This window comes from Nicotiana tabacum, chromosome 1 (assembly GCF_000715075.1).
Source record: "Nicotiana tabacum cultivar K326 chromosome 1, ASM71507v2, whole genome shotgun sequence".
In the NCBI taxonomy this organism is placed as follows: Eukaryota; Viridiplantae; Streptophyta; class Magnoliopsida; order Solanales; family Solanaceae; genus Nicotiana; species Nicotiana tabacum.
In genome coordinates, this window is record NC_134080.1 from 139,443,684 (window position 1) to 139,515,772 (window position 72,089).

Genomic DNA, 72,089 nt, shown 5'->3' on the forward strand with positions numbered 1-72,089 from the left:
CTTTCGGGGAAATCCAGATGCTAGGAATGACAGGTTGCGGAAGCAGAGAACCTTCACGGAGCTGGGAGAAACCTACACCGCTTTGTTCCACAAGCTGCGGCAATTGGGTTTGGTTAGTCCTGTCCAGACTCGAGAACCAAATCCCCCACCTCAGAATTTGGATCGATCAATCAGTTGCGAATACTGTTCAGGGATGCTCGAGCACAATACCGAGAAGTGCTGGAAGTTAAGGCATGCCATACAGGATCTTATTGACACCAATAAGATCGAGGTCCAGACACCGAAGGCTCCTAACATCAACCAAAACCCACTGCTAGCGCACCACGAAACTCACATGATTGAGTTGGTGTGTGAGGGAGGAGAATTAAGAAAACCCTCACAAACAGTGATGATGATCCAAGCCGCCCCGAAAGAAGTCTTAACCAGTGGAGGGACGAGTGTACAGTTGCAGGGAGGAGGCATCAAGCCGGTAGTGATATTGGGAAAGAGCTCGTCTGCCATAACAAGCAAACCCGAGCCGAGCAAGTTAGTAGTATCAGGGATCCCGCCCACACCGACAGTCGTGTTGAAAGGGGTATGTAGAGAACGGGTGACCATAAAGCCTGTGGTCCAGCTACCGATGATTGACAGCAGGGCTGTGCCTTGGAAATATGAAAAGGCGGTGGTAATGTACAAAGGAAAACAGGTGGAAGAAGTCAGTTGTGAAGCGCAAGGGCTGACTCGATCAGGTCGATGTTTTGCTCCGGTGGAGCTAAGAAGAACCAACCCAGTTGCAACCAAGAAACCTGTGTCCGAAGAAGAGGCTGAAGAGTTCCTGAGGAAGATGAAAGTACAAGACTATTCTGTGGTCGAGCAGCTGAGAAAAACACCGGCCCAGATCTCACTGTTGTCATTACTGATCCATTCTGAGGAGCATCGTCGGGCCCTGTTGAAGATATTGAACGAGGCTCATGTACCCAGTGAGATTTCTGTAAACCACCTGGAAACCATTGCCACCAAGATTTTCGAGGTGAACAGGGTAACATTCTCAGATGATGACCTACCGGTGGAAGGTACGGAGCATAACAAAGCTCTATACCTAGATGTCAAATGTGAAGACTCGGTGGTAACTCGAGTATTGGTGGATAACGTCTCAAGCGCCAATATTTGTCCATTATCCACTCTGGACCAGTTAAAGATCGACCGTGGAAGAATCCGGAAGAATAGCATCTGTGTCCGGGGGTTTGACGGAAATGGAACGGCCACTGTGGGGGATGTTGTACTTGAACTGACCATTGGTCCAGTCCTGTTTACCATGGAATTCCAGGTGTTAGATGTCACAGTTTCTTATAACCTGCTGTTAGGACGACCCTGGATTCATGCAGCCAAAGCGGTGCCTTCCACCCTACATCAGACGGTGAAGTTCGAGTGGGAAAGACAAGAGGTCGTGTTACACGGCGAGGATACAACATGCACCATGGGCGGAACCATTGTACCTTTCATAGAGACCGTCTATGACAAAGGTCCTTGGGTCTACCAGATTTTCGATACAGGGTCGGCCAACAAAATTTCTGAAGGAGAAATCATCCCGCACCCGAGGATAGCTACCGCTACAGTCATGATGGTCTCGGAAATGCTGGGTAATGGATTTGTGCCAGGAAAAGGCCTGGGAGTCGAGCTTCAAGGGATTGTCCAACCTGTCTCCCTTCCTAAAAATCTGGAAACTTTCGGATTGGGGTTCAAACCAACCGCAGCAGACAGGAAGCAAGTGCGAAAAATGAAGAAGAGGGTCTGGTTTTTGCCTAAACCAGTGCCACACCTCTCAAGGTCTTTTGTCAAAGCGAATGCCAAGGGGTCGTCGATCCCAAAGATTCGAGGACCTTTGATCGGTATAAATGAAGACCTGAATCAGAGTTTTGAGAGGCTATTCGCGGATGTCAGTATGGTGGAAGCTGGAGAAGGTTCCAGCAGAGTAGAGATACAGTTTGTGGGGCCTGAGGCCAAGACCAACAATTGGACGGTTACTCCTCTTCCTGTCCGAGGGGAGTCTTGGTAGTAGGCTTTGATTTATGTTTTATTTGTTTGTTCGGATTATTCAAGGGTGTAATCCAAATTTTACTTTCGTTTTTGTAAAAGTGTGAACCCTTTTATCCCGCAAGTTTAATAAAGTTCTTTTCTTTTGTCCCATCTTAATTTTGTTTTGTTCTTTTTCTTTCTGAACAGTTCTCTTTTTACTGGTTCTAATGACATGGCATGCACAGCGGATCTTCGACCTAGTCTAATAAATCAATCTGAAACCGACTCAATGATGCAAAAGGTCGTTTGTGACGATGAATCTGAATGTGACGAAGGTGAAGCCTTCGAAGAGATAAACCGAGAATTGTGCCAATTTGAAGAGAAACCCAAGCCTAACCTAAATGACACTGAGGCTGTGAATCTAGGGGACGCTGATAACGTCCAAGAGACCAAAATTAGCATCCACATCGAGCCGAATGTCAGAGCAGAATTGATCAAAACTCTCATGGAATTCAAAGATGTTTTTGCATGGTCATATGATGATATGCCTGGATTAAGCACCAATTTAGTGGTTCACAAATTGCCCACTGACCCGGCATACCCTCCGGTCAAGCAAAAACTAAGGAAATTTAAAACAGAAATGAGTGTAAAGATCAAAGAAGAAGTGATTAAGCAGTTGCAATCGAAGGTCATTCGGGTCACTCGATATCCCGAGTGGTTGGCCAATGTGGTACCAGTCCCAAAGAAGGATGGAAAAATCAGGGTGTGCGTTGACTACCGCAACCTCAACAAAGCAAGTCCCAAGGACAATTTTCCGCTACCCAACATTCATATCCTGATCGATAATTGCGCTGGGCGCGAGATCGGATCCTTTGTGGATTGCTATGCGGGTTATCATCAGATCCTAATGGACGAGGAGGATGCTGAGAAGACAGCGTTTATTATGCCATGGGTAACCTACTGCTATCGGGTAATGCCGTTCGGATTAAAGAACGCCGGGGCAATGTACATGCGAGCAATGACTGCCGTGTTTTATGACATGATACACAAAGAAATCGAGGTGTACGTCGATGATGTGATCATCAAATCTTGGCGTCAGGAGGACCATGTGGCAGACCTAAGGAGATTTTTCCAAAGACTCTGAAGGTATGATATCAAGCTTAACCCGGCCAAATGCGCATTTGGGGTGCCATCAGGAAAGTTGCTAGGATTCATCGTCAGTCGACGGGGGATTGAGTTAGACCCATCCAAAATTGAATCCATCCGAGATTTTCCACCGCCAAGGAACAAAACAGAGGTAATGAGTTTGCTGGGTAGACTCAATTACATCAGCAGGTTCATCGCTCAACTCACAGCAACTTGTGAGCCCATATTTCGGCTGCTGAGAAAGGATGCTGCGGTAGGTTGGACGGCAGAGTGTCAGGAGGCTTTCGACCAAATCAAAGGGTATCTGTCTAATCCACCCGTATTGGTCCCGCCTAAGCCCGGGAAGCCCCTAATTCTTTACCTGACGGTCTTGGAAAATTCATTTGGTTGTGTATTGGGGCAACATGATGACACAGGAAGGAAGGAGCAAGCCATCTACTATCTTAGGAAGAAATTCACAGTACATGAGGTCAAGTACACTCAACTCGAGAAAACATGTTGCGCCCTAACTTGGGTAGCTCAGAAGTTGAAACACTACCTGTCTTCGTATACTACTTATCTCATATCCCGTTTGGACCCATTGAAGTATATCTTTCAGAAACCTATGCCCACGGGAAGGTTGGAAAAATGGCAAATTCTGCTCACAGAGTTTGATATCGTCTATGTAACGAGGACGGCCATGAAAGCCCAGGCGCTGGCAGACCATTTGGCAGAGAATCCCGTTGATGAAAAATACGAGCCCTTAAGAACGTATTTTCCTGACGAAGAGGTAATGCATACAAATGAGTTGGAATTGCCTGAGGAACCGGGTTGGAAGCTTTTCTTCGATGGAGCTGCAAACGCGAAAGGGGTTGGAATAGGAGCAATACTCATTTCTGAAACAGGACGGCATTATCCTGTTACGGCTCAACTACGCTTCTATTGCACCAACAATATGGCCGAGTATGAGTCTTGCATTCTGGGTCTGCGCTTGGCTGCTGACATGGATGTCCAGGACGTCTTGGTCTTGGGAGACTCGGACCTCTTGGTACATCAAATTCAGGGTGAATGGGAAATACGAGACCTAAAGCTCATACCATACCGACAATGCTTGCATGATCTGAGCAAGCAATTTCGATCGGTGAAGTTCAAACACATCCCGAGAGTTCACAATGAGGTTGCGGATGCCTTAGCCACCTTAGCATCAATGCTGCACCACCCTGACAAAATGTATGTTGATCCTCTACACATCCAGGTCCGTGATCAGCACGCCTACTGCAATGCCATAGAAGAAGAAGCAGATGGCGAACCCTGGTTTCATGATATCAAGGAATACCTCAGAATGGGGATATATCCAGAACATGCCTCTAGAGACCAAAAAGAGCCCTTCGGCGTTTGTCGAATGGTTTCTTCCTCAGTGGAGGAGTATTGTACAAAAGAACCCCGGATTTGGGATTGTTGAGATGCATAGATGCCAGTCAAGCAACGACAGTTATGGCAGAGGTACATGCGGGAGTTTGTGGACCACACATGAGCGGATATGTGTTGGCAAGAAAGATCCTTCGAACAGGGTGTTATTGGCTCACCATGGAACATGACTGTATCACTTTCGTGAGGAAATGCCATCAGTTCCAGATACATGGAGATTTGATTCATTCTCCGCCAACGGAGTTACATACGATGTCAGCACCATGGCCGTTTGTGGCATGGGGCATGGATGTCATTGGGCCCATCGAGCCGGCAGCATCCAACGGTCATAGGTTCATTTTAGTGACCATTGATTACTTCACCAAATGGGTTGAGGCTAAAACCTTCAAATCAGTAACCAAGAAGGCAGTGGTGGACTTTGTTCACTCCCATATCATCTGCAGATTTGGGATCCCAAAAGTGATCATCACGGATAATGGTGCAAATCTTAATAGCAGCTTGATGAGAGAGGTATGCCAACAGTTCAAGATTACACACCGCAATTCCACCCAATATCGTCCCAAGGCAAATGGAGCAGTCGAAGCAGCCAATAAGAATATCAAGAAGATACTGCGAAAGATGGTGGAAGGTTCCAGACAATGGCACGAGAGATTACCCTTTGCTTTGTTGGGTTACCGCACCACCGTCCGAACTTCTATAGGCACAACTCCTTATTTGTTGGTGTACGGAACTGAGGCCGTAATACCAGCGGAAGTCGAAATTCCGTCCCTCCGAATTGTCGCTGAAGCCGGGATTGATGATGAGGAATGGGTCAAAGCTCGATTGGAACAGTTGAGCCTGATAGATGAGAAAAGATTGGCAGTAGTGTGCCATGGTCAGCTGTACCAGAAGAGAATGGCAAGAACATATAATAAAAAGGTGCGCCCCAGGAAATTTGAAGTAGGGCAGCAAGTATTGAAGAAGATCCTCCCACATCAGGTCGAGGCAAAAGGCAAATTCGCCCCAAATTGGCAAGGGCCTTATATCGTGACCAGAGTATTGTCCAACGGTGCTTTGTGTTTGACAGATGTCGAAGGTAGATGTGTCGACATGGCTATCAATTCAGATGCAGTCAAGAGATATTATGCGTAATTTCTTTAATTATGGCGATTTTTGGTTTATTTGTTTGTATTTGGCATTTATTGGATAATGAGATGACGGAGGCAATTCTTTCTTCTATCCAAACACTGTTTAACCCTTGCTTCCCCCTTTGAGCCTTAAGTTATTCTTTCATACCCCTCTTTTGGAATCACTAATGGAAAAGACATGAAAAAAAAAGAAAAGAAAGGAAAATAAAAGAAAAAGAAAAAAGAAAAGAAAACGAAAATGAAAAGAAGGAAAAAAAAAAGATAAAATCGTAAGGAATATAAAACTGTGGGAACTACGTTTGACCTGATTCCTCAAAGAGGATACGTAGGCGCCTCACGGCTCGGTCATAGTATGCATCATAGTGAATATAGGATGCATAATGTACATAGTATGCATCATAGTGAATATAGGATGCATAATGTACATAGTGTGCATCATAGTAAATATAGGATGCATAATGTACATAGTGTGCACAATATGGCACAATGTGCGTAACGCACATAACTCAACATAAGTGTAAAGAAATAAAATTCCCCAAGCAAGAAAACTGGGGCAGAGGTTATGTTTTAAGTTCCAACAAAGATTTGATTCCAAAAGTTGTAGCACATCACCCTTCAAATTGTTTTCATTTTTATAGCCTTTCTTTAACCCCACACCAAAACCAACATCAACATCCAAAAGACCTCCTGATCAATGTTCAAGAGATGCCAAGTCCGGCAAATAAGGCCGAGAATAATACACTGATCCCCAGCAAAGAAGAGGATCGTAAGACTGGAAATGAATTGATGGTCAAGGGAATATCCAAAAAAGAGGGTCGTATCTACAACACCCCGATCCCCCGAAAGAAATAAAATGAGAGAGTCTTATCGGTGAAAACCTTCACAGGCACCGAGAGGCGATGTAAGATGAGGGATATGAAATGAGAGAGTCTTATTCGTGAAAACCTTCACAGGCACCATAAGGCGCCGGGAGATGAGAGAAACGAGAGAGTCTCATTAGTGAAAACCCCTCGAAGGGCACTATGAGGCAACAAAACAGATCAGCAAAAGCTACCACATTCGAAACGAAATGAACACTCCTTTATCATCCCCAGCAAATTAGACCATCGGGCAAATCGATTGATACAAATAGACTGGGTCGGGAATCTGTGGTGCACGCCACGATCACGGGGACCAGTTGTGTCCTCCAGATAAGTTCTTTTGATTTTCTCCTCCCACCAAAATATTGGTTCAGAAAGATTTTCTCCTTTTTCTATCTTTTATTTCTTTTCCTAAAATGTGTCTTGAAAGGTTTTCAAAGCTTACTACCAGAAACCGGAGGGGAATTCATCCAATGCAGGATAATACAAACAGTCCTAAGGGCTGATCCTGGGCAACGCAGTGATCGTGCCCGGCAATTTTGGAGGAAGTAAGCTCATAAAGGGAGTGGTTTCAGTAGTTAAAAGCAGACTCCCACAGCATGTGCTTAAAGAGAAAGCAGAAAGGGGGATTAATTGAAAGCCAATCCCCAGCAGGCTAGAGACCCACCCCAGCAGGCAACTCTGCCCGTTAATCGATTATGAGGACATAGAGCAAAAAAGGGGGAGAGAGAAAAATCGCTCGCCGGAAAGGCGCCCTCTACCACCACGATTAAAACTGACTAAATCCTTTTGTCTGTTGCAGGAGAACAAAGAAGTGATAATGGCAGCAAGACGCAATGCCAGGGAAACCACCAAAAACCGGGGCAGAAAATTTTCTGCCGATTGTCGAAAATTTTCTCGGAAGAACGGGTAAGCAATTTCAATACTTTTAAGTTCTAGGTCGCCTACCAGTATAATGCGGGAATACTTTTAAGTTCTAGGTCGCCCACCAGTATAATGCGGGAATACTTTTAAGTTCTAGGTCGTCCACCAGTGTAATGCGGGAATACATTTAAGTTCTAGGTCTCCCACCAGTATAATGCGAGAATACATTTAAGTTCTAGGTCGCCCACCAGTATAATGCGGGAATACTTTTAAGTTCTAGGTCGCCCACCAGTATAATGCGGGAATACTTTTAAGTTCTAGGTCGCCCACCAGTATAATGCGGGAATACATTTAAGTTCTAGGTCGCCCACCAGTATAATGCGGGAATATATTTAAGTTCTAGGTCGCCCACCAGTATAATGCGGGAATACATTTAAGTTCTAGGTCGCCCACCAGTATAATGCGGGAATACTTTTAAGTTCTAGGTCGCCCACCAGTATAATGCGGGAATACTTTTAAGTTCTAGGTCGCCCACCAGTATAATGCGGGAATATATTTAAGTTCTAGGTCGCCCACCAGTATAATGCGGGAATACATTTAAGTTCTAGGTCGCCCAATAGTATAATGCGGGAATACATTTAGCTCTAGATTTTGGAATCAGTAGCCCCGCCTGAAGACGGAAGGTTACAACAGAGATCCCCAAGCAGGAAACAATAAAATCCCCAGCGCCAAGAAGCAGAAGGCTGCAAAGGCAAGCGCACATTCAAAAGGAAGAACGAACACGTCTCAGAAGAAGCAGTTTGGAAACATTGTAGCATGCCCAATATAACAATGTTGATGGAGAAACATACCACTGAAGAAACCATTGAAAGATTTAAGGAAGAAAGCCGTGTCCCCAGCAAATCAAGCAAAGTGATGAAAACTGACATTCAGAAAAGGCGAAGGGCCAGCATCACCTCCCAAGTTCACAAAATAAGGGCATCAGAGGAAAGCGTTAGCCGACAAGAAAGCAAGGCAACAAGAACAAGTTGAAGATAGATGAGATTCCGTAGTCTAGCTTAGCTTCTTGTTTTTCCTTTTAACAATGTAACAAGGAGATCGGTGAGCGGTATCATCCTACAGCAGCAAGCAACAGCGCACAACAGCAGCAAACACTACAGTCACACGGTAGTCCCAGCTACCAAAAAAAATTTCTCGAACTACATTGACCTGATTCCTGTTCAGCCCAGGATATGTAGGAAACCTTTGAAGCAAAGGTTCGGTCAAATCTTTTTCAAAAAAAAATGCTTCACACGGAGTACTCGAACGAGCAAAAATCGCCCGCTTTATCTTTGCGCGAAAACCCTTCGTGTCTTCATGCAAAGAGGGGCAGCTGTAAGCACGTGATTTTTGCTTTACGAGCAATCGCTCCAAAAGAAAATAAAAATAGTGACAAATGATTTTGCTGTACAATTGTTCGAGTTTTTCGTGACATGTGTTGTTAGTCATTTGTGGATCTGTCCATTTTGCATTTAATCATTAACAAACGAAATACAAAATATGTATGTCAGGGTGATTAAACCATAATTCGGTCAGTAAAAGAAAATTCAAAAAATATATATGTGTATCGTTCGTTCTAGGCTTTTAGTTAACTTACTTAAATATTTTTATGATAATTGTGTTAAAATGTTGCATTGTTATTGGTTTTAATTTCATTATTTTATTATTTGCTATTTTTCATTTTTAAAAGGAAAAAATGAAATTAGAAAACAAAGAAAGGAGGGATTAAAATCAATTTGGGCCCAGAAAATGAAACAAAAAAGGCCCAAAACCGGCACTCAGACCTAGTCCAAATCCGGCCTGCCCAAACGTTGATTCAGACGACGCCGTATCAACGTCCTTATTAGAACCGTTGATCTGACTCAAACAAACGGTCTTGATCAAGCCGCTCATTCAACCCCAAACGACGTCGTCTTAGGCATTTGATCTGAGCCGTTCAACCCCTTGATCCAACGGACCCCGGTTTTCCCCCCTAAACCCGTCCAGTTTTGACCCGATCCAGCCTTACCCGGCCTCACCCACTACCAAAACCCAAACGACACCGTCTTCCCCAAGTGGATAGATCCTAGCCATAGATCTCATTTGATCCGACGGCCAGGAACTAAACCCCTAGACCATATATAAACTCAACCCTTCACCCCATGCCCCCTATCCGAACCCCACCCTGCACTCGTCTCTTTCCCCAAGCTGAAACCCCCAAACCCTAGCAAGACGCCCTGATATCCCTTTCACCAGAACCCGGCGGCACGAACGCCGGTGATCACCTCCTGAACACCCTAAGACCCCCTCACTCTCCTGAACATGGATCTGTTATCCATTTGCCTCGAATCACTGTCCTTCGTCTCGAATCTTCATTTGAAGATTTGAGTCGAACCCGGACCTATGCCAAATTACCCCATCTTCATACCAGACACTCCCCTGACCCTCCTCGTGACCAAACCAAACTTGGTTTGGTCCGAATCTACCCACAACTCCTAAAAAACCAGATTTGAAAATCCAGACCTTAGAACACATGCACCTGGGAAATCAGGCCGGTCTTGAAAGGGGTTTTGAGGTTTAATGGATCTTGACCAAGGTGTTCTCATGTGAGAACACCCTGGTTAAAATTTATTCAACCTCAAATGGTCAAAGCTAAGTCGGACTTGGGTCATTTCGGTTTAAACTTCCCCAGTAAGTGTCCTCTCTCCTTTTTAGTTTTGGTTAAGTTTGTCAGCATGATTTGTTGTTGTGAGTATTTGTTATTGTCTGTTACTTTTTCTGTTTTCTTCCACCTCTAGCAAAGACCTTTTATTTGGTCGATTGATTTTCTATGTGTGTGTTCTGAATGTATCCTATGATAAGCATGTCCGATTAGGATAGTCGTCGCATGAATAGCTTATATAGGTTCCTAGTGATTGACCAAGTTGTCTGAAGCCCTTTAGGTCCCTGTATGTGTTTGTTTATTTGAACGACTGATTATTACCTGTTATAATTAGTATAGTCGACCTGATAAATATCGTCGATTAATTTCCTACGACTGAATGTTCAAATATTCTAATATGTACAACCTCACTTGACTGAATGGGCCTGTATTGTGATTTGAGTGTTGGACATTATTTATGAGTGCTAGTTTGTAACTACATTGTAAAAAAAAATTAAAAGAATCAGGCTAGGGAAATTCTGAAGTTGAACTTTCAGAAGTTCAAAGATGCCCTGACACTGCAATGGGCAGGGCAGTAATAATCAAGGGCCAACAAGGGTATTCTGGGGTGTTGAAAAGGACAAAACGATTAGTTTAAATGAGTTGACAAGTAGGGTACTAATTTGGGATTAAACTAATACCAATGGGGAACAAGACATAAGAGCATGGGAGTTTAAAATGAATACTAAAATGAACCCATAATTCTTGATTAAAGAAAAACCAGGCGTGGGGAACAAAGGGGGCTGGCATCAAAAGATGCTTAAGGATGGGTTTAATAGGTATGGGCAGACTGCAAGTTGCAGGATCCAGGCAGCTTGACTGCACTGGGTTATTAGCTTATAAATAAGCTGTTTCAGAACATAAAGAGGGGGGCTGAAAATTTTAGTCTTGAGGCTGGAACTTTTAGTTTGAAGAAAGGTCTAGCGAGTTTAAGAGAAAAACTGAAAAACATAAGGTAGTTTCCAAAAAACATTGTAACCAAACACTGTTTGAAAGTTGCACAAGAATTTATAGTGGTCGAGCTGTCTTGGCCAAGTTTGGTTGTTTGCATTGACTGAGATGTTTGTGGTTGTTGAATTGGTAGTGTTGCTGCATTGAACACTCTGTTATTGCTGTTGTTTCTCTACTCTTTCCTGGGATTGCTCATTTGGTACTCGACTATCTGCTGGTTCTTTTTGTTCTGGGAAATATTGCCGGTTGTCTGTGAGTTGTGGAAAACACTTGGATTTTTGATTTGTTGATGTGTTGTTGCTGTGTATCTGCTGTTGCTGTGTTTGCTACATACTGCCCAGCTGACCATTCCTTTCTTCTTTTCGTTCTCTATACCAGGTACACACCTAATACACTGTCAGATGTAATTGGAAATTTGAGCAAGAATACAAATGAAAAGATCTGAAGAATGTGTTTTCTTTTATATAGTTTGTTACCTTAAATATCATGTAATGTAGAAAAATGCTATTCTCGTTTGGATGTTGGAAGTAGCTTGCACGCCTAGTAGATATCAATGCATGGTAATTGAATATCAGTTTGGATATGTATGCTTGTTTAGATAAAAGTATTCTCAATGAATTAGGTTGCATCTCAGATTTAGTTTACTTTGCAGTATATGCTGTAATGTATGCCAAGCATGAAAACTGTACATCATGGGTTAAGTTCTTCATTTTCTGATTAATGGTCTCATATAACTAGTAAACCACCTGTTAAGACAAAGAACACAAAACTTGCAATATCAACCTCATGAAGGTCGAGTTCAGGTCAAAACAGGCCAAGCAGGCCTGCTTCGAGCCAGCAGTGGCCCAGGTCTGGCCCATCACGCATGGGTTGGATTTGGGCCCAGGATTATTTATTCGACTAACTGTGCACGCAGCCTCGTTCCTGATTTCTAAGCATTTCCGAATTCTGTTATAAATAACTTGCAAGCATGTAATTAATCAGGACTATCTACTGTTTTCAATTGATAGAAACAAACACGACAAGAAACGTAGTTGCTATAGGATATCCTTTTAAAATAAGAACGAGATGAGCCTCGACGAAAAAATAAACAAAACGCGCAGGCTTCGGGGCCCTCGTTAAACGTATGGTATCGAAGCAATCAGTTTCCAGGATGGGTCATTTAGCAAATCTCACGGCCCTCCCAGAATAATAACGCGATAGTCTCTTTAAGCGCGTATCTAATAATTTTACCTTCTTAAATTCGGGTGCACATTTATGTGACCCAAATCCGAATCTCGACGGATTCGAAATGCGTTTCTAATCACGGGTACATTGATTGTGACGTGGTTCGAAATGTATGTCCATGACGTCGCAAGTTTCCCTTAAAATAAGAATGAGATGAGCCTCGCCAAATAAAAAAATACAAATTGCGGGGCCCTCAGTAAATATTTGTTTTAAAAATTATTTGGACTTCGGGATGGACCGTTTAGTAAAATTTTACGGTCTTACCCAAAATAAATACGCTAGTTACTTTAGGCGCGCCTTTAATAATTTAATTTCCTTAAACTCGGGTGCACATTGATGTGACCCAAATCCAAATCTCAATGGAGTCAAAGTGTGTCGACGACCACGGGTACATTGATTGTAACGCGGTTTGAGATACATTTTCACAACGTTGCAATTCTTGATAAAAACAGTAAATGATAAAAGCGGTTAAAAGTTAAATTTTGCACATAAGTTCACACTTGTATAAAATCAGATAATCAAGCCGAATATAACAGTTGAGCGACCGTGCTAGAACCACGGAACTCGGGAATGCCTAACACCTTCTCCCGGGTTAATAGAATTCCTTATCCGGATTTCTGGTACGCAGACTGTAATATAGAGTCATTATTTTCCTCGATTCGGGAATTAAAATTGGTGACTTGGGACACCCTAAATCTCCCAAGTGGCGACTCTGAAATAAATAAATAAATCCCGTTTCGATTGTCCTTTAATTGGAAAAACTCCCTTGTACCCTCACGGGTATGTAAAAAGGAGGTGTGACAATTAGTACCGATACAAATCCAGAAACCAAAAGCAACCCTGATCTGGTGTCACAATTTCACAGACTATCTAAGAGTACTACAAATAAGGGTCAGAAAGATAAATACAAACTGTTTCAGAAATACATAGAAGAAACAATATAGAAAGATAGAAAGAGACGCCAAGGCATGCGGACGTCTGCAGGACTACCTCGGGTCGCCTGATGGAATGAAGCAGCAATCTCACTGTGGTCCAAAAGCTGCAGCACCGGGATCTACACATAGTGCAGAGTGTAGTATCAGCACTACCAACCCCATGTGCTGGTAAGTGCCTAGACTAACCTCGGCGAAGTAGTGACGAGGCTAGGACATGACTACCAAATAAACCTGTGCAGTTAAATCATATATAGCGAAAAAGTAAAGGCAGAAATTTACATTTAAGGATGGGAGGGGGAGACATGTTGCGGGGAACAACAAGTAACAATAGAAAGACATCAGATAAATGTAAAGAACATCATAGTTCAATTATGAACAAGAATCAGAAATAAAAGATAAGTGCACGACATCACCCTTCGTGCTTTTACTCCTATCCTCACTATAAGAATCAATATATTCGACACGGCATCACCCTTCGTGCTTTTACCTCACATAATCATGGCACGGAATTATCCTTCATGCAATATCACTCATATCATGGCACGACATTGTACATCGTGCGGCACGACATTACCCTTCGTGCTTTTACCTCACAATATTGGCACGACATCACCCTTCGTGCATTAACACTCTCGAAAATCATACACGGCATCACCCTTCGTGCTTTACACTCTTCCTCACCCAAGCAACAATCACAAAGCAATTTGGGCAAGGGAATCAATAATATTTCAATAAAAACCCAGCAAGGGAACAATAACATAACAACAATATCCCAGCAAGGGAAGCAATATCATGAATAATAACATCCCGGCAAGGGAGATAATATTAAAAGCAACAACATCCTGGCAAGGGAGATAATATCATAAATCTCTTCTCTTTTCCACATTTACTTCACAACTCAATTCTCAACTTGAGACAACGTTCTATAATGTCCAATTACCAATAATACGTCCACAAGCCTTGTTCAACTGTCATGCCCCGAACCTGGGGGGCGAGATCGGCACCCAGTGGCTCACCTATCCTTGTGTACTAACTTGCAACTAAGGGACTCTGAACATATGATGTCATACTTTGGCCATGGGCCACATTGTAAGATAACTGCGAATGCTGACTAAATGTAAATATAAAACTGGGCCGACAAGGCCGTCATAACTATTACAACTGACAAACCAACCAAATATACATATAAGGCCTACAAGCCCAACATATTGCACTAATTGACAGGATATGTCTACAAGCCTCTACTGATGGATATACTATGATTGGAACAGCTCCCCGACCTACTCATAATATATATATATATATATATATATATATATACTCATAACATATATACATATATATACAAGATGTACATAAGGCTCTAGACCCAGAAACTCCGAAAGGCATGGAGCTTACCGATCAAGCTGAACTCGGGTAACACTTATTGAAGAGGCCTACCCGCCTGTCTGTCTGACTTGCACTCATGAAATGTAGTGCCCCCAGTAAAGGGACATCATCACGAAATAATATACTGAGTATGTAAGGCAATATACTGAAAACTAAAACTAAACTGATAATATAGTAACTGCAAGTAGCTAGAGGTCAAAGATAACCTGAAAATATGCTTACCTGCTGATACTGACTCAACTCTCTCTAACTATATGGCCCTATAAGGATCGCTATATATAACTGCTCTGCCGTAGTAGGCTCACTCAAGCGCTCGACCATACTAGGCTTTGTATTTCAATCAATTGGGCTCGCTCATAAGCGCTCGTCCACAGTAGGCTCGGTATATATATATAACTGCTCTACCGTAGTAGGCTTGTTCATAGGCGCTCGGCCATACTAGGCTCTGTATCTTGACCAACGGGGCTCGCTCAAAGCGCTCGGCCATAGTAGGCTTGGTATATAACTTACCACCTGATCAGAGGTTGCCCAATAGGGGCCTATCCATCGATTATAGCTCGATGGTAATGAAAATACTTTTAATACTGTATATATGTAAACTGTCTGCTCTTTTGACTAGAAGAAAAAAATACTCAACTGAATATGAATTCCCCATAAGGAGAATATTTAATTTATAAAATTTAAAAAATATACGTAACTTGCGAAACTAGCAAAATATACGCAAATTGATATGAATTTTTCTTTATGTCTCGTTATCAAACTTGTATAGTGACGAAATCATGCCAAAATGAAGGAAGAGCTTAACCTTAACGTACCTGAGCCTATTCCTTGATAATTCCTCTACACACGTTGATTGTAACAAAATACAAAACAAGTCGTATGAAAAGATCGAAGCAATTACGAAGCTATGCAAAGAAAATCTTCATCGAGTCTATCTACATGAAGGTCGCATCATAAAAGAAGTTCAACTACTATCTAGCCAATTCATCACTTGTCGTAATAACTCTTCACTTTCTATCCTCATAATTTTCTGCAAATACCTACTGAAAATTCCTTGTCTAACACCTTTTCAACCATTATCCTAATTATTTCCCACAACCAAGATGAATAATTTGAAGTAAACGCAAGGAAACATGTGAAGAAACTACCGCTAAAGCTGTTAACTTCCATGGGCACAAAAGTATTGAACAACACTTCTTGGCATACAATAAAAGTCACTTCCGCGACCAAGTTTTTTTTTTTCTTGAAAGAAAGCGGAACAAAGCAGAGTCTCCACTGGCTCTCCAAATCCACAGCTTGAATCATTCCTCCACAGTAAGGACAAGCCCGTGCTGCTGCCTGTCTTTGTAGAACTCTTTCATCTTCATTGCAAACAAACAGAGGCGGAGTTAAAAATTGAAGTTTATGGATTCTAAAATTACAATCGAACCCGTAACTCGTTAGTTACTGGGTTCACAATTGAGTATTTATACATATTTAATGGATTTCCAAATACAAATCCAAGGTCTAAACAAAAGCTAATGGGTTCGTCCGAACCCGTACGTAGCACTCTCCCTTCGTCCCTGCAAACAAATACAGAGCACATCCTTAAGTAGTTGATATTCCTCCTCTGCTTCTTTATTATGTATACCTTTGCTTATTTTTGATTGAATATTTAACAATCAACCACTTTCCTCTTTCTGGGTTGATTTGATTATCAAAGAATATCCAAAGGTATGAAAAAAAAATGAAGCTAAGTTTATTGGATATGGTAGAACAGAGCTGGGTAGGGATGATGGGTTTTTTTGGGGTTAAGGTACAAGGAAAATATATTTACAAAGACGTGGGAGTCTAGTAACATCTCGAAGGGACTTTTTCTTAGATACGAAGATTCCAAGTACCAAACAAAAAAAACGTGTTGACTGTTTGTTATGATGATTCTAGCGTCTAGATGAGCTTTTCTTTTATTTTCTAAAATTTTCTTTGGATAAACTTAAACAGGGAACACTAGATTGTTTCCTTTCAATAGGAGAACAATACCAAAATTAATAGTAACATGTAAGTTGTCAGTGAAGGTTTTGCTATGCTTAATTCTCAAGAATATGACAAAAATAAATTCCTTCCACCAAAAATCATTAATTACCCACGTAATTAAAAATTATCTTAAAATACTACTCACTTTTAATACACTTTATACACCTTATTATAATATATTTTACTATCGTGGTCATGTGGTACTATATAAAATTAATACATACATTATTATTTTATTAAAATATTCATGTAAAAATACATATATATTTTTAACTTCTAATTTCCTAATCTCATATAAAAAGTAAAAAATTTCGTACGCTAAATTCTTAAAATGATAAATAGATAACCTTCTTTTTTTTGTGAAAAAAATAATTCATATCTTTACAATAAAGAAAATCTCATAAACCTTTCTCATATTATGTGTATAATTTAAAGCATTTTCGAAAATAGTAATATTAATAACTATAGAAAATCATACTTTTTAAATATTTTTCTACAATAAATGTTCCACACAAAATAAATACCATATCAATAATTAGTAATAATGGTAACTATCCAAAATTATACTTATAAAGCTTTTACTAAAATACTTTAATTAAAAGAAAATACCACACTAACATAATATATAACGGTATTAAGGTTGTTAACATAATACCACACTCAGCTAGGCCAGGCTTTAAGCTGGTGAGGCCTGGATAAAGCCAGGCTGGACCAGGCTTTAAGCTGGTGAGGCCTGGATAAAGCCAGGCTAGATCAGGCTTTAAGCAGGTGAGGCTTGGATAAAGCCAGGCTAGGCGAGGCTTTAAGCTGGCGACGCCAGACGTGTAGCCCAGTCCGAAAATTTTGGACTATCTATTTTTCTATCCTTATAACCCAACCCAATTTCTTTATATACACGCAATGTGTCATTTTTGATGAAAAATCTGATGCTTTAGAGTGAGACCTAGAGTGAGAAAGTAATCTTCATCAAATCCTTCTTCAATTCTTACTCAAGTCTTTGAAGATTAACAAGGAAAACACACTAGATCTTCATCCTTGAGGTAAGATTCTACACCCTAATCCTTAATTTCGAATTTTAGCTAAATATGGGTAATTAACAAGTGGGTTCATAGGTATAAGGGTTAATTTTCTCGCATGCATGTATGATAAGAGGGTATTGGGAGATTGTGAGTTAAAAATATAACAAATGGGATGTAGCATGATAAAATCTCTCACAAAAAGGTCATAAAATCATAATGCACACCTAGTATATAAGGAGAATATTGTAACTTACAAAACTAGGAAGAAAAAAATACTCAATTGAATATGAAGTCCCAATAAGGAGAATATTGTAACTTACAAAACTAGGAAAATATACGTAATTTGCGAGACTAGCAAAATATACGTAATTTTCGGGATACGAATTTTTCTCTATGCCTCGTTATCAAACTTCTGTAATTACGATATCATGTTAAAATGAAAGGAAGACTTAGCCTTACACATACCTGGAGTAGGTAAAACTCCGTATAATATTTCGTTGGAAAACCATCGTTGTTTGAACGAAATTGGCCTCTGCTCCTTAGAAATTCATGGACGAAAATTGTTTTCTGGTTCCTAAAAATTCTGGAACGAAATCACACTTTTGGTTTCCTTGGAATTGAGAGGAAAACGTTTGGATTCCTTAAGAATTTCGAAGGATTAATGTTGAAGTTTGGAAAGAATTGATCTGATTTGAAAATGAAGCTTTGGACGAGTTGTTGAAGCTTGAACGTTTTTGAACCTAAGACATTAAATGATTTTTGGATAAGATTCTTACAAGTCTTGACAAGATTTACACCTTTTAGTCACTTAGACCCCTATACCAATATGTAATGAGTCATCCTCTTTAATTAGCGGCCTTGTTCCACGTGGGTGGGGTGGTTAATTTATTAAATTTTTATCCACTTATTAGTTAATCGGGTAATGTCTCGTTACCAGATAATTAACCAATTATCAGAAAAATTGAGAATTATTCTCACTTACTTAAAATATTACTCACTTTACACATATCTTATACACCTTTCTAGCATGGGCATGTAGTACCTTGCATGTCACTATTCCATAAATATCAGGTATTTTAGCTCGGGCCGTATTTTACCTCAATATGCCAAACTTGGACGAAAAAAAATTCATTTTCTTTGACTTGCTTCCCCTTTCGCCTTTACAAATTTATTTATCACTGTGAGATAGCATAATCCTTATAATCTCAAAATAATCTTTTACTTGAACTGATGTCAACTACCTTACGACAAATTCAACGTAAAATACTGCAGGGTGCAACATTGTCGTTTCTTATTACTGCGAAGTGTAATATCATCGTAATGTAATACTTCTGGGTGCAACACTGTCGTAACTTAATACGGCAAAGCGTGACATCACCGTAATGTAATACTACAAGGCATAACGTCATCGTAATATATTACTGCAGAGGGTAGCACCATCGCAATATTTTACTGCAGAACATAACATCGACATAATACTGCGGGGCATAATATTATTCCCCTCTTTGGAACATTCGTCCTAGAATGTTGACTGATGCACTTATCATTTTCATAACTTATATCTTCTGAATACTTTAAAACTTCCCTTTCCATCTTGGGGACTGTTCTATGAATGAGTCCAAAGTCCAAGGCATTCCCCCCATTGCCCTCCTTCTCACACCACAACTTGTGGTCGGAATCCTTCCAATCTCGTACCTGTTGCTACCTTTCATCATGCAGCTTGTACAATTTTGATCTTGTAAGTGTGCCCAATCTCTAGGCTTCATATGTAGAACTTGATAAAATGTCCCTTTGGGCATATATGAGTATATTGAAGTACTTCGCTCGGTACTTTGTTGAATTCACGAATATTGCTATATCTCATCGCATAGGTCCGTTTAGCCATCCATATGAATTTACTTCCATAACTCTTACTTTAATTTATCGTTGCTAAGGTCTGCTACCAAATCCCAGCTTACTTTCGTTGCTTATTCCATATGTATAAAATAAGTCCTTTAATGCTTCTTCATTACTGCTCATCGTTAGAATGACGACCAAATCTCATCTCATATTTTGTGACTTTTGTCCATCCATTGTTGATTCACCTCAATATTGATCTACAATATACCACTTATAACTTGAAACTTCTTACGTAATACTTTGCACCTAGGGCTTATGTTACCTCAAGGAATATTTGAAGTGATTCCCATATTCGTATTTCATAGTGTCTCAATGTGATTCACCTTATGGGGGAATCCTAAATTCGTGCCGCCAGTGAAATCTTTTCTCCTTCTCTTCTCACTTTTGTTTTCAAATCATTATTCAAACGAAGGCCCAAACGTCATCCTTTATTTGTCACAATTATACCCTCATTTTATTACCAGGTCAGCATTTCATTCCTTCTAAATACTATTAATCTTAGACTCTTTTGAGTTCATTAAGGCTATAGTGAGCTTTGTATAACATAGAGAAACTGTATGCTCTTCTTGTTTTCATGGGCTTAATCCTAAATACTTATCCATTCTCATCATTTTTTTTTACTTGCCTTTCCTCATCCTTACTTATGTTTCCTAAAAACTTTGTTAATCTACCATTAGCTTGTGACCTATACATATCCATTTATAAATTTTCCTTCAACTTGCTTGCACCATAGATTTCCTTATGTTATTCTGGAACATCAAGCGAGATGTCACATCATCTCCAACTTTTCTCTATTCTCTTAACTAGATCTCTTAGTACTTAGAAACCATAGGCTGGAAGACAGGCCACTATCATTCCCGGTTATTGGATCCCCGTGCTTATAGCCTTCTATCCGAAGTATGGACCATTTACGATCTTCTGCCTTTGAGTATCTCGTACGTTGTTCACCTTTACCTTACTTACCTTAAAATCTTGCATCGTATCTTCTATCTCTTTTATGACCTCCCTTCTACCTAGGTGTAATTCACGTCCATAACTTGAAGCTCTATTATAATACTCGCACCTTTGGTACATGCACAATCCGGTAAGAGCTTTGTACTGACTTCTAATAAGGCTGGTACTTCTTCTAATAGGCTTCCTTGTAGAGCCATTATAGATTATGGTTGTTGTGTTATTTCTCTTGAACATCTGATATTAAGAGTGATTCTGTCATGTTCCCAAGCACATCTTCTATAATATTTCTAGGTCCAATAATTAGACTCTTTATTTACTTGGGTGATGTAATTTCTTTAGTTTCCTGTTCCTTCTGATCAGCCTTTACATAGGCTTAAGTTATCTTCCAGTATGTGGCTCATGGTATTAGTTATTACCTTAGCCTTTCATGGGTGTTATGGGATATCCATGATACAATCTTTTAACAATTCAGTACTTTGTCTATGCCCGGGCTAAATTCTTTTTTTAACTTATACTGAAGTCTTCTATGGCTGTATGATTGTCAACAAATATGTTGCCTGAATACTTCTCCAAAATCTTGAGTGTATCCATAACGTACTAACTCTGGATCATTGATCGAATGATTCTTTCGTTCGCTCTTAGCTTTCTTTCAACGTAAGCTATTACTTTTCCTGGTCTTTTTGCCCCTTGTTGCGTCCATACTTAGCTTATCTTAGTGCCCACAGTGGCCAGAGTTTTCATACAACTAATATGATCTCGAATATTACTTTTAATTCTTACTTCCCGTTCATTAGTCGTGGTAGGTGCCACTTTCCTTTGGAATGCTTATAATGTTGTTGCGAGATTGTTGTTACACGACCATTTCCTCTTTAGGTCATTGTGCTTAGGTTGAAGCCTTCTTTCTTATCTCCTTAGCTAATCTTTCATTGTAGTACTTAGGGAGAACCCTTGACTCTGGTAAAGTTGTGAGCTTATTACGGACCTTTTTGATGTCCTTACTTGCCTATAATCATCCCTAGTTGCTTACTTCCATGCCCTTGTGCTTGTATGGTAGCTTCTGAACTGATATTTTGACTGTCTTCCTAGTGACACTTTCCTTTATCCCCGTAATACTCATACGGTATCTTTAACTATCCCTACTCTTGTTTGAATATATCTCAAGTATTATAATGATATTCTTCGAGGCTGAGCTCTCCATATCGGGTTCTACTATGTTTATCTCACACAATCTGATGACTCGTCTGTAACCTTGTGGTTAGCCATAACTGGGATGTTCCTGACCAATTATTAACTACTCGTTGGCCCATTCTCATATCAATATTCCTCGTAATCTTTCTTGGGTTATTTCCTTTGTCTTAACTTACGTATCACACTAGCCCCTTATTTATTAATAGCAGCTCGGGAAGGAACCTTTACTTTCTCTCCTTGACATCGTGCTTGCACAATATTCTTGAATCGTAGCATATCTATAAGATTTGGATAAGTGTCTTCTCATTCCTCTTTCATTTATCGCATTCTTCCTTTACCATTTCATAGTCACTAGAACCACTTAATTCTGACTTAATGTCACATCACTCCATATTCCCCCCTTTAGGGGTGTACTAAGAGATGAAGCCACGAGGATCTACCTATAGATGTTTTACCTCTTCACCTTTAGCGTTGTTTCTCAACATCAATGATCCTTACTCGCTTTGCGGCAATCCTTCTGTACCAAGGATGACAAATTCCCTTACTCGCGAGGGTGACACTTAATGTAACTAGTACATACAATCCATTAAGCTTAACTTTGCTAACATTGCTTGCTTTATGGAAGCATCTTTCTGAATGACTATTCTCTAAATTTCTCATGAGCCTTCTTCTGTTGTCCATTCTATTATTGTCGGAATGCGATCTGAAATTCTCATGATGATGACAATTACCAAATCACTCAGTCCCTAATTCATATTTAGTTTATCTTATTTACCAGCCCATACTAATTTCTATTACTCTGGGGTCTAACTTTTCCACTTGGTAATCACGCTAGAGTTGCAAACCTATTTCTCGAAATGAGGACATGATTGTATGGCCTATACCCTTTTGTTGTCCTAAGGCCTGTCACCCCTCGTCTCTTCCTTCACTTGACTATAGATTTTGTAATATTGTCATCTTTTGATCTATCGTTGTCATCCATGTACCATATCTTACTCATAATGCTTCATTAACTCTTTTCTTATTTCCCACTAACATTTATGCCTATCACTTTATTCTGAAAACTCGAACAAGACATTCTTTTGCTTTTAGCTTCCCTTTGCTCCATCCAGTGGCTCTTCAAGTTGCTTAACGTTCTCGCTTTACTGGGGATGCGAGCCACACTAAGGTAATATGTATCCCTTCAAGTCTTATAGTGCATGTCTTTGTAGTAATCATATCTGGCTGCACTATTTTAAAGTGTACCATCTGGGTATCTCACAAGGAGATCTATTAGCACATTTGCAATATCCTTCGAAACTGTCAACTGACACAAAAAATTCATCCATCATATCTTCCTATACTACTTCTATTAACCCTCATAGGGCATATTTGGAATGGGTGCGACCAATTGTATATACCTCCGTTACTATTGAATATAACTCAAAAAGCTTATGTTCCTCTGTTTGGATTATAAACACTGTTAACCTTCGTTAACTGGGCGCCTCATACCCTTCTTTATCTTGCTTCTTTTGCTTGTTGAAACTTGTATTTATCTTCTTAATCTCTCATTGACTTTCACCATAAAGGTGGATAGGCATTCTTGCATTAAGGCTTCTTATCAAGAGGCTTACACCATTCAGTACGCACATGATCTGCTGAAGACCTCACATTTACTTATCTTAAGCATGATACAAAGTCGAGTTCCTCTAATTCAACACTTCCACAGCTATATCTCTTATCGATCATCTTTTTGAATGTAGGCATCATCTTATTATGAATAAAAATAGAAGTTCGGGACTTGAATTCTTATAAGTGAGCTCTACTACACGATCTAGAGTAAGAAGAAAGAATGACAGTCTTAAATTCCCTGTAGCCTCCTGCTTATAAGTGTGGTGCATGACACACCCATAAACAAGACTCTACTAGACACAACTTGTAGACTCCCTAGGACAGAACTGCTCTGATACCACTTTTGTCACGCCCCGAACCTGGGGGGCGAGACCGGCACCCAGTGCCTCACCTATCCTTGCGTACTAAGTTGCAACTAAGGGACTCTGAACATATGATGTCATACTTTGGCCATGGGCCACATTGCAAGATAACTACGAATGCTGACTAAATGTCAATATTAAATTGGCTGACAAGGCCGTCATAACTATTACAGCTGACAAACCAACCAAATATACATACAAGGCCTGCAAGCTCAACATATTGCACTAACTAACAGGATATGTCTACAAGCCTCTACTGATGGATATACTATGATCGGAACAGCTCGCCGACCTACTCATAACATATATACATATATATACAAGATGTAAATAAGGCTCTAGACCCGGAAACTCCGAAAGACATGGAGCTTACCAATCAAGCTAAACTAGGGCAACACTTATTGAAGAGGCCTACCCGTTTGTCTGTCTGACCTGCACGCATGAAATGCAGTGCCCCCAGCAAAGGGACGTCAGTACAAAATAATGTACTGAGTATGTAAGGCAATATACTGAAAGCTGAAACTGAACTGATAATATAATAACTGCAAGTAGCTGGAGGTCAAAGATAATCTGAAAATATGCTTACCTGCTGATACTGACTCAACTCTCTCTAACTGTCTGGCCCTATAAGGCTCGGTATATAAATAACTGCTCTGCCGTAGTAGGCTCACTCATAAGGGCTCGGCCATACTAGGCTCTGTATCTCGACCAACTGCGCTCGCTCATAAGCGCTCGACTATAGTAGGCTCAGTATATATATATAATTGCTCTGCCGTAGTAGGCTCGCTCATAGGCGCTCGACCATACTAGGCTCTATATCTCGACCAACTAGGCTCGCTCATAAGCGAGGTTGCCCAATAGGGGCCTGCCCATTGAGACGGTTTGAAGAGGATTTGAGACGGTTTTCGAAGAGTTAGGAGTATGAGAAAATCGTTTCTTTGTTTGGGGTAAAGTGGGTGTCCCAATTTTTTTGTTTCAAGTGTTTTAAGGTTTTGAACATACCTATTAATCGCGATCGCGTGAAATCACCTGCGTTCACATACAACAAACTTATCAAAGGGCGCGATCGCATCTCTGTTTCTGCGATCACGTAGGGATAAAAAATTATTGCCCTCTGCGAACGCGTGGATTTTATGGGATCACAATTATTGCCTCGGGTTCCATTGAACCAAGGTACGAGGTTAGAACATAGGTCTTCAAGATCATCGAGTCCGTGACCTCGGAACCGACTCCGACTCCGAATGAGCTCGAGGAAACATTGTCGGACCAAATAACTGAAGGCTGAAATATCAATGACCGGTCAGATATCACGGTGGGAATCTCGGCACGTATCAATGAGAAAACCGACTAATTAGCAAATCATAGAATTTTTTACCTTATATAGAATTGTACCTAAAATAGGACTTCCCTACTATAAAAAGGGGGTCTGATTATTTATAAAAGGCATTGTAACATCCAGTCAAAAGCAATATACTGTTATTTTCTCTTTAAATTGTATTTCAATTGTGTCTTGACTGTGATCGAAGTACTTATTGTGCAAGGGGAACCCTTCTCCCAAGGAAGTTATTGTCTAATTCGTACGATTTGAACTTACTTTATCATTCGTTACTTTTAATTATAATTAACTTATCGCTTTATGTCAATTTAATCCACATATCCTTAATATCACTTATAAATTCAATTGTTATCTGATTTTGCGGGTAAACAATATCCACTAGCCTTTCAGTTGGCCATTGGAAAAGCTATGCATCATATCAGTAGTTTGAGTGAGATTCAAATTGACGAAATGGTAAGAAATATGAAAATATATATTCCATTAAATCCAAATCTATTCTATGCACTTTCTAGATCTTGTGACTGATTTATTCACAGAAAAGTACCAATGTACCTTATTGAACTATTTGTTGTTCTTTTTAATCTGTCTGTTTGTAGTTACTCTTGTAATTGAGTTCGAAAACCTTCACTTTTTATTGGCTAATTTTGAACAGTTCTTGTCAGTAAATGATTAAAATATGATAACATCACTTTTCTGATATGTTGAACAACACATATTCAATGCTTATCAATGAATTATTTTACATGCAGATATTGTACAATGCATAGATTTAAAAAATCTGAAATTTCAACACCCCACAATGTTGGATTCCCTACAATCTTTATCAGTATCTGTTATGTTTGAATCATTCTCTCAACGGTCAAAAGGTGTTAGTAAATCAAAATCATTCTCTTTAGCCAGTGGTCTTGGAAGCAAAACTACTTTTTGTCGAGTCCAGCCAGCCAGAGAAGAAGCTCACGAAACCTGACTCTCTTTGTTCTGAACACTCTGGCTCTCTTCTTTGCAATACTCTTAAGAACTCATCTGAACTTAAAGACCCATCACAATCTAAATCAAACATGAAAAATATCAAATCTACCACGTTATCAGTAAGGGATATGCCACAAACCTGGTAGGACATGAATCATTATTAGTAAAGTTGGTCAAAATATGAAAGAACTCAATTTATAATACGGAATAGAAGAGCTTTTATAGACCATACTTGCTTAGCAGCTCCTTTTAGCTCCTGCTTAGACAAGAGTCCGTTTACTTTCCCATAGCTTAAGATGACCTGAGAAAATGACTGCAGTTCTTTGCGTAGGTTAGTGAGGCTCATGAATTCCTCGTATGTAATGCGTAAATCCCTAAGATGTGGTTCATCATCCAGATCTTCTACTCGATCGAGAAACTTATTGATGTGACTAATATCAGCAGATGCAACCATTGATAAAGCAAAATCTTTGGCAGAAATGCTTCCTTGTGACTTGTAGTCATAATGTGCAAATTCCAAACGTAGTATCTGAAATTCACAAGAGGGGATTGAGGTTGGAACAAAATAAACAACTACAATATCCTATCTAGAAAGGTATTGCGAATTAAATGAATTTAGATTATTGTATTTTTGGGATAGAAAGTTAAAGGAAGGCATACTTCATCATGTAAATCTCTTAAGAATTGCACAAATCTTTCTTGCTCAAGGCGCCCATTTCCATCTTCGCTGAAGAAGTACTCCAAGAGCCCTCCTTCCTCTACGGAACCAGTAACTTTTAGTCCAAATCGAAGTCCATTTCTATGGCGAGCACCTTGTCTATTAGCAGTTCGCATGAGTTCCATCATTTTCTTGAATTCTTCCTTGTCAACTCCTCTGTTCATGAAACTAGTCAGAAGTTCTAAAACAACTATAAGACAGGTGAATCTTGTTTTTTCTAAAAATTTCATTGATGGGTCATTATAAATTGGACTCCATCATGTATGCATGAAAGTTTTTCAAGACGATAACAATAACTACGGGCTCAATCCCAAGGAAGTAGCAATTGACTATATGAATCCTTACTAATTATGTCGCTTCCTTAAGCTCATTGCTTAGCCGTTACAAAAGTGAATATTTACTAACGAAGTACACATAATCTTCTTATACAATAAAAATCCTAAGGGTATCACAATAGCAAACCAGCTTACCAAAGTAGCGAAAAGGATAACAGGATAATCAGATTTGAGTATCAGCAAAATGACATACCCATCATTGTCAAGGTCAAACATTCGAAATGCCTCTGAAAAGCTCGATTCTGGAATGCTCAGTAGTGTAACAAAAAAGATGTACCTGATCCAAAAAGATAAACATGGTTTCAAGAGAGAATTTCAATAAGCTCAGTTAGCATTCAAATGGAATCGGCAACTTGCTTACACCTTATCTATAGGTCATGATAGGAACTAGAAATTGTTGAAGTATGTTTAAACCAAGATGGTAAAATAGTCTGATAACGCTTCTACTTGTTCGGTTTTGACATTCTATCCCATAGAGTTTCAGCTAGATACGAACTTGTTCAAAACTGGTGGTTTAAATCCCTCCGACATTATCCCTCAATCACCTAATGTCAGAATCCGCAAACAAATAAAAATATGCCATGCCATTTTTTATATTTGCATAAAACCAAAATATAACCTTTTTGACTTTTCCCTTTTATTTTTTGACTTTCTCTTTTTTCATACTCTTTCTCACCCTTCATGTTAATTGTTAACAAATACCCCCACTCCCATATTGTTCGTTCTTTCACCTTTTTAAGAATGTCGAACCAATTTTCGATCCCATGACCAGATTTTCTTTTGTTCATTCGATCGAGCTGACCAAGCACAATAGTAAAGCACAATGACTATAGTTGCATCGTTCTCATCCAATCCTCTCTGTGCCATTTCTCAGAATGACTTTAGGCACGTTAGAGGGTTATTCAAATTCAATACCCAGCTATCATGATATTTTTACCCAACTAAATTCTCCGTGGTATTGAATCAAACATCTGTTGCGCAATAACTAATTCACCCACTTTCACATATCCATTCACGATGTTGTTCCAAGATACAATATCTCTTTCCGGGCATTTTATCAAATACCTGCCTTGCAAGACAATAAACCCACTCAGCTAAAAATAAGGGAGAGGGAGGAAGGAGGAGGGGAAAGGAAAATAGGGACTGTCGAACAAAAATGAGTTGGGGGAAGGGACTGTTGAAGTTTGGCAAAATGCCAAAGTCCCACATTGGTTGGGAGTTAAGTTTGGAGGGGATTTTTCCCCTATAAAAGAAGGCCTAATGTTTAGGATTGAGACACACCTCTCATTTGCCTTCTCATCTGTTTAAGGCATTTGTATCTTCTCTCTTTAGTATTATTTCACTTGTATTTTGGAGTGGAATAAAATATTTGGTTGTGTCCGAGGAGTAGGCAGAATTAGCCGAACCTCGTAAATTCTGGTGTTCCCTTTATTATTGCTTTATTGTCTTATTTATTATTTGGTGGCTGTCATAATTTTTGGTATAGTAGTTGTGACTTATTCACACTCTATACATTTGGCTTCCGCAACAATTGGTATCAGAGCCAAGGTACTGTCTAAGTATGCTCTGTGGTTGCAGCATAGTCTGATCTTCCACATCAGAAAAGATTTATCTTGGTAACTGAGTCAAGGTTCTGTCTGAGTATGCTCTGTGGTTGCAGCTTAGTCTGATCTTCCACACCAGAAAGGAAATAATCTTGATTTGTGTCGTCAGCTATTAAATAATATTTGTGTCAAAGATGGGAGACAATAAACAAGAAGAATCTACATCAAGTGTCAACAATACGTCATCATTGGCATCTTCGCTTATGACAAGAATTGTGTCAAATGCGAAATTTGCGGTCGAAATATTTGACGGGTCCGGACATTTTGGGATGTGGCAAGGCGAGGTTCTAGATGTCCTTTTTCAACAAGGGCTAGATCTGGCCATTGAAGAAAAGAAACCAGATGTTATTGGAGAAGAAGATTGGAGAATTATCAACCGTGTTGCTTGCGGTACCATTCAATCCTACCTTGCTAGAGAGCAGAAATATCCATACACAAAGGAAACTTCTGCATGTAAATTATGGAAAGCACTGGAGGATAAATTTTTGAAGAAAAACAGTCAAAATAAATTGTACATGAAGAAGAGACTGTTTCACTTCACCTATGTTCCTGGTACCACGATGAATGAACATATCACCAGTTTCAATAAGTTGGTTACAGATTTGCAAAATATGGATACAACTTATGATGATGGTGACTTGGCCTTGATGTTGTTGGCGTCACTTCCTGATGAGTACGAGCACCTTGAAACTACTCTACTCCATGGAAATGACGAAGTTTCTCTCAGAGAAGTTTGTTCGGCTTTGTACAGCTATGAACAAAGAAAGCGAGAAAAACAGAAGGGTGGAGAAGGAGAAGCACTATTTGTGAGGGGTCGTCCTCAAAATCAAACGAGGACAAAGAAGGGAAGATCCAAGTCAAGATCCAGACCCAGCAAAGATGAATGTGCCTTTTGTCGAGAAAAAGGGCACTGGAAGAAAGACTGTCCGAAGTTGAAGAATAAGGCCAAACATAACAATGGAAAGGCCATTATGGATTCAAATGTAGCTGATTGTGATGATTCAGACTTCTCATTAGTTACAACAGAGTCATCAACATCTTCAGACATATGGTTGATGGACTCGGCTTGTAGCTATCATATGTGTCCCAACAGGGACTGGTTCGTGGAATTTCAAGAAGGAGAATATGGAGTCGTCCACACAGCGGATAACAGCCCTCTTACCTCATATGGCATTGGTTCAATACGATTAAGGAACCATGATGGAATGATCAGAACATTGATAGATGTTCGATATGTACCGGATTTGAAGAAGAATCTCATCTCTGTGGGAGCCCTAGAATCAAAAGGGTTCAAAATCATTGCAGAAAATGGAGTGATGAGAGTATGCTCCGGTGCACTAGTGGTAATGAAGGCTAATCGGAAGAATAATAATATGTACCGCTATCGTGGCAGTACAGTTATTGGGACAGCGACAGTGACATCCAGTGACGACAAAGAGGCAGAAGCAACCAAGCTATGGCACATGCGCTTGGGACATGCTGGAGGAAAATCCTTGAAAACTCTATCAGATCAAGGATTGTTAAAAGGAGTAAAGGCTTGCAACTTGGAGTTTTGTGAGCATTGTGTCAAAGGGAAACAGACAAGGGTTAAATTTGGTACAGCGATCCATAATACTAAAGGCATTTTGGATTATGTACACTCTGATGTTTGGGGTCCTTCCAAAACACCTTCATTGGGTGGGAAGCACTATTTTGTAACCTTTGTTGATGATTTTTCTCGAAGAGTGTGGGTGTATACAATGAAAAACAAAGATGAAGTGCTGGGAATTTTTCTCAAATGGAAGACGATGGTGGAGAATCAAACAGGCAGGAGGATCAAGTGTATTCGCACAGACAATGGAGGTGAATACAAAAATGATCATTTCAATAAGGTCTGTGAAAATGATGGCATCGTCCGACACTTCACTGTTAGACATACACCACAACAGAATGGAGTGGCAGAACGTATGAACCGGACCTTGCTGGAGAAGGTACGGTGTATGTTGTCCAACGCTGGCTTGGGCAAAGAATTTTGGGCTGAGGCAATTACATATGCATGCCACCTCATTAATCGTCTACCATCTGCTGCTATTGATGGCAAAACACCATTTGAAAAATGGTACGGAAAACTTGCTGTAGATTATAACTCTTTGCACGTGTTTGGCTCAACTGCATATTATCATGTGACGGAGTCAAAATTGGATCCAAGGGCAAAGAAGGCTATTTTTATGGGAATTACTTCTGGAGTCAAAGGATATCGCTTATGGTGCCCTATGACAAAGAAAGTAATATTCAGCAGAGATGTTACCTTTGATGAATTTGCTATGGTAAATAAGGTAACAGAAGATACCAAACAAAATGAAGGTGCTTCTAAGCAGGTGGAGTTTGAGGGAAAATTTATTTTTCCTACACAAGAAGCAGAGGAGGAAACAAATGAAGATTACCCTCTGGAAGGAGAGCCAGTAGAGGAGATTCCAACTCAGGAATCTCAACAACAACTTGAATCAATAGCAACCAGCAGGCCAAAAAGAACAATAACGAAACCTGTTCGTCTCATAGAGACGGTTGCTTGTGCAACCTCAATTGTAGCTGATGATGTTCCTACTACTTATAAAGACGCTGTTCAAAGTTCAGAAGAAGATAAGTGGAGGATTGCCATGAATGATGAGATACAGTCCCTTCATCAGAATCATACATGGAGATTGGCCAATCTCCCGAAGGGAAAGAAAGCAATTGGGTGCAAATGGGTATTTGCAAAGAAGGAAGGATTTCCTAACCAAGTAGATGTTCGCTACAAAGCAAGATTGGTGGCCAAAGGATATGCTCAAAAGGAGGAATTGATTACAATGAAGTGTTTTCTCCAGTTGTAAAACATTCCTCCATTAGAATTATGTTGGCTTTGGTAGCACAATTGGATTTGGAACTAGTTCAGATGGATGTAAAAACTGCGTTTTTACATGGAAACTTGGAGGAGGAAATCTACATGACTCAGCCAGAAGGATTCAAAGTTGCTGGAAAAGAAAATATGGTGTGCAAACTTGAAAAATCGTTGTACGGATTGAAACAATCTTCTAGACAATGGTACAAGCGATTTGACGAGTTTATGTTGCGGCAAGGGTACAAGAGAAGCAAATACGATCATTGTGTGTATTTGCACAAGCTTAAAGATGGTTCCTTTGTATATCTTCTCCTATATGTTGATGATATGTTGATAGCTTCCAAGAATTCGGAAGAAATTGATAAGTTGAAGATTCAACTGAAGAAGGAGTTCGAGATGAAGGATTTGGGTGAGGCAAAGAAAATTCTTGGCATAGAGATAATTAGAGATAGACGTTCAAAGAAACTCTGTTTATCTCAAAAGGAATATTTGAAGAGAGTACTTCAACGTTTTGGCATAGATGACAAGACTAAGCCAGTTAGTACTCCACTTGCTTCCCATTTTAAGCTAAGTACTACTGTGTCGCCAATGGATGAAGCTGAACGAGAGTATATGTCAAAGGTACCATACGCAAATGTTGTTGGTAGCTTGATGTATGCAATGGTTTGCACAAGGCCTGACATTTCACAAGCTGTTGGAGTTATTAGCAGATATATGCACAATCCAGGGAAGGAGCATTGGCAAGCTGTGAAGTGGATTCTACGGTATATTCATAATACTGTAGATGTCGGGTTAGTTTTTGAGCAGGAAGACAATCAGTCTGTAGTTGGATATTGTGACTCAGATTTTGCGGGTGATATGGACAAACGAAGATCAACTACTGGTTATGTGTTTACTTTTGCAAAGGCACCAGTTAGTTGGAAGTCTACTTTGCAGTCAACAGTTGCTTTGTCTACAACAGAGGCAGAGTACATGGCTATTACAGATGCTGTGAAAGAGGCAATTTGGCTTCAAGGATTGCTAAAGGAGCTTGGTGTTGAACAAAAAGGTATCACAATTTTTTGTGATAGTCAAAGTGCTATTCAATTAGCAAAGAACCAAGTTTATCATGCAAGGACGAAGCACATTGATGTTCGGTATCATTTCGTACGAGAAATCATAGAAGAAGGTGGAGTCACGGTGAAGAAAATTCATACTACAGAGAATCCTGCTGATATGCTGACAAAGGTGGTGACTGCGGTCAAGTTTCAACATTGTTTGGATTTGATCAACATTGTTGAACACTGAAGATTGAAGATGAAGACACAACCAAAATTTGTTATTGAGAGAGAATTGAAAATGTGGAATTTTGCCAAGGTGGAGATTTGTTGAAGTTTGGCAAAATGCCAAAGTCCCACATTGGTTGGGAGTTAAGTTTGGAGGGGATTTTTCCCCTATAAAAGAAGGCCTAATGTTTAGGATTGAGACACACCTCTCATTTGCCTTCTCATTTGTTTAAGGCATTTGTATCTTCTCTCTTTAGTATTATTTCACTTGTATTTTGGAGTGGAATAAAATATTTGGTTGTGTCCGAGGAGTAGGCAGAATTAGCCGAACCTCGTAAATTCTGGTGTTCCCTTTATTATTGCTTTATTGTCTTATTTATTATTTGGTGGCTGTCATAATTTTTGGTATAGTAGTTGTGACTTATTCACACTCTATACATTTGGCTTCCGCAACAGGGACGGTATAGGGGAGATTGAAAAGAAAATGGTGATGGGGAATTATTTTTTCTTTTCATTTGAAAACCATTTGATTTCACTAGCAAAAAAAAAATGCTACATAAACTTGGTCAAAGCCAGAGGGATTTAAAAGTTATGCATAAATTCAGTAGTTTGGCTGATACTTTATGGAGTAGGGGAGCCAGAAATCAGAATATCAAAACTGAATAATTAAAGGTGTCTATCGGGTTATTCTGCCACCCAAGATCGCATTGTTAAAAGCTTTATCTCTCTTCTTTCATTTTCTATTTTTTTCTGACGGGTTGTTGGGAGGACTAGCTCCAGTACAAGTAGCTTGGATTCATTTTTATGCTATTTTAGTTAAAGCCATGTGTCCAGGGTATTTTTCAAAGGTTAGGATGGTTCTTTAATTAATTTTTTTCCTATTAACGATTTTCAAAAAAAGAAAATAATAGAAGGAGAAAGAAATAAACAACTGTTATGGCGCTGATCGCCAAACTTTTGAAAGGTTTGTCTCCTCCTTTATTTTTACAGTAATATTTTATAACAAAAGTAAAAAAGTAATTAATAAAAATAAGATTAGCGATACAAATTGCCTATATGAACACATAATATTACAATGAGAAACATAATAAGGGAACAAATATAACAATACATATATAATACTTATGTTCTCAACAGCAAACAAAACTCAAAATAAAAAACTAATTAAATAAATAAATATATGAATAAAGTATTAAAAAATAGACAAGAAAAAACCGGCACATTTCGAAATTTCAGCAATACAACATTTGCTTATTTGTTTCCCCTTAATAATTATTTACTTATTTTTCTTTTATGATTCTTATCATTAATATGGACAATAAATTAAGATGGATCCTAGCCTTTAACAAATACCATAGACATGTGGCCTTAAGGAATAGCAAGATTGAGATTATTTCTACTGGAGCAAATCCGATCCGCAGCGGTAAATACTTACTCTGGAAAGGATATAAGTCCATCATTATTGGTATCGAAGAGCATGAAAAATTGGGAAGGAGCACAATGTAGGTCGCTGGAAGCTGATTCTCCTTTAAGATAGCCCCCTCTAACACCACTTGTTTCTGATGGAGGAAACACCGGAACAATCGCTCGCATTAAGTCTACTGGAGTCATATAGACTTCGCCACTTGGAGTTCGGTAAGATGCAAAGTACTCAAATACCTGGAACCAACATAAAAAGAAATATAACTAATTAAATAGATATATACTAGAATCATAATTTCACACATATTTACGTTTTAATTGCTTAAACGTTATTTCTATAAATAAAGTCAGTTATATCACTGCAAATTTGAGATCACATTGGTACTAATTTATTATTGTACACCGTCCCTCCAGTTCCACCAAGTATCACGAGTAATATGTCAACACTGTGCTCAGAATGCAGAGTTTGTAGAAAGTTCTTGCCTAAAGAATTATAGTATGCTTGAGAGTTTTTTCGTCTTCTATCTTTTTCTTCTCTATGCATGCAGTATCCGAAACTACTGGCCCGACTAATTGTGATTTGTGCAGCATAGGGCCCATTAAAAGAGAAATTATACCTACCAAGAGTTTCTCTATTCCTCGAATTTGAACTTGAGACATGTGATTAAGAGGGGAGCAACTCCATACATTCCACTCACCCGCAGGCTTTCTTGTACCTTGCCTACTCGTCACGACTTATTTGTACCTAAATACAATCTATTTCCTTGGGCCCAAAGGACCCTCGGCTAATCGTTACTCGCCCGTCCTTGTTTAGGAAAAAACTACTACTATCACTTGATTGATCTGTTCTGTTGGTAATAGTTGCTTGAGATACAAAATAAAATTTCTTTCCATGCTATTTCACATTGTCTCGCTTCCTACGCAAGTTTTAACCCTTGGGGGAAGTAAAATTAGTCAAGAATCAGAACCCTTCTTGATGGATAACTTCACCCATACTTTATCAACAATTATATTTGTACTTATCACATATTAACATTACATGTTCAATAGTGCCGTAATAATTGATGCATGTACCAAATAACTAATATCTCTACCTTTTCCGGAGGACTTTGCACTCTCAGCCGTTTCTCATACTTGAAGAAAACTTTTTTTCGGTATGAATCTGAAAATACAGAAATAACGCAAAGAAAAAACCATAAATGTTGAAGAAAATTAAAAAAAAAAATGAATAAAAATAATTATTACTTTGATATATGTTAATTTCAATACCTCCAAATAAAAAAGTCGGCTTTTTCCCTAGCTCTTCACCTCTACTTTCAGAATTAGCATAACAAATATGAGAATCATTATGAGAAGGGAATGAAATATAATAGAGCGCTAAGGTTGAGCAAGCAATAATGACGCCAGAAGACAGTGATTCAACAACTATTCCATTCTTTCTATATCCATTAGAACCGCCGGACCCAACATTTAATTGGTGGCCATTCGATTTGGTGAAGATGGAACGAAATATTGGATTATGAGCGGCAAGCCCTCGGATTGCTGGCTTAGGTGTTCTAAAAAATGCCCAAGGATGCATAGTAATTACAAGCTGTAAAGAGATAGCAGAAACCCAAAAGTGGATCAGACTTTTGAAAGATTATTATCACTTAGTTGTTAAAGAAAACAGACAAGGTTGATCCTTGGAAAGAGGAAAGGGAAAATATTACGGGTATATTTGACCAAGAAAGAGAGGTGTGGGATGTTTCTTGGGTTTTTGGTTCAGCTTTATTCATAACGGTCTCTAAGGTAGTTGGTTATGTTTTTTATGAGTCTCGATTATGTGCATACTAGTGGCAGAGGTACTCCGTGTTAAGCTCGGGCCCAAACTTAATGACACACTTTTTTTATTAGTTTGTTCCAAAAAGAATGACATATTTTTATAATTTAAAATAATTTAACTTTAAATTATTCGTTTTACCTTAAATGAGAATCTTTTATAACCACATAAATGTTATGGTCCCACAAAGTTTTTATCCTTATGCTTTAAATACCACAAGTTTCAAAAGTCTTATTTCCTTTTTTTTAGACTCGTGTCAAGTCAAACTACCTCATCTAAATTGAAATAGAGTAACAATTTTGATTAAAAAGTAATTTGTGTCATAATCTTTCAAAATTAATCATATAAAATGTTCTCTGTTTCTGCTATTCTCTATGTTACCATGCCTATCCATTGTTTATATCTTCAAATTGGATTTTGAATTAGTTGGCCTAGAACTTAAACTTTTGGCATTTTGTCAAAGATTTATTAGTGTTCTTTGTGTTGGAAAATGTGACTAGGTTGTGTATCGCTTCATGTGGCTGATCCAACCCGATTAGAAGAGATAAGTAAGAAAAGTTATCACAGAAATAACCACCCACACCAAAATTGTTGCTGTCGTGTATAAGGTGTATGAGGTAAAATTGATTAGCGACAAGTCGATAAACGACAAGATGACAGGTGAAACTGAAGACAGGTAAGATATAAGTTAACAAATAGTTGGCACCTGATACAAACATATGACTGGTGCTGAATGAGTTATGAAGATATTGGAACCGAGAACAAACATTTGAAAGGAAGACATCGGTTGGAAAAGACAACATTGAATGGGCATCCGTTACAAATAATCTATGTATTAATGCTCAGTCCTTATGCATCCATCAAGAAGGGTTTTATCCACATTAAAGAAGAGCGTAATTTGGGGATCTTGTCTCCCTAAGTAGAGCTATAAATAGGAGAATTTATATTCATTATGGAACATGAAATATTCTGTACTCAAAGCTAAAATCAGCTCTCATTCTATCAAATTATTCTCTTTCTTCAGTTCTTAATATTGCTCTTGTTACTGCTTCTAGAGAAATTAAATCCACAACCATGCTTGTATTTCTTAAAGTTATTTTAACAATCTTATTTCTGTCTTTACTTATTTTATATTCTTGGATCAAATTAATTCACATGAATATAAATTATGTTACAAATTCCACTGTACCGTTTTACCAGTAAACAATTTGGCACCCATCGTGGGGCATAGACAATTGTGTAATTACTTTGATCCATTCATCAATTACTGACACAGTTTGATTCTTTTCTTTAGCAAAGGAAAAATCAGATATGACAGCTAACGATGTGAATAATTCCAATTATATTGGAGCATACAACGAGCGTGAGGATGTGTTCCAGCGTGATGATTAATCTAGGGATACTTGCAATAAAGGAAACAAAATAACTCTAGTTCACGAAGAACAAAATCCCCGACATGTCACAAGTCCAACTCCTGATGATAACGATGAGAAAAAATCCCCGACATGTCACAAGTCCAACTCCTGATGATATGAACGATGAGCATGTCATTGAAACAGTCAAATTTTGAGGGAGCAACAAAGGAAAATTATAAAGCATCTCTCAAGACAAGACCGAGTAATAACGGAGTTGAAGCATGCACTTTCGACTGCTTCCAATAACTCCAATGGAGGAATTTAAGTCCCTCCCAGCGTGCCTGCAAATCAAACGTTGCAAAGAACCGGTAACATCTCTTTGAGGGAAGAGTTTGGTGCTAATGAAAATGAGGCAGGTGGTGCAGGTAGTGGATCCCAGAACGACAACAATGTTAATGATCCTTTCAAAACTGAGCTCATGAGATTCATGAGAGAAATGAATGAACGAATGGACTAAAATGCTAAGGAATTCCATGCTAGTATGGATCAAATCTCGGGAGCACCACCGATGTTGAAGGATCCAGATTCAAAAAAGTATACACAAGTGCCATTCAAATCAAGTACGGCCTCGGAGCTGATTCCGAAAAGATTAAAGATGCCAGATATTTCGAAGTATGATGAGACTTCAGATCCACAACTGCATGTTACAACTTATACTACGGCTGTAAAAGGAAATGACTTGGACCCGTACGAGATCGAATCTATCGTTTGAAGAATTTGGCAAAACCCTAAAGAAGGTTGCTTTAACTTAGTATTCTCTTTTACTTAATCATTCAATTGATTCTTTTGAAATGCTTGTAGATTCTTTCATTAAAGCTCATGCTAATGAAGAAAAGTCCAAGATTATCCTTGAGGTTGTAAATATTTATGCCATGTTTAACAAGTGCAAAGTACATGTTGAAAGAGATTAGAAGCCGATAATTTAGAAAGTTAATGAGGATTGGTTATGATGTTAAAATAACATATACCATGTAAATATGCATAATACCCATGATTAGAATAATATAGGTCCTATAATTAGTAAAGATATGTTCAGGTGCTTATGTGTATATATGTATTTTTTGTAAAATATCTATTAGCAAGTAAAGACAAATGCTGCCTCTTCAACCGTCCAAGGCCCCTTAGCCATTGCAAATTGATATATATCAAATCTTCAAATTGAAGGAGGTCATTTACGAGCTGTTGCACGTTATACAATACATATAAGAACCCTCTTATTCAATTAGAAGCTCCTTACAATTGCACCATACGGCCAGCCCTCTTTAAGGCAATTATCTTGCAGTTTTCCTCTTGGTTTGGAGGTTTTGTTTGTAAAGGATGTTGGGAAGGCTTATATCCAGTTCATCCTATTCCCTTTATTCAAATAATTAAGGTAAGAATTCAATAATATTTCTAGATAAGTTTATCTTCTACTTGGAGAAATTCACTTTGAATTCTTCTTGATGTAGAAATAAAGGTTCTTGTAGTGTATTTGAGGAGGGTTTGATAGTGTTGAAGGGTTGAAAATGTAGTTATAAATATGTATATGTGTTGTTGTTCTTGTTGTTCAAGGTGATATTATACGCTTCTCCGTGTATTTGAGGTCATTTGGATCATTGTTTTGTTATTGATGAATGAAGTATAGGTCGAAAGTTATGATTAAAAATTTGGTTTGTGGGAGCGTATTGATGTGTTATTGAAGGAGTTTCGTTGTGTATATCCAGATACTTGATGTTGTGGTGATGTGATTGTGTCTGCGTTACATGAATATAAATTAAGGAAAAGTGTAAGAATATCGTATACAAGCGTAGATCGGATTGTTTTGGTGTATACTCATGTATATTGATGGATTGAGTTCATAAAGGAATTAATTTAAGTCTTTGTTGTGGGTTTTGGTTGCCGAATGTAGGGTAGTTAAGAGAAAGTAAAGGAAATGCTGCCTGTTTTATTTTAGAATCGAGTTATCATTTGAGATACGTGACATACTAGCGCCATCTAAGTTGTACATGTATTTCTTTATTATAGGGTTGGCACACTATTTGTCATAAGCTCGTTGTTGAGTTGCATTGACGACTTGAGGTATGTTAAGGCTATCCCTTCTTTCCTTTTGGCATGATTCATATGATACAGACAAAACGAGCAAACCCACAACTTTCTCAAATGAATATTCTGAGAAGTACTAGGGGTGCCTATGTTTTTTATTCCCCATGTGTCCTATTATTATATCGTCCATTCACGGGTCTCAGAAAATACGTAAGTTGGTAAAGTTTATTTCGTGATATTAACCGAAGGCATATTGATCTTATGACATTCCAAGAGATCTTATTGACTTACTTCATTATACATTGCTTTCATTTATACATGTACATTAACCCATGATCAGATAGCATTATATATGCGTATATTATATGTACATGGGGTATGGGGAAAGGTTACAATATTATATACGCATCACCACCTGATCAACTGGTATACATTGATGATTTCGCCCACTGAGGCCAAGATGCAACAACAACAACAACAACGACCCAGTATAATCCCACAAGTGGGGTCTGGGGAGGGTAATATGTACGCATACCTTACCACTAAGGCCAAGATGATATGATGGAATGCCGATAGAGGCTTGATGATGTTATGTACGCATATACCTATGCATGATATGACATTTATACGCACAACATTACATTATAAATGTTTCATGATTCATAGAGCTGTTCAAACTTACATATTGAGTCCTCTGCTATATGGTTCTATCCTGTCTTTTATATACTAACTTTCATGTCTTACATACTTGGTACATTATTCGTACTAACGCCCCTATTGCCTGGGGGCCTATGTTTCATGCTTGGAGGTGCAGGTAGACAGTCTGACGGTCCCCCTTTTTAGGATCCTTGCTCAACGAGAGTTGGTGTGCTCCATTTGATACGGAGCTGCTATTGGGTTTTGGTATGATATTTTTGTACACATATATTGGTACGAGAGGCCTAGTACCGTCCTTTATACAGTTGTACACTCTATTAGAGGTATGTAGAAAGTCACGTATAGTTGGATAGTATGTGTCCTTGTCGGCTTCTATGTTTTGAAATATAGTTGTCCATAGCAGCCTTGTCGGTTTGCACAAACTATTGAGAGTGTTCAAGGTCCGATTTTAGAAGGAAAGAAGTTGTTGTCGGCAGTACCAGATGAGTGGGCAATTGAAACGTTCACCAAAGATCTCAATCTACTGAGTTTTGATGCCTCCAGGAAACTGAAGGAAAGTTTTTTGGAATTTCAAGCAACCACATGGGCAGATGTCCACAATCATTATGAATAAAAAATTAGAAAAGAAGATGATCAACTGGGCTCTTCAATGTCTTCTAACGGACGTAATCGTGATCGAAATCAGGAGAAGTTCAAAACTGATTTTGATGCAGATCGAAGGTCTTCCAGGAGTCGCTTTTAGCCTTATGAAAGGGTTGATGGGAATGGAAATAAAGGATTTCAGTCATCGGACATGTTTTCTACCAATAGAAGAGTGGATCGTGGTCGGAATAGTAGAGCTTTACAGGAGAAGGAACCTGTCACGATCTAAAATCCAACCCGTTGTGATGACACCTAACCCAACCCGCTAGGTAAGACAAAAAAAAATAAAACACACTACAGTGATAATGATAAGAGTCAAAAATCAAATAGCTGAATTTTTATACAACTTCACAAGGACTGGTAGTACAAGTCACGAGCCACTAAGATTTAGATTTTTACCAAACTGAATTAAAATAATTACAACATCTTCTTGAAATTTAAATGAACAGAATTCGAATGTAAAGCTACCAAGGATAAGTGATAGTCATAACTAGAACACAAGTAGATCTTCAATGCCAGCTCTCGTCGTACACAGCCGCATCAACTCCAAGATCTGCACGCAAGGTGCAGAAGCATAGTATGGGTACAACTGATCCCATGTTCTCAATAAGTATCCTAACTAACCTCGGCGAGGTAAAATAAGCAAGAACTATAGATTATACTCACTAACTCCTATGCAGTTTATAATTTCAACAAGTATAGAACAAATATATGATCAAATCAGGAAATCTTAGGAAAAACCACTTTAACACTCATAATTCTTTGGTTTAAAGTATACTGTTCACTCAACAATCCAGCATATAAGGAAGATATGCAAGTATATCAGGTAAACAACCGAGAAAATTGCAAGTAAAGATGAAATTCCATAACTAAATATCACATCAACCAGAAACTCATCGGTTTCTCACAATTCGCGTGTGCACCATCAAGAGAGAAATATGAGAGGGTGACCCTAGGGGGATGGATCCATTCCACATCCTACATGGACAAGTCACGTGCTACACGAACAATTCACATGCTAATAATATCAACCGCGCGAACAGCTCATGTGATGCATGGACAACTCACGTGCTATAATATTAATATCTAGATCCGCACGGATAACTCACGTGCTGTACGGACAATTCACGTGCTAATAATATCAATTCGCCCGGCGTGGCCACATGCACAATTTCATAATCCGCCGGACATGGTCACAAGCATAACAACATAATACGCCTGGCATGGTCATATGCACAATATCATAATTCGCCCGGCATGGTCACATGCATAACAACACAATCCTCCCGGCGTGGTCACAGGCACAATATCATAATTCGACCGACATGGTCACATGCATAACAACACAATCCGCCTGGCGTGGTCACAGGCATCCAGTCAAATCATATCACACAGGAGCAAATAAACAAGAATATATGTGTATGATAAATGAATAGCAAATCTCATGCTCCTCGATTGGTATAAATTACATGCTAAAGTGTAGGCATGTGTAAAGTGTACTATCATAGCTCAAATTAGCAATTTTATCATAAAAATGGCATTTATCAAGTTCATTCAATGGTTAAACCTCTATGTAGTGTCAAACATGGCTCAAATAGTTCACACAATATTACAAATATGAGAAACATCATAGCTTAAAGATTAACAGTCAATTCTAGGCTTATCATAGCCTAAATGCAAACTTCGATATATAATGAGTCTGCCCAGAACTTCCACATTTGTGGACAAAATAATGCACCTGCGGCCTCACATTTGCGAGCTAAAACATCACATCTGCGACTTCAGCTTAAAGAACCATGATCGCATCTGTGGAACACCTTCCGCGCCTGTGACTCTGCAGAAGCGTATTGTCACGCCCCAAGCCTAGGGAGGCGTGGCTGGCACCTGGTGCCGAACTGGCCCGAGCGAACCACTCTATAACTCATTTTTTTCCTTGTGCAACTATCATGGGCCAACTTGGCCACAACTCGTAATGTATAACTATAAGTGGGAAAACGTTGTATTAATGAATCATTTTTCTTAAAACATGAATACATATGAGCCGTCAAGGCCTTTGACATACTGTACAAAATGAACCTCTACCTACAAAGTCTCTAAGATTATTCGACATCAAATGGGATAGGGTACCGGCCTACCCATAAGTCTGTAGCAAAGCTCTAATACAATGACTCATAGACTCGGATGCATTCCGAATGAGGTGGAGTCTTATCGATCCTTTGCTGAATGCGAATCTCGTCTACTATGAGGACTCGTCAAACTGATTATCTATACCAGCTGATACTGACTCAATTCTCTTAATATAATAAGTAAAATAGTTGTCCGGGCCTATAAGGCTCGGTATATATATAACTGCTCTATCGTGGTAGGCTCGCTCATAGGCGCTCGGCCATACTAGGCTCTGTATCTTGACCAACTAGGCTCGCTCATAAGCGTTCGGCCACAGTAGGCTCGGTATATATATAACTACTCTGCCGTAGTAGGTTCGCTCATAGTCGCTCGGTTATACTAGGCTTTGTATCTCGGCCAACTGGGCTCGCTCATAGGCGCTCAGCCACAGTAGGCTCGGTATATAACTTACCATCTGATCAGAGGTTGCCCAATAGAGGCCTGCCCATCGATTATAACTCGATGGTAATGAAAATACTTTTAATACTATATATATGTAAACTGTCTGCTCTTTTGACTAGAAGAAGAAAATACTTGACTGAATATGAATTCCCCATAAGGAGAATATGGCAATTTATAAAATTTAAAAAATATACGTAACTTGCGAAACTAGCAAAATATACGCAAATTGATATGAATTTTTCTTTATGTCTCGTTATCAAACTTGTATAGTGACGAAATCATGCCAAAATGAAGGAAGGGCTTAACCTTAACGTACCTGAGCCTATTCCTTGATAATTCCTCTACACACGTTGATTGTAACAAAACACAAAACAAGTTGTATGAAAAGATCGAAGCAATTAAGAAGCTATGCAAAGAAAATCTTCATCGAGTCTATCTACATGAAGGTCGCATCATAAAAGAAGTTCAACTACTATCTAGCCAATTCATCACTTGTCGTAATAACTCTTCACTTTCTATCCTCATAATTTTCTGCAAATACCTACTGAAAATTCCTTGTCTAACACCTTTTCAACCATTATCCTAATTATTTCCCACAACCAAGATGAATAATTTGAAGTAAACGCAAGGAAACATGTGAAGAAACTACCGCTAAAGCTGTTAACTTCCATGGGCACAAAAGTATTGAACAACACTTCTTGGCATACAATAAAAGTCACTTCCGCGACCAAGTTTTTTTTTTCTTGAAAGAAAGCGGAACAAAGCAGTCTCCACTGGCTCTCCAAATCCACAGCTTGAATCATTCCTCCACAGTAAGGACAAGCCCGTGCTGCTGCCTGTCTTTGTAGAACTCTTTCATCTTCATTGCAAACAGACAGAGGCGGAGTTAGATATTGAAGTTTATGGGTTCTAAAATTACAATCGAACCCGTAACTCGTTAGTTACTGGGTTCACAATTGAGTATTTATACATATTTAATGGATTTCCAAATACAAATCCAAGGTCTAAACAAAAGCTAATGGATTCGTCCGAACCCGTACGTAGCACTCTCCCTTCGTCCCTGCAAACAAATACAGAGCACATCCTTAAGTAGTTGATATTCCTCCTCTGCTTCTTTATTATGTATACCTTTGCTTATTTTTGATTGAATATTTAACAATCAACCACTTTCCTCTTTCTGGGTTGATTTGATTATCAAAGAATATCCAAAGGTATGAAAAAAAAATGAAGCTAAGTTTATTGGATATGGTAGAACAGAGCTGGGTAGGGATGATGGGTTTTTTTGGGGTTAAGGTACAAGGAAAATATATTTACAAAGACGTGGGAGTCTAGTAACATCTCGAAGGGACTTTTTCTTAGATACGAAGATTCCAAGTACCAAACAAAAAAAACGTGTTGACTGTTTGTTATGATGATTCTAGCGTCTAGATGAGCTTTTCTTTTATTTTCTAAAATTTTCTTTGGATAAACTTAAACAGGGAACACTAGATTGTTTCCTTTCAATAGGAGAACAATACCAAAATTAATAGTAACATGTAAGTTGTCAGTGAAGGTTTTGCTATGCTTAATTCTCAAGAATATGACAAAAATAAATTCCTCCCACCAAAAATCATTAATTACCTACGTAATTAAAAATTATCTTAAAATACTACTCACTTTTAATATACTTTATACACCTTACTATAATATACTTTACTATCGTGGTCATGTGGTACTATATAAAATTAATACACACATTATTATTTTATTAAAATATTCATGTAAAAATACATATATTTTTTTAACTTCTAATTTCCTAATCTCATATAAAAAGTAAAAATTTTCGTACGCTAAATTCTTAAAATGATAAAAAGATAACCTTCTTTTTTTTGTGAAAAAAATAATTCATATCTTTACAATAAAGAAAATCTCATAAACTTTTCTCATATTCTGTGTATAATTTAATGCATTTTCGAAAATAGTAATATTAATAACTATAGAAAATCATACTTTTTAAATATTTTTCTACAATAAATGTTTCACACAAAATAAATACCATATCAATAATTAGTAATAATGGTAACTATCCAAAATTATACTTATAAAGCTTTTACTAAAATACTTTACTTAAACGAAAATACCACACTAACATAATATATAATGGTATTAAGGTTGTTAACATAATACCACACTCAGCTAGGCCAGGCTTTAAGCTGGTGAGGCCTGGATAAAGCCAGGCTGGACTAGGCTTTAAGCTGGTGAGGCCTGGATAAAGCCAGGCTAGATCAGGCTTTAAGCAGGTGAGGCTTGGATAAAGCCAGGCTAGGCGAGGCTTTAAGCTGGCGACGCCAGACGTGTAGCCCGGTCCGAAAATTTTGGACTATCTATTTTTCTATCCTTATAACCCAACCCAATTTCTTTATATACACGCAATGTGTCATTTTTGATGAAAAATCTGATGCTTTAGAGTGAGACCTAGAGTGAGAAAGTAATCTTCATCAAATCCTTCTTCAATTCTTACTCAAGTCTTTGAAGATTAACAAGGAAAACACACTAGATCTTCATCCTTGAGGTAAGATTCTACACCCTAATCCTTAATTTCGAATTTCAGCTAAATATGAGTAATTAACAAGTGGGTTCATGGGTATAAGGGTTAATTTTCTCGCATGCATGTATGATAAGAGGGTATTGGGAGATTGTGAGCTAAAAATATAACAAATGGGATGTAGCATGATAGAATCTCTCACAAAAAGGTCATAAAATCATAATGCACACCTAGTGCTTGATAATGTGATCGAATGAGCAAGAATCTTGATTATCTCTCTAATTTTTGGTTCAACTTGTAATTCTCATAAAATAGATCGAAGTTGCTAAGAGTTCCAGAATTATTGTAAGAATTTAAGGAAAGCTCTATTAAGGTATGTATGGCTAAAACCCCCTCTTCTTAGAAATTGAGCTCCCTTGGTGTCCATGCAAATGTGGTAAGCCTAAAATTCTATTGATGTAGTACTTGATACTTCAAATGAATTGGTGTTGCAAGAATATATGTGAAAAGTGTGTCTCAATATGTTCAATATGCTATTCTTGGCAATTGAGAATGTGTGAAGAATGTGAACTATGTGCTAAAATGCCTAGATTTCAAGTCAAGTTTAAACTATGGTTATAATTCCAAACTATGTGAAATCCTCTCTATGCTTACAACTTGAATTGCTCTCGTATGTGCCCATTATCTTAAATTGCAAGGTTAATGTTGAAAGTAGAAATGATGTGAAATGTGGCCTAGTTCCAAGTATGATGTAATAATTGTGGCCCTAAGTGCCGATGATCTGATATATGTGAAACAAAAATTGAAGTGAGATGATTGATGGAAAAGGGAAACGTCTTGGTAAGACGGCTTAGCCGATCGGACCGTGATCTGATGTCATGCTGCACACATGGTGGTATTGTGCTGATATTGAAACCGAAAAGTGAGAATGAAATTGTGATTGAGGCATATGTCTCAAATGAGGCAGCTTAGCCGATCGGGCCGTGATCGGACTACGCGCAAGAAAGCGGTGATATTGTGAATGATGATGTAACGGTATTAAATGTCCCAACCTAAAGCTATGCAAATTATGTGAAAGCTATGTGATCCCTTATTTGATGATGTGGTGATTGTTTAAAGCTTTGTTGATCCTTATGATTTCTTTATTCTTGTATGGTTGTTCTTTCTAATGAAATGGTATTTAGTTATACATACTAGTGCTATTCGACAGCACTAACGTCCCTTTTGCCGGGGGGATACATCTTTAGATGGATGTAGGTGGTTCCATAGCAGGCAGTGTTGGTCACAGCTAGTGACGCATCTTCCTTTCAGCTGACTTGGTGAGCCCCACTTCATTTCGGGGTCCTGTACCATTGTTTATCATGTACTTTGTATTTTGAGGTATAGCCGAGGCCTTGTTGCTGGCATTTCCATATTACTCTTCAGTTGTATTTAAAGGCTCCGTAGACAGGTTGTGAGTGGTGTTTGATATTTTAAATTAAATTAGAAATATTGGTATTTGGCAAATATGTTTTTCTTCATATCTATAAAAATTGTCATATTTTGGATATTATGGTTGAAATGGATAATGGAAACAAAATGGAAGTTGTTAATGAAATATTTACAAAGTATGATTAATGGAGTTCATCTCCTTTTTATTCATGAATTAGTTTGGGTAGAATGAATCTTTACAGGCTTGCTTAGTCGGGTTTACTCGATTAAGCGCCGGTCGCGCCTCCTGAGGTTGGTGCGTGACAAACTTGGTATCAGAACCTAATGTTTTAAAGTGTCCTAGGATGTCTCGGAGCCGTGTCTAGTAGAGTCCTTCTTATTGGTGTGTTGTCGACCACATCTATAATTAGGAGGCTACTTGGACATTTAGGAATTTCACCCTTCTTTGATACTCCAGATCATGCGGTAGAGCTCAAGATAGGGAGCTAATTTACTTGCTATGTCTTATTCTTAAGATGAGTAATCTTGATACCATAATCCACGAGTTTAAAGTAGTAAGGAGGGAATGACCCCATGATTTAATCCGAGGGAGAGTGCCCAAGGGTTTATTAGGAGAATGTACCGAGCCATGGAGGGATTGGTAGAACTTGTTGCTAAGGGGAGTACCCTTGTTCTTATTAATGTCATTGCACCACCAGATCATGTGTTGTGTCATGTGAGTATGGTGCCAATGTATGCTACAAATGTGGAGTCAGAGGGCATCAGTTAAGGCACTGGCCCGCTAATGTAAAGTTACCAAGTAAGTGACCCATTAGTACATCATTCTGAACACCACATACTTTTCCTTATTATATATGTACACCTGTATTGGGAGCCTGCATAGATATGGTCTTAACAGGAATCTAAATCACAAAATATTACATGCACCTACTCTTTGAACGAGATGTATTATTCATGAATCCACTGTATCACAAATTCTCTTATTTATACCCTTTTGTGGAATTAAGTTATATAATTATGTCCTTTAATTGAGTTATAACTCTTCATACTTCCCACTTGCTTTTCCTAAATTCTCAACAAGGGACTATTCTCGATGTATTTCTTACATAAATGTTTTATTTAAATGGACAACATATGCTCTCTTGTGCCTATGCATGCACCGTCGTAAAGTTTACCTATGTGGTGTCAAGTTCTATGTAAAGCATCCAGTGTTGTGATTCTTCTCGAGTCACTCTTTTTCTCACTGGAGTATGTGGATTTTATGGTTTGAACAGTCATTATACTCTCTTTCGAGTATCATCACGAAACCTTCTCACTATCTAGTAACATAAGAGAATACATCAGCACCTATCATATGAGTGCATGTTAATCGAAATGGTCACCGTGTGCATAAAGTCTCTCTGAAAATTGAGATCCTCACATCTCCATCATAGTAAGATCTTGTATTGCCATCTTAGTATAACTTTCATCTCCGCTCGGGACATCCTACAGTGAGTGTCTCACTTTGCTCCTAGTATTGTGGTTGCCCATGACGTGGTCTTGTATTGCAGTTTGGGAGTTAATATAGCAGAAGCATGTCCAGCTCGTGTCAAATATTTACTTTCTCCTTATACCTCCACAACATATGTTAATTGTGTTCCTTAGTTAGTGAATTCACTGTGCTAGTTTCCCAACACTTGTTCGATAACCATGAGAGAATGTTAGTTTCTCTTCTATGTGTCACTATAACACTTACTTTCTCATAAGGACCCATAATAGTCTCTCCGTTAAGACCTAATGCACCTTTGGGGGTTATCATGGCACAATGCCTACTTCTCATGTTCTCCTGTCTTTTAGTAGCATCTGGGTACTTCTCAAGTCCGAATCCATGGAGAACTCATTATGAACATTTGCAAACCTTCCGTGATTATTTTATACTGTTTCATTGGGTTCCGTTGTCTTTACACACTCGACTTCTAGAATCATGGACTATGTCCTTGTCATGTGCGGGGAGTTTTTCTATCTTTGTCACTCCACCTCCCTGAGTGGATATGAGTTTTATTTGTCTCTCCTCGGATCATCATTAGAACCCCTCTAACCAGTACATGATTTCATCCCAATATTAAGATGTCCTAGCTATGTGGTTTCACTCGTGAAAGATTGAGATTAGATGCTTTCAGATTTTTGCACATATCATGAGCATAGTGATTTGGAAGATGAGTTGTTGTATCTTTAATTCTCTCATATAGGATCAATTATCGAGAAGGGTTAAGCTATTTGAATTATGATAATCTCATAAGTGTTCACTTTCTTTTCCATCCTCATGGGCTTGTGGCATAGATTCCTTGTGCCAGTTAATGTTAAGAGTGTAATTCAACTTCATGTATTTCTTTTGAAATCTCTATCGCATCCATGTTGCAAGAATCTTACCATTTTGAGCTAAACTGATTTTTCCTTACACTCAAGGAGGCAACTGGTGTAACATACTTGACCATTTCTCCTTAGAGCTTACTATTGTCGAGCAAGGCATATATATAAAGGAACAATTGTTACTACCCCTTGCATAACTCGTCGCTTTCCAAGGATAACTGATGCTACGTCTTCATCCTCCCGATCATGCCTCCCATGCATCTCATGTCTAGAAAGACCCACTTCTTTTAGATCTCAGGATCACGTACATGGTTCCCAACTTATCAATGCGTGCTAGTTACCTTATCTAATAATTGATGTCGTCACAATGATTAACAATGTCAGCATTGTTAGTAGTAATCTTCGTGTCTCTTAGCATATAACCTCATGAAATACTCTACTCAGCACATTAATGGATTCCTGAATAATTCCAGTCCAATCATGAACTCCGTTGTTCCTCATCGTATTAAATCTATTGGGCATTGAAGGTTCAAACATGTCAAAGAAGAAGCATCACCGTGTGATCACATCTATTAGATAGGTAATTTTGTGGTCAGTTTATGATAACACATCTTAGAGTAATTGTTGAAGGTTATCAAAGGTTTAGTGTGGGCGATCGCGTAAAGACTTAGAGTTTAAGAGGGTGAACGGGTTATTCTAAATATTTTCTCCCTAAAGATATTATGTGAATTGATAATGAAGGTAAAATAAGTGTGTTCACATTAGGCCACACTATGAGTACGAAGTCTTCCCATTGTTGTTCCCCATGTATTCCATGTTTTCATGTGTCTATGTCTAAGAATGTAGTTGGGAATCCCTTGTGCATCATTTCAGTGGAAATTACTGAAGGTGAAGTTAATGGACAGTTGGCCTATGGGGGTATCTATTTGTCATCCTTGTTAGATAAATCTAGGAGTTGAGATTGTTCCGTTAATGTGTTATGGAAAAGTCTGTAAGTCGAAGGGGCCACCTTGAGGCCGAGAGTGTTGTGGGAAGAAAATATTTTTGCTTGATCGTATAGCAATTGGTTTTGATTTGAAAGGTACCTTCTAGGTGATATGATTTTAAACTATGTAGTTCATGTCAAATGTCCAGGTATAATTATGATAATGTAGTGCTTGTAATGCTGGAATTAGTGTTATTGATATATAATTGTGATGCTTTATTGAGTTGTGGATGTGTTGTTAGGACGGTTTTGTTGGTTCTCTGGCAGGTGGATAAGCCTAGTTACAAAGATGACGCTGCCGAAATTTCTGAAAAAATTGGGAGTTAGTCAAAATTTAGGGACTTGAGGTATGTGAGAAAAGGAATATATTATGTTAAGTGTTTGGGGGCGGACTCTACTCCTCATTCGAGGATGAATAATCCTAAGCGGGGGAGAATGTAAGTCCCCGAAAAACATCACTATGTAAATTAAGGTTTTGTGGTGTCAAGGTAGGCTAATACGTTGTATTTTCAGAGATTTGGGTTGAGCAGTGCGTTGGGTAGGTGAAATTTTCATCTCAGCTAGGCCAGGCTTTAAGTTGGTGAGGCCTGGATAAAGCTAGGATGAACCAGGCTTTAAGTTGGTGAGGCCTGGATAAACCCATGCTAGACCAGGTGTCACACCTCCTTTTTTACCTACACCGCAAGGGTGTAAAGGAGTTTTTCCACTTAAAGGACAATCGGAACGGGATTTATTATTATTTGTTCAGAGTCGCCACTTGGAAGATTAATGGTGTCCCAAGTCACCGGTTGAATCCCGAACAGAGGAACATATGACTCTGTTAACAGTCCGCGAACCAAAAATTCGAGTAAGGGATTCTGTTAACCCGGGAGAAGGTGTTAGGCATTCATGGGTTCCGTGGTTCTAGCACGGTCGCTCAACTGTCGTGTTTAGCTTTTTATCTGATTTTAATACATGTTGAACTTATGTGCCAATTTTAAAGATCATTTACCGCTTTAATTAAAAATTTTAAGAAAGTGAACACCGTTTAACAAACGTGTTTTCGGATCACGTCACATGAAATGCACCCAGATCCTTGACACATTTTTATATAACGTTTTAGGATTTGTTTTTGGTCGCATGAAATGCACACCCGAATTTAAGAATGTAATTTTATTAAAATCGCGCCTAAAGAGTCTAACGCGTTATTATCTTTGGGGAGGGCCGTGAAATTCGCTAAACGGCCCATCCCTAAATCTAAGTATTTTAAAACAAATATTTATTGAGGGCCCCGCAATTTTGCATTTTTATTCGGCGAGGCTCATCTCATTTTTATTTAAAGGCCAATCCTAAAGAGACTATGATTTTCTACCTTTATTGTCTCTACAGATAAAAGAAAGGTCCTAATTAATTTGTTGTTGGACTAAGGCAAACCACATAATAAATCTGCACCAAAGCCCTCGGGCTCTAAGACAAGCCCAACGAAGAGAGTGTTACGCTCATGCCCACACCAATGATGGGCTATGCGCTGATTTCAACCTGGACCCAAATATACACGGCCATCAGAGATGGGCCTGGGCTGCTCATTCAAGGACTGAAAACTATATTGAGTCAAAAGCCCAGACGCAACAATTCGAATTGAGCAATTACTCCTGAGTTGTCTCAAGTTTATTCACTTAATTCAAGCTAGTATTGATTGTTTTGATTGTAGCTTCATACTCAGGCATGCAAATAACTGAAGGTATTTATTTGAAGGTGTTGATCAAATTAAGGGAGGTTATTAACTAAAGCAAACTACTAAACTCAATGAACCAATTCCATGAATTTGAATACTCACAAATTCTAACGTTAATTCAACGATAACAATTCAAATATACACATTAACTAAGTCCAGAACACTTATTCTCATGTATATGTTAAAATGGTGGACAACCATATTACCGACCTAGTCCAGTTAAACTATTATCACATCTGAGCTGACCTCAACATTAAATCATGACTGGGCTCAAATCAAATTTCAGTTTGTAGTTAAACTTCTACTTTGAATTCAGTAGCTTCAATTAACATTAAATAATATCAACTAGAAGTTTAAATCATATCCAATTATCACCTAATGACTACAAAATTTGCATCAGAAGACCTTGAATTAGCTAACAGTCCATGAATAAAAATAAATCCGAAGTTTATATACAACAAATCACTACTCAACTATGCTTAACAATTCTAACATCCATTTAAATCCAACAGCCAGCAGCAGTTCTCAGAACCAAGCAAGTGTGCAATTTATTCCATGTTCAAGATCATAATTACATCAGAATTTTGAATGTGTACCTGGATATGAAGCGTAAGAAGAAGAAGAGAATATCAGCAACAATTTTTACAGCAAACCATAGCAACAGAATCAGTATTCAATTAGCCCAGGAATCAGTCAGAGATGATTAAAACCAATAGTGAACCAAATACACTTGCAAAACTCAAGTAGACCCAACACCAATCCTGGAACTAACTTGTTAATTTTTCATTAGAACAGTACTTCCTGATTTTTTTTGTTTTTCTAGAGGTTTTGTATCGTTTTTTTTTGGGTTTTTGAATGCTTAAATTTCAAAATCAGATCTGAGATTAGGGAGAGTTTTTGGGGGAATTTTTTTTGGTTGATACCTCTCTGTTAAGGCAAAGAGGCATGCCTTTTATAGGCAAAGATGAGGGCAGCCCCTTAATTTCTGTTTACAATTCAGTCCCTTATTTATTTTCAGATTAGTCCTTTAGTTATTGACTTGTTCCTCAAGTAAGTGCAATTATTTTCTAAATTCTCACCCTAAAACCCCTTCTAGAATGCTCTAGGAATTTCAAGTAACAACTATAAGATTCTTTACCCTCTCATTCCTAAACTACCCTTGCAATGCCCTGTTATTTACCCCAAACTGACCAACCCTTCACCTCAGTTAAAACTATGGTTTAATTAAACAAACTCTAAATCAAATGTTCATAAGCAGATAATCACCTACAATCAAACTAGCTAGACATATTAAGCTAAATACGAAGTTAAACTTATTAATGAACTATTCTTAGCAACTAAATCAAAGTGAAGAAATTAACTAATTAAAACGAGAATTAAACCTATCATCACAGACTCCAATTGCACATGAAATTTAAAGCAACATTAATCAACTAGAAAAAAAAACATCAAAATTTAAACTAAACTAAACACTGAACAAGAACTAATTTTTATACTAATGACAAAATTAACATTTAACAGAACTCGAACAACAATCAAATAAGAAAACTTCAATTACTAACCCTAGATGGATAACACCGAATCCAGATCAATTAATGAAGCAAAATCGTCAAGAAGAGAGGATAATTCGAAAATACAAGGAAGAGAGAAACTCACTGATTTCAAACCTTCGACTTGACTGACTTTTCACTTGGTTTCCAAACAATATTATGGGCTTGTTCTTTCCAAGAACACTCACATAATACAACTTGAAACCATATGGGCCCTTGGCTAACCCGAGAAATTCCAGAAACGCCGACAGAAACCCTAGATCCAAAATTTGCGGCGGCCCAGTGGGATTTGAAGGAAATTAGTCAAAGGTTTAGGAAAAGGGTGGTGAGAGGAGTATGTGGTGTGATTTTGGGGAGGTTTAGACGAATTTGGGTTTTGGACGGAAAACTTCGCTTCAAGATTCGAACCGTTCGGCTATTATTTGAGGAATGCTATGGCCAGATTCGAGATGAGGGAGAAGAGGAGATTCTAGGGTGTTATTTTGGTCTGGATTGGAGTGGTTACCGTCGTCACCGCCGGCGAGCTTGACAGAGCGTATAGAGGCGGCGTCTCTAGGGTTTATGTAGGGGTGAGTTCTGAGAGATGAGATAGGAGGGGAGGGTGAAGGGGTTCGGACAGTCTTATACTAATAAGACCTCACTTCTCCACCATTGGATTGATTAACCTCGACGGCCTGGATTGATCGACGCCAAACGGCGTCGTTTTAGTTATGGAAATGGGCGAACCGAGTAGAGGCTACTGGGCTGGGTCATTTCGGGTGTGTATTTGGGCTGAAGAAACGAATTAAACGGCCCACTTTGTTGTACCAGTCCACTTCTCCCTTTTTATTTGTATTCTCTTTATTTCTTTTATCTATTTTTGTATTTCATTATGTATTTTTGTATTTTTTCTGATTTTATAAAAATTTAAAAAGTAAAATAGAGTCCTAATATATCTCAAAGTTAAACTAATTAACTCCTAAAATTGTTTAAAATCTATTTCGTGACAAATTCAACAATTAACAATTAAAAATGCAAAAGTGGACTATTTTTTGTTATTTTCTTTATATTTTGTTCTAAAACAAATTAACCCCTAATTAATCCTAAAATATGATGTTAAATCCTAAATGCAAATGCCAAATGTATTTTTTTTTTGTATTTTCATCTGAATTAAAATACACAAAAATGCAAACAATTAACAGAAAATGACCCAAAATTCACAAAATTGTAAAATAATGAAAAAGATCATTTTGTTTGAATTTTGGGAATAATTCATATGTAGGGCAAAAATCACGTGCTCACAGCTGCCCCTCTTTGCTCGGAAACATGAGAAGTTTTCGGGCAAAGATAAGTGAGCAAATACAAACGATTTTTGCCCTGTTTGAAGATTCCGTGTGAAGCATTTTTGGAAAAATTGACCGCACCCTTCTTCAGAGGTTACCTACATATCCTGGGCTAAACAGGAATCAGGTCAGTGTAGTTCGGGAGTGTCTGGTAGCTGGGACTACCAGGAGCTGTGATTTCACTGCGATTGCTGCTGCTGCTGCTCGCTGACCTTCCTTATTACACCATGTCAAAAATAAAAGAAGCTAAACTAAGCTATGACCTATGAATTACAAAATTCTATCTAAATTCCTCAAACTTGTTCTTGTACTTCCTTGTTGCTTTGTTGTCTTGTGTTCCCTTGTTGCCATTGCAAACTACAAACTGAGGTGTTGTTCCTTTCTTCAAATTGCTGAACTTGAATGTATTCCCTTGTTCTACGGGTGGGCTCCCGACTTCTGGACTTGGACTTGAAAGTATTCCCTTGTTGTACGGATGAGCTCCCGACTTCCAAACTTGAAGTTATTCCCACGCTATCCGGGCGGGCTCCTGACTTCTGAACTTGACATGTATTCCCTACTCTACAGGCGGGCTCCTGACTTCTGAACTTGAAATGTATTCCCTGCTCTCCAGGCGGGCTACTGACTTCTGAACTTGAAATGTATTCCCTGCTCTCCAGGCGGGCTCCTAACTTCTGAACTTGAAATGTATTCCCTACTATCCTGGTGGGCTCCTGACTTCTGAACTTGAAATGTATTCCCTGCTTTCCAGGCGGGCTCCTGACTTCTGAACTTGAAATGTATTCCCTGCTCTCCAGGCGGGCTCCTGAATTCTGAGCTTGAAATGTATTCCTTGCTCTCCAGGCGGGCTCCTGACTTCACAAAATAGTCAAAACAAAGAATTTTGAAAGCTAAAACTTTAAATTGTATTCCCTTGTTCTCCAGGCGGGCTCCTGACTGCTGCGATTGAATGTATTCCCTGCTCTCCAGGCGGGGTCCTGATTACTGCTTGTTTTTCCCTCATGGAGGGTCTCTCCAATACAACCGACGTTTCTTCCCCTGTTTCAATCAAAGAAAATTTCGTCAGTTTAAAATGGTGGTTAGTTGATGGCATTCTTACTGAAAATCCTTCCACTGTATCGCTTTATTTTGACCAGCTTCCATGAACTGGCCCCGAACCGCTTGCCTTCTTCTTGTCTTTCAAACCCCTGACTCTGACAAACCGAGTGTTTTGTACCCATGTTGTTGTTTCACACCTCTGAACCTTTTATCTGAACCTTTGCACTTCCCACGATATTTCCCAATCATCCCACTGATGACACTTCCGGTGATTCCCCATACTCCACTTTACATCAGGTTGTTGCTGACATGCTCTGACCACATTATGCTTTACCATTTTCGGAAGCTGGTAGTGAGCTTTGAAATCCCTTCCCGCTTGCTTTGCACAGAACTGAACCCCCAAAAGAAATGAAATGCTATGATTTTACGAGTTAAGGATAGTGATAATCCAAAACCGGATGACTGCTGAAAAGAAAAGGGAAAGAAACTTATCTGACCGGAACAGCTGGTACCAATGGTCATGACATGCATTTCGGACTAATCGGCCCAATCTATCCAACTACCCAGCCCTTGGTCGCCACACTTTGTTGCCCCAGAATTTCCATCACTTGATTACTTTACCCAAACCTTAACCTTGTTCATCCTGCGGCGCCTTGAAAGATTTTCACCAGCATACCTCTTTCATTCGTTCATCTCTTAACTCACATCGCCTTACGGTGCGCCTTGAAAGATTTTCACCAGCATACCTCTTTCATTCGTTCATCTCTCAACTCACATCGCCTTACGGTGCCCGTGAGGGTTTTCACCAATAAGACTCTCTCATTTTAATTTCTCTCAACTCCCATCGCCTTACGGTGCCCGTGAGGGTTTTCACCAATAAGACTCTCTCATTTTAATTTCTCTCCTTGCTTGTACCAGAGTGTTGCCCCTAACGTGAATTACTTTTACCTGCTTGACTTGGCATTTCTCAAAGACTGATCAGAAGATCTTTCTTTGGACCGTAATGTGGGCTTTGGACGGGGTTAGAAAGAAAGGGTATGAAAGGCTCAAAACAATTTCATAATGGGTTAAAATTACAACTTTCGGAATCCAATTTCTTTCACAACCACCACAACTTCTGCCCCAGTTTCTTGCTTGGGGACTTTTAGATTTTTATTTTGGTATGACTGAACCTCAGCGAGGCTGCCTACGTACCCTTTCGGGATCAAGTCAAACGTAGTTCACGTCATAGAGACTACGTTGTTGTGTTTTTTTTCTTTTCTGTTCTTCTTTTCCTTTCTTTTCTTCATTTTCTTTTCTTTTCTTTTCTTTTCTTCCTTCTTTTCACTTTCAATTTTCTTCTTCTTTTCTTTTCTTTCTTTTCTTTCTTTCTTTTCTTTCTTTCTTTTCACTTTTATTTCTTTTTCTTTTTCTTTTCATTTTCTTTTCTTCCGCACTCGCGTTTCTTAATGGTGCCATTGATTCCAAAAGAGGGATATGAAAGAAAAAAGTAAGGCTCAAAGGGGATGACAAGGGGTAAAAGTGTTTAGATGGCAGAACAAAATGCCTTCGTCATTTCAATCTTTAAAATATGCCAAATACAAACAAGTACAATCAAAATAAAGAAATCATACATAGTATCTCTTAACCGCATCGGAATTGATGGCCATTTCTACACATTTTCCTTCCACATCTGTCCGATATAATGCAGCATTAGACAACACTCTGGTTACGACAAATGGTCCCTGCCAATTTGGAGCGAACTTTCCCTTTGCTTCGGCCCAATGAGGCAAAATACGTCTCAACACTAACTGTCCCACTTCCATCTTCCTCGGACGCACTTTCTTGTTGTACGCTCTTGCCATTCTTTGCTGGTACAACTGACCATGACACACTGATGCCAATCTTTTCTTGTCAATCAAACTCAACTGCTCAAGGCAGCTTTTCACCCATTCATCATCATCGATCTCAGCCTCCGCAATGATTCGAAGAGACGGGATTTCCACTTTTGCGGGTATCACTGCTTCCATACCATACACCAAAGAGTAAGGAGTCGCCCCCACCAAAGTAGGAACAGTGGTGCGGTATCCCAACAATGCAAAAGGCAGCTTTTCATGCCATTGTCTAGATCCTTCCACCATTTTCCAGAGTATTTTCTTTATATTCTTATTGGCCGCCTCAACCGCACCATTTGCCTTAGGGCGGTATGGAGTAGAATGACGATTAGTAATCTTGAATTGCTCACATGATCAAATGGCTGTTGAGATTAGCTCCATTTTCTGTAATGATCACTTTGGGTATCCCAAACCGACAGATAATGTTCGAATGCACAAAATCCACTACAGCTTTCTTGGTCACGAACTTGAATGTTTTAGCCTCTACCAACTTGGTAAAATAATCTATAGCCACCAAAATGAATCTGTGCGCATTTGACGCTGCTGGCTCAATTGGCCCAATAACATCCATGCCCCATGCAACAAAAGGCCACGGTGCAAACATCGTGTGTAACTCCGAGGGTGGAGAATGAATCAAATCTCCATGCACCTGACACTGATGACATTTGCGTACATAGCCGATGCAATCCCGCTCCATCGTGAGCCAATAATATCCTGCTCGGAGAATCTTCTTTGCTAAAATATACCCGCTCATATGAGGTCCACAAACTCCGGCATGTACCTTAGTCATGATAGATGTGGCCTGTCTCGCATCAATGTATCTCAACAACCCGAGGTCTGGAGTTCTTTTGTACAACACTCTTCCACTAAGGAAAAACCTGCTTCCCAACCGTCAAATTGTTCATTTCTGATCACCTGTGGCCTGTACCGGATACACACCCATCCTGATATATTCCTTGATGTCCTGAAACCACGGCTCACCGTTAAGTTCCTCTTCCACCACATTACAATAAGCGTGCTGATCGCGGACCTGAATATGCAAAGGGTCCACGTAAGCCTTATCCGGATGGTGTAACATCGACGCCAAAGTAGCCAACGCATCGTCCACTTCATTATGAATCCTTGGAATGTGCTTGAACTCTATTGACTGAAACCGCTGACAAAGCTCATGCAAACATTGTCGGTACGGTATAAGCTTTAAGTCCCGTGTTTCCCATTCTCCTTGAATTTTGTGTACCAGTAGGTCCGAGTCACCCATGACCAAGACTTCCTGGACACCCATATCTACAGCTAACCTCAAACCTAAGATACATGCCTCATATTCTGCCATTTTGTTCGTACAATAGAAACAAAGCTAAGCTGTAACAGGGTAGTGTTGCCCTGCTTCAGAAATAAGTACCGCTCCTATTCCCACACCCTTCATGTTTGCAGCCCCATCAAAGAAGAGTTTCCATCCCAGCTTCTCAACTTGTTCCCACTCATCGACATGCATTACCTCTTCGTCAGGGAAATAAGTTTTCAAAGGTTCATAATCGTCATCAACCGGATTCTCGGCCAAATGGTCCGCCAAGGCCTGTGCTTTCATTGCAGTCCGAGTCACGTAGACAATGTCAAACTCTGTGAGCAGGATCTGCCACTTTGCAAGCCTCCCTGTGGGCGTAGGCTTCTGAAAGATATACTTCAGTGGATCCAAGCGAGATATGAGGTAAGTAGTATAAGATGCCAAATAGTGTTTCAGCTTCTGTGCCACCCAAGTTAGGGCACAACATGTCCTTTCAAGATGAGTATACTTAACCTCGTAGGGTGTGAACTTCTTGCTGAGGTAATAGATGGCCTGCTCCTTCCTGCCAGTGATATCATGTTGACCCAATACACAGCGGAATGAATTGTCCAATACCGTTAAATATAGAATCAAAGGTCGCCCTGGTTCTGGCTGGACCAACACGGGTGGATTTGACAAATACCCCTTTATCTTATCAAACGCCTCCTGACATTCATTTGTCCACTTGACCGTAGCATCTTTCTTTAACAGCTTGAAGATAGGCTCACAAGTTGTCGTGAGCTGAGCGATGAACCTACTGATATAATTCAATCTCCCCAACAAACTCCTCACCTCGGTCTTGTTCCTCGGAGGTGGAAATTCCTGGATGGCCTTGACTTTCGCTGGATCCAATTCAATACCCCGGCGGCTAACTACGAACCCCAACAATTTTCCAGACGGTACCCCGAACGCTCATTTTGTAGGATTAAGCTTGAGATTGTACCTACGAAGCCTTTGGAAGAACTTTCTTAGATCCCTGACATGGTCAGATGGCTTTCTAGACTTCACAATCACATCATCCACGTACACCTCGATTTCCCAATGTATCATATCATGGAATATTGTTGTCATCGCCCTCATGTAGGTTGCCCCAGCATTCTTCAAACCAAATGGCATGACCCGATAGCAGTACGTTCCCCACGGAGTGATGAATGCTGTCTTTTATGCGTCTTCCTCATCCATTAAAATCTGATGATAACCCGCATAACAATCCACAAAAGAACCAATCGCATGCTTGGCACAATTATCAATTAAGATATGGATGTTTGGCAATGGGAAATTGTCTTTTGGACTTGCCTTGTTGAGATCCTGATAGTCAACACACACCCTGGTCTTGCCATCCTTATTCGGCACAGGCACAACATTGGCTAACCAGGTGGGATACCGGGTGACCCGAATGACTTTTGCATCGAACTGCTTGGTAACCTCCTATTTGATTTTTACACTCATATCTGTTTTGAACTTTCTCAGCTTCTATTTGATAGGAGGGAATGCCAGGTCAGTGGGCAATTTGTGAACCACTAAATCACTGCTTAGACCCGGCATGTCGTCATAGGACCATGCAAAAACATCTTTGTATTCAAACAGTGCCTTAATTATCTTCTCCCTGAGTTGGGGTTCCAGATGGACACTTATTTTAGTTTCACGGACATTATCTTATTCTCCTAGATTAACTGCTTCTGTATCTTTCAAATTAGGTTTGGGATTTTCCTCAAAATGACTTAGTTCCTTACTAATTTCTTCAAAGGCCTCATCATCATCAAATTCCAACTCGTCATCACACTCAATTTCTTGTATTATTATTTCAGAGTTAGATTGGCTTTTAAAACCGGGCCAAAGATTCCTCATGCAAGTCATGTCATTGATATCAGCATAAAAAGGACTGTACAAAAGAAGAAAACAAAATAAAATTAGAAGAAATGAAGGAAAAAGGACAACTGCATTTCATTAAATTTAAAGATAACAGTGTTTTAACACATCCAACTGGATGGAACATAGTATCTGAATTACAGACCCTGGAATAATCCAGACAACTAAAAGAAAATCAAAACCCACTACCAAGAATCCCTTCGGATAGGAAGAGGAGTGGTTTCCCAGTTGTTGACTTTTGCACGTGATCCCACGAATTGCATATCTGCCTTGCTTGACCCTTCCCCAGCCTCAACCATGTTACCCTCAGCGAACAACCTTTCGAATCCCTTATCCAAGTCTCCATTAGCACCAATCAACGATCCAGGAACCTTTGACAACAATTGCTTTCCGACACCCGACCTGACGAATGATCTGGACAGACGCGGGATTGGCTTTGGCAGTGCCCATGCTTTCTATTTCATTTTGCGAGTTCGTCTCACATCTGCAACTGTGGTCTTGAATCCTAGACCAAACGTATCCAGATTATTTGGAAGAGACACTGGTTGCACAATACCTTGCAGTGATGCACCCAAACCCTTGCCTGGTGCAAAACCGTTTTTCAGCATTTCAACGGCTACCATGACTGATGCCGCAACCATTTTTGGAGTTGGAACGCACTTTCCTTCCGGAATTTTCTCTACCGATACTGTGTCGAAAACCTAATAAACCCATGGTCCCTTGGCGTCGTCAACCTCTATAAACGGAACAATGGCATCATTGGGCGCACATAAATTATCTTCACCGTGTACAACAATTTCCTGTCGATCCCATTCAAACTTGATGACTTGATGTAGGGTAGACGGGACTGCCTTGGAAGCATGAATCCAAGGTCGTCCCAACAGTAGGTTGTAAGAAACAACCACATCGAGTACCTGGAATTCCATAGTAAAATCAACTGGCCCTATGGTGAGCTCAAGCACTATGTCCCCAACTGAATCTTTCCCTCTACCGTCGAATCCCCGAACACAAATACTATTCTTGTGAATTCTTTCATCTTCCACTTTCAGCTTGTTCAACGTGGAGAGAGGACAAATGTTTGCACTAGACCCATTATCGACCAGAACCCGAGTAACCACAGAATCTTCGCATTTCACCGTCAGGTAGAGGGCTCTATATTGCTCAGTACCCTCCACGGGAAACTCATCATCAGAAAAAGTGACTCTGTTTACCTCAAAAATCTTGTTAGCTATCTTTTCTAGGTGATTCACCGAGATTTTATCAGGGACGTGGGCCTCGTTCAAGATCTTCATCAAAGCCCGATGGTGTTCGTCAGAATGGATCAATAATGACAATAAGAAAATCTGAGCCGGTGTTTTCCTCAACTGCTCCATAATGGAATAGTCCTGCACTTTCATCTTTTTCAAAAATTTCTCTGCTTCCTCCTCAGTCATAGCTTTCTTTATCAACACTGGGTTGTCTTTGGAAGTTTTAGCTTTTCTCAACTCTTCGGGAGCAAAACATCTCCCCGATCGAGTCAAGCCATGGGTCTCACACACTTCTTCTCTAACCTCTTTCCCCTGGTAAGTTACTGTCACTCGTTCATAATTCCACGGGACCGCCTTGCTGTTGATCACTGGAAGCTGAGTTGCTGGTTTTATAATAACAGGCTTTGTGAGAGCACCCTTCACGACCACAACAGGTTTACTTGTAACCCCCGGTACCACCACTTTAGCTTTCTCTGGTTCCACTGCAACAATGCTTGACGACCCTTTCTCTGCTACCACAGCTGGCTTATTGTCTACCCCTTTCAACTGGACCACTGATTTCCCACTGGTTACCTTTTCTTTTGAACTGGTTTCACTTGAACGGATCATCATCACCGTCTGCGAGGGCTTCTTAGGCTCCCCTCCCTTATGTATCAACTCAATCATATGGGTCTCATGGTGAGCTGGCAGCGGATTTTGGTTGATATTTGGTGCTTCTGGGCCTGAACCTCGATCCGATGAGTATCAATAAGATCTTGCACAGCTGTTTTCAGTTTCCAACACTTCTCTGTGTCATGTCCTGGGGCCCCTGAACAATACTCATAACCTACCGAGCGGTCACAATTTCTGGGAAGGGGATTCGATATTTTGGCCTCGATTGGACTCAACATACCCAACTGTCTCAGCCTGTGGAATAGACTAGTATAGGATTCTCCCAATGGAGTAAAAGTCTTCTGCTTCTGTAACCTCTCATTCTTAAAGGCTTGATTGGGTTGAAAACCTGTTCCAGGAGGGTTTCCGTAGGCTTTTGGAGGTGGATAGTTATTTTGTGGAGCTTGGTATGGATTTTGGGGAGCTGGTGCATGCCATTGTGCATTAGCGGGAGGTTGGGTATAGGTTTATGCATGATGGATAGAAAAATGGGGATCTGGCGGTGGGTAGTAATGTTGTGGTGGGCTATATGGAGTGTGGGGGTAATTTTGGGGATAGGGTCGAGGCTGGTTGTAGTAATGTGGAAGGTTCCTGGATCCACCCCAAGCTGCTGACTCAATCGTTGCAACATCCTCTTTCTTCTTCTTTCCAAGTACACCTTCAGTACCGTTTTGAATGGCCTGGGTGGTTGCTTTGATTGCTAAATAACTCATGATCTTATTGGACTTGAGTCCCTCCTCAACCATGCCTCCCATTTTCACAACTTCATTAAAGGACTTGCCCACGGCCGACACCGAATGACCAAAATAAGTGGGCTCCAAAGCCTGCAAGAAATAATCAACAATTTCACTTTCTTTCATCGGGGGGGTCAACCCTTACTGCTTTCTCCCTCCAACAGAACCCATATTCTCGAATGCTCTCTTCGGGCTTCTTCTCGATCTTTGTCAACGACAGTCGATCTGGGATGATTTCAAGATTATATTGAAAATGATAGGCAAAGGCTTGGGCCAAATCGTTCCACGTGTACCACCTGCTGTGGTCTTGTCTAGTGTACCATTCTAACACCGATCCGCTCAAACTTTGGCTGAAATATGCCATCACAATTCATCTCTTCCTCCTGCTCCTCTCATCTTGCTACAGAATCCCCTTAAATGTTCTACTGGGTTGCCATGCCCGTCGTACAGATCAAACTTAGGCATCTTGAACCTGGCCGGTAACTGAACATCTGGGAACAGACATAAATCTTTATAGGCCACACTTACTTGGCCCCCTAACCCCCTCATGTCTCGGAATGATTGCTCCAGGCTTTTGACCTTTCTGATTATCTCCTCCTGCTCAGGGTTTTTGGGCGGTTTCTCGGTGTCTGCCGTGAGATCAAGATGAGGGGTGTAAGAGTAGGGTTCTGGAACATTGAAGGTAGGTTCAAGGGGATAATACTGGTTGTCATGAGTCTGGTACAGAGGTTCACTGGAGGATCGGTGTAGGGTAGCAGGCGGAGGTGCCACAAAAACGGGAGTGATTGGTGGATGAGGGTATGAGACTTGTTTGGGTGGAGGAGCTTGTGATGTATGAGAAGTGGTGCCTTGGCACTGTTGGTAGAGGGGAAAGGCTGGAGATGAGTTCACAGTGAGTGGCTCCTGAGGCTGAGCCAATGGTGGGATATAAGCGGGGTTAGCGGGATAAACTGGCGATGGATGCCCCTTCGCCCAGGCTTGGTACATTTCAGCCATCTGTTGCTTCAGCTTATACATTTCCTCCCTCATTGCATGAACGTCCATTTCTTCTACTTCTTTAAATGGGTCAACAATACTCATATCAGATTCCTGGCCAGTCATGTTCACTTTATCTTTAGACCGGGTGTTGTATGGATGGGTTGCTAGAATGCCAAATAACTAACCACCTACCTGGACGCAACATCAACAACAGCTTGGTCAATAGTTAGGGCATGAGCAGATTTGATAACCGCACGTTGGGGAATGAATGCACCTAAGCAGTTTAACGGATTTTATTATACATTTGCTCGGCTGCTTGCGTCATCCCGACTTTTATTTCCAACGGCAACTTTCTTTCTTTTTTGCTTCTTTTTTCCCTTCTTTCTTTCTTTTTTTTCTTTCTTTTCTCTGTTTCCTTTTCAATTCTTGCCTTTATTTTCTTCTTTTTTCGGTTCTCTCACTCCCTCAATTTCTTATTTTCACTATTTCTTGTTTTCCCGCTCTTTTACTTCTTTTTCTGTTTTTCTTTCATTTTCTTCCCTCTATCTTTTGCTTTTTCTCTTAAGGTTACGGTCGAATCCGTGAGGATTGCCTACGTATCGTGACCCCGCATGAATCAGACCGAGCGTAGTTCGTGAAGATAAGTGCGAAAAGTAAAGAGACAATTTTGGAAATTTTTGATTTTTCATTAATAAACATTCTATTACAAACTAGACACTTTCAAAAAGGAAAATAACAGACTCGAAACCAAACCAAATACAAACTTAAGAACTTTTAACAGACTCTGACGCGAAAGGAAAAACAGACTCTAACAGACAACAGACTCTAAGGAGAAAGAAAATGCAGACTCGACCTACGAATACATTAAAGCTTTAAATTTGGCTACCCACGGGGCGTTATTCGGCTTTGCCACTGGTTTAGGTGTAAGCCCCCTTTCCAGCTGTTCCAATTCATACATGATTTGCTTCACAAATATCATTACTGCCGAGAAGAAAGTAGTGCGAGTCATGTTTTCACACACCCGACATTTCCTGGTAATTGCCTGAGCAATAATCAAAATCTTGTCCCTGGTTCGGTCTTTCTCTAGGAGTAAGCGTTCTATCTGATCCCCTCTAGCCTTCAAAACCCGAGAATCATGCAGATGCTGTTTCTGTAACTACTATATTTCATCTTCCATCAAGGACATTAGATCATAGCAGTGTTCACTTTCGGTTTCAAAAGCCTTGGCTTGTTTAGCCGCCTCGCTCTCTAGGGTGGTCACCTTCCATTTTAGACTGGCAATGGTGTTTTCATAATCCTTCCTCGCCTGCTGTAAGTACTGTGTGCACTCTTTTGTTCTTTTTGTCCATTGTGCCTGGAGTTGTGCTATGGTACCCTCAGATTTCTTCAAATCATCCCGGCACTCACTGATTTCCTTTTTCAACCCTTTTATTAACCGCTCATCTGACCGACTCCTTTGTTGGTTGTCAGCATCTATCCTCATTTGTCGGATTTGGGCTTTTAGCGCCTCATTTTCTTGGGCCAATTTGTTCTTTTCTCCCTGATCGGCATCAACTTGCAGACTATTTTCAAATTCCAGGTCTCTAATCTGTTGCTTCAGCTTGCCTATTTCTGCCCTGTAACTCTCTTCTTTTGGTAACCAACCCCATTGCTCTTGTGAATCATTGGTAAACTATTAGACATGGGATCTTTTGGCGGGCCTTTGGAGAATCTGGAACCTTTTCCCAAACCACGCATTATACTTTGGGTCCACCTCACCTTTAGCTAGATCTCGGACCATAGTCTTAGGCTCAAGGAACCAGCATTCGTTCCACAATTTGCGAATTTTATCTTCCGGGAATGCGGCTCTCGGACTTAACTCAATGACGTGCTTGCTCAAGTGTTCATCTTTGGGGATGACATGAAACCTTCCTAGTTGGCGTAGTACCCGATGGGGAGCATACGGTTGGATACTCTGAATACCCATTAAAAGAATATGACACTCTCCCGCTGACATATATAACACCTCGGTAACGGGCAACCACCCAAATGCCCATTCAATTTGATCGGCAGTCAATGACCTCAGTCGTATGAGCCAAGCTTCGGTACCCTCAGGAAATGCAATACCCCTTACCCGCTTTTCAAATTCTTCGATACAGCTTAACCCAGTCAGCCCATAGTTCATGTACCCCGCCTGGTGGCACAGATGTTCTTGCATCCACAACTGAAGTAATAAATTGCAACCTTGGAAAAATCGTCCTCCCCCCTGCACACAGTCAATGCTCGGTAAATTTCTGACAAAATTAGGGGAACTATAGTGCTATCAACCCTTTTAATTGCAACATCAACCATCCCCATAAGACCTGCCTCTATTTTCTTATCTTCTCGTGGACAAATCACAATTCCCAAGAATGCCGTTATGAACGCCAAGGTTCGTCTTGCTTCCCACTTGCTTCTGTTTCCAGCATGGGTCAGTCCCAGATTTGGTTCTTCGAAACCCCGAGGATTACCATAATGCTGATACAGGAACTGAAGAGTGCAACATTCTCCCGACAAATCATCATTCTGAACACTCCGGTTGATGTTTAGCAAATCCAAAAATTTGTGCGGAGATACCGGTCTTGGTGACAGCAAATATTGACCCCTCAGATTTCCAATCAGACCCACATAACCCGCGACTTCCTCCGCGATTTCCAATTAAGGCCTCGATGACATCCGGCTTTGGGTTGACATTTAGTAGACCGACAAGACCTCCCAGGATTCTAGCCGCTATTTCTTTGTTGCCTTCTCCCAGATCATTCCACCACATGTGGAGCTGGAGGGGGACCTCATTAAGTATGGTGAAAGATTCATTTGCATTTGTGTTCATCCTGCACATTTATTAAGGTGATTAAGAAAAAGGTAAATTTATTTGATTCAAAACAACACTACTATTTTTGTTTTTTTTCCCAAACTAAAACGAAAGACCCGATTTTTCAAACACGGCCTTTCAGCACTTCGGAGACGAAGATTTTAAGGCTGTGTGGATTAACCGATCGAAATCTTAAAAATGACCAAAGGTGGCTATTTATGCAAAATCGGCCTTCCGACGTCCCTTTTGGGGACATTCGGCTATTTTTGACAAAAACGGCATCACCCGACTTATTTATGACGAAAATTAAAATTTGACATTTTTGGCTATTTTTGCAAAGGGGAAGTTGGACCCGATGAGGGTTGCCTACGTATCTCACATCCGGTGAGAAACAAACCTGCGTAGTTCGGGCAGAGAAACTAGCTATTTTTGAAAACAAGATTCTTTTTCCTTTTTTCCTTTTATAACAAACAAACAAATTATTTTTCTTCTCCGTTTTTGAAAACAAGACAAACTAAAATAAAAGACTCTTTTCACGCATTTTTGCTTTTTGAGTAAAACAAACAATTTTAAAAACATAAAATATTTTCTTTTTATTTTCTCAAACTTTCGGCGGAGTTTCGACAGTACTTGGGCATTGGTTTTATTCTAAAAATAGGTAATTAACTCTCTACACTGCTATTTCCTCTCTCTCTTTTTTCTTTTTCTCAAATATCTGATATTCCCGAGATTCAGAAGCGGTCAGCATGCAAGTCCGAACAAATAATTGCACAGAAAACAAGTAGGATGCATTAAAATGGTCTTTTTCATTTCAGGTTGCTTGTCCTAGACGGACCCAACCCCTGTGTTGAGTCCCCTAAGTCAAATGCACATGATGCAAATAAGCGTTCCTACTAGGGATCCGGCATGAAGTTGAGTTATTCTAGGTTCAGAACCTGGGTTTTTGTTCTAGACCTGGCTTACCCGATTGGACAGCTCGAGCCGAGGGGGGCAGCGTACCGGGAATACAGAAGCTTCGCCGGCTTTGCAACTTGTCCGAACCTCGTTCTAAATGTAGGATATGACTCTAACAGAAAAGAAGTCAAAAGAAGTGCACACTTCTTCATGATTTAGAAGACTCAGAGAGAAGAGGGATTTCGCAACAGTTTATATACAGTTCACGGAATATCAAAGCGGTATAAGCAATCAATTAGCACCTTAGGCCCAAATCATGTAACAAAATCAGATAATGGATAAAGCCAACTATAAAAATTATTCTAAGCTCGAATTCTTGAACCCCGAACCAGAGATTCTGGGTTCGATCCCCAGCAGAGTCGCCAGAGCTGTCACACCTCCTTTTTTACCTACACCCGCAAGGGTGTAAAGGAGTTTTTCCACTTAAAGGACAATCAGAACGAGATTTATTATTATTTTTTCAGAGTCGCCACTTGGAAGATTAATGGTGTCCCAAGTCACCGGTTGAATCCCGAACCGAGGAATATATGACTCTGTTAACAGTCCGCAAACCAAAAATTCGAGTAAGGAATTCTGTTAACCCGGGAGAAAGTGTTAGGCATTCCTGGGTTCCGTGGTTCTAGCACGTTCGCTCAACTGTCGTGTTTAGCTTTTTATCTGATTTTAATACATGTTGAACTTATGGCCAATTTTAAAGATCATTTACCGCTTTAATTAAAAATTTTAAGAAAGTGAACGCCGTTTAACAATCGTGTTTTCGGATCACGTCACATGAAATGCCCCCGGATCCTTGACACATTTTTATATAACGTTTTAGGATTTGTTTTTGGTCGCATGAAATGCACACCCGAATTTAAGAATGTAATTTTATTAAAATCGCGCCTAAAGAGTCTAACGCGTTATTATCTTTGGGGAGGGCCGTGAAATTCGCTAAACGGCCCGTCCCTAAATCTAAGTATTTTAAAACAAATATTTATTGAGGGCCCAACAATTTTGCATTTTTATTCGGCGAGGCTCATCTCATTTTTATTTAAAGGCCAATCCTAAAGAGACTATGATTTTCTACCTTTATTGTCTCTACATATAAAAGAAAGGTCCTAATTAATTTGTTGTTGGATTAAGGCAAACCACATAATAAATCTGCAACAAAGCCCTCGGGCTCTAAGACAAGCCCAACGAAGAGAGTGTTACGCTCATGCCCATGCCAATGATGGGCTATGCGCTGATTTCAGCCTGGACCCAAATATACACGACCATCAGAGATGGGCCTGGGCTGCTCATTCAAGGACTGAAAACTATATTGAGTCAAAAGCCCAGACGCAACAATTCGAATTGAGCAATTACTCCTGAGTTGTCTCAAGTTTATTCACTTAATTCAAGCTAGTATTGATTGTTTTGATTGTAGCTTCATACTCAGGCATGCAAATAACTGAAGGTATTTATTTGAAGGTGTTGATCAAATTAAGGGAGGTTATTAACTAAAGCAAACTACTAAACTCAATGAACCAATTCCATGAATTTGAATACTCACAAATCTTAACGTTAATTCAACGATAACAATTCAAATACATACATTAACTAAGTCCAGAACACTTATTCTCATGTATATGTTAAAACGGTGGACAACGATATTTCCGACCTAGTCCAGTTAAACTATTATCACATCTGAGCTGACCTCAACATTAAATCATGACTGGGCTCAAATCAAATTTCAGTTTGTAGTTAAACTTCTACTTTGAATTCAGTAGCTTCAATTAACATTCAATAATATCAACTGGAAGTTTAAATCAGATCCAATTATCACCTAATGACTACAAAATTCGCATCAGAAGACCTTGAATCAGCTAACAGTCCATGAATAAAAATAAATCCGAAGTTTATATACAACAAATCACTACTCAACTATGCTTAACAATTCTAACATCCATTTAAATCCAACAGCCAGTAGCAGTTCTCAGAACCAAGCAAGTGTGCAATTTATTCCATGTTCAAGCTCATAATTACATCAGAATTTTGAATGTGTACCTGGATATGAAACGTAAGAAGAAGAAGAGAGTATCAGCAATAGTTTTTACAGCAAACCACAACAACAGAATCAGTATTCAATTAGCCCAGGAATCAGTCAGAGATGATTAAACCCAATAGTGAACCAAATACACTTGCAAAACTCAAGTAGACCCAGCACCAATCCTGGAACTAACTTGTTAATTTTTCATTAGAACAATACTTCCTGATTTTTTTTTGTTTTTCTAGAGGTTTTGTATCGTTTTTTTTTGGGTTTTTGAATGCTTAAATTTCAAAATCAGATCTGAGATTAGGGAGAGTTTTTGGGGGAATTTTTTTTGGTTGATACCTCTCTGTTAAGGCAAAGAGGCATGCCTTTTATAGGCAAAGATGAGGGCAGCCCCTTAATTTCTGTTTACAATTCAGTCCCTTATTTATTTTCAGATTAGTCCTTTAGTTATTGACTTGTTCCTCAAGTAAGTGCAATTATTTTCTGAATTCTCACCCTAAAACCCCTTCTAGAATGCTCTAGGAATTTCAAGTAACAACTACAAGATTCTTTACCCTATCATTCCTAAACTATCCTTGCAATGCCCTGTTATTTACCCCAAACTGACCAACCCTTCACCTCAGTTAAAACTATGGTTTAATTAAACAAACTCTAAATCAAATGTTCATAAGCAGATAATCACCTGCAATCAAACTAGCTAGACATTTTAAGCTAAATACGAAGTTAAACTTATTAATGAACTATTCTTAGCAACTAAATCAAAGTGAAGAAATAAACTAACTAAAACGAGAATTAAACCTATCATCACAGACTCCAATTGTACATGAAATTTAAAGCAACATTAATCAACTAGAAAAAAAACATCAAAATTTAAACTAAACCAAACACTGAACAAGAACTAATTCTTATACTAATGACAAAATTAACATTTATCAAAACTCGAACAACAATCAAATAAGAAAACTTCAATTACTAAACCTAGATGGATAACACCGAATCCAGATCAATTAATGAAGCAAAATCGTCAAGAAGAGAGGATAATTCGAAAATACAAGGAAGAGAGAAACTCACTGATTTCAAACCTTCGACTCGACTGACTTCTCACTTGGTTTCCAAATAATATTATGTGCTTGTTCTTTCCAAGAACACTCACATAATACAAATTGAAACCATATGGGCCCTTGGCTAACCCGAGAAATTCCAGAAATGTCGACAGAAACCCTAGATCCAAAATTCGTGGCGGTCCAGTGGGATTTGAAGGAAATTAGTCAAAGGTTTAGGAAAAGGGTGGTGAGAGGAGTATGTGGTGTGATTTTGGGGAGGTTTAGACGAATTTGGGTTTTGGTCGGAAAACTTCGCTTCAAGATTCGAACCGTTCGGCTATGATTTGAGGAATGCTATGGCCAGAT

The 72,089-nt window shown here is 39.3% G+C and overlaps 1 protein-coding gene across 1 annotated transcript; it reads right to left on the bottom strand.

Annotated features, from left to right (window-relative positions):
• Positions 1 to 25,696: 25,696 nt before the first annotated feature.
• LOC107800003 (calcium uptake protein, mitochondrial) lies at positions 25,697 to 35,872 on the bottom strand. Its single transcript, XM_016623143.2, has 7 exons — positions 35,442 to 35,872; positions 35,267 to 35,334; positions 34,186 to 34,409; positions 27,218 to 27,301; positions 26,632 to 26,845; positions 26,204 to 26,500; positions 25,697 to 26,110 (listed from the first exon to the last, which is right to left on the bottom strand). The coding sequence occupies exons 1-7, from the start codon at positions 35,749 to 35,751 to the stop codon at positions 25,895 to 25,897; spliced, it is 1,413 nt and encodes a 470-aa protein (XP_016478629.2). The 5' UTR covers positions 35,752 to 35,872; the 3' UTR covers positions 25,697 to 25,894.
• Between the last annotated feature and the right edge of the window lie 36,217 nt (positions 35,873 to 72,089).

Coding starts and splice junctions, on each gene's coding strand:
- LOC107800003 (XM_016623143.2), bottom strand. CDS start 35,751: ATGCATCCTTGGGCATTTTTTAGAACACCTAAGCCAGCAATCCGAGGG. Junction 35,335..35,441: donor GCCGACTTTTTTATTTGGAG/GTATTGAAATTA, acceptor CTGTATTTTCAG/ATTCATACCGAAAAAAAGTT. Junction 34,410..35,266: donor TGCAAAGTCCTCCGGAAAAG/GTAGAGATATTA, acceptor TGTTGGTTCCAG/GTATTTGAGTACTTTGCATC.